Below are 72,089 nucleotides of genomic sequence, written 5' to 3'. Positions count from 1 at the left end.
TTTTAATACGGAGGTGGCTCGCATTTTGTGGCTGACAATGATCCTTGTCCACCAAGAATGCCCCTCGGCCGACGACTGGCGACTTGTCGTACACCCCCTCGGTCCTCTTCGCGTCCTCTGCTGGGAGAGCGCTATACTTAGCTTATGCTCGTGCGGTTCTCCATATCGTCCAGACTTCCAGCCCCCTCTGCCCTCGTCATGTGCCCGGCAATAGACCACTATCCTCGGGTTGGACTCGGGCAGCTACGTGCTTCTCCGACGTCGGCTGTTTTTTTCGGCGCTCATTCTCCAGCTGCATCCCCGGCAAACCAGCTCTCCTGCCCGCAGCAGGGGAATGACAAGCTGTAACTTGCTCGCCGCCGGCGGGGTTGCCGATCCATGAAGACAATCGACAACCCCACCGCCGTTTGATATGATCCGGAGTAGTTTTGTGTGTTTTTTCGCTTCAAAAGGCGAGAATAAGACTTGGAAACGCCGCTTGGTTCGGGTTAGCATGTCGGCTAGCTGTCACACCTTCTGGTTAGTTTACGCTCTCCGAAGCCGGGCAGGGAACACAAAAGCCGGACGAATTCCGGTGGCATAAAATATCGCTCGGGAGGTGCAAGAAGTCGCCAGTTTTGACCATTATGGAGTAATTTTGCCATGTTGCACTAAATAAATGCATTTTTAATATTTTATATTCCATTTAGCACAAGACTGTTATTTGTCATGACCATACCATTTATTTAGCAATTGGGGTAAAATACTTAGATAGAAAGAATATCCTGTAAAAATATTGGAGTAGAGAGATTGATACAATGACATTTTGCTGCTTTCTTTGTCACATTTTCCTCGTTCTGAATAATTCCCCATCAATGGGCTAGATTCTAACTAAAATGAAATCGTGACCCTGCCGACGTCATCCTAAAGCTGGGGACACTAGAGCGCTATGATGACAGGCAGGGGCTAAACGGCAGATTAAAAAACTAATTTCTCCTCATCTGCGCTTTGCCAAAACATTGTATATAGTCAAATCGTCTCAAAATATGATTCGAATTCACATAATAATGCTATTTAAGATAGTTTTAGATTCAAGAAGTTAGATGTCATAAAAATGTAACAAAGCTAACCCAAATAAACGTAAAATGCAGTTTTTATTTCACTGGCTGCCATTGACGCCAATAGACATCCAATCCATTTTGACTAGGTGGGCTGGCAGCAATTGTTTGATCGCTACGCCGGCGGTACTTCCTATATTTCGGGTTGTTCCATGCAATCCGGGACTGTTGGCAACCCTACATACAGACCAGTACAGTCTTGAACCCGCCATGTCTTTCGCCTGCTCTGCTTCTACTAGCTTCTGGGAATAATATAAATCAGTATAGTGATGTCACGGCAGCGTTGTTTTCGTCAACGATGACATTAACGAAAATAGTTCTTTGACTAAATCTTTTGTTCATGACAATGACTGACAATGACGAGCTTTCTTGGGAGACCAAAACATAACGAGACGGTTTTCATCTGATGAGACAAGAACGAGATGAAAATCCGCCATAGTTTCGTAGGTTCACAATGTGTGTTAGCACACATCGTAACAGTGTTTGGTCGTGTCATTCATGTGACCTGCTGACACCCTCCCACCCCGTTAGCGTTAGCAATTAGCGTGGTGAATGTCGTCTTAAATTCCCGGAAAATTTTTTACATACAGTTCGTGGCGTACAGGTGGGTTTAATTAATTGAAAATATATATTTTCCTGCTGAGTGTGTATTATCATCACGAAGATGGTGATATCCATGTAGAATATAATTATGTGCTCGTCTGTCAATGTTCATTTCAAATTCTTGGAAACATTAATTTATTTATTTATTTATGGACTAAAACTTTTAAAGTTTACAGACGAAAACATTTTGAGTAATTGTTGAATAAAACTAGACGAAATTTGAGTTTTGGTTGACTTAAACTAGACGAAGCCGAACACATTTTGAAATGACTAAAATATGACTAAGACTAATTAGTATTTTCGTCCATGGGACTAAGACGAAAATTAAAAGGGCTGCCAAAAACAACACTGCGTCACAGATATGCACGGTAAAGAGGGTTTGTTCCAAAATTTTCTAATAAGTGTTTTCATGTGCACCGATCAGATTATAAATCGACGTAAACCACCCCTCTCATTCGGTGTAAAGACGGAATCGGCTCGATTGGGTTAGAATATTCCGAATGGAGTGCGTACATGAAACATTTTTATTCCGATCAGGCTTTGAATCCAAATAAATGTGTCCATGTTAATGTCGCCACTGTCAATGGCAGCCAAAGAGCTAAAACGAGTCACAAATGATCTCAACTGTTGAATAGCATTGAGAAAAAAGACTATTGATTTAGAATGCGGTACATGGAAATGAAGAAATTTAGAATGTGGTACCTGGTAATGAAGAAGAGCCTCAATGTAGTACAGTCAATGTGTCCTCTTTATCCTTAGTCATCATCACTGTTGGAAAACATCTTAAAATGAAAAAAAGGAGGAGGAAATGGAATTAGAGGGGATTATTGACATGAGCTTCCGTCACACCTCTCTCACCGTGACACCTTTGTTGTGACTTGTGCAGTAAAAATGTGTTTCTGCGTGAACGCCACGCAGTAAAATGCATCCTCCAGTAATAGTGTGTGTGCACGCGCATGTGTTCATTAAGCATGTGTTATGTTGTTAATAGCGCACCTCGTTGGCTGGCAAAAATGAGGCCGTTAAAGTGTCGCACAACTGTGCTGGTGTGCTCGACAGAGACTTGCCTATCTGTGTATGTGTGACTGTGTATTTATGAATAGCAACACAAGTTGTGTTCACTTCTATGCAGCTATTTAAAAAGGAATATTGGTGAAACAGGTATTTGCAGGCTCCCATGGCAAGGCCAAGGCTCAACCCTGAACAGGATGAGCAGTGTGGCTGCATGGATAATATTGGATTACATAAAGTTGGGTGTTATTTATTTAATTTATAAATTATAAATTTGATATTATATTGAAATAAAAAATATTAACAATATATGAAAGATAAACAAAATAACATTTCAATATAAAATCAAACAAAAATTATGATTTTTTAAAATAATAATAACCGGAATTTTCGGAATATGAGCCCTCATTTTGAATCCTGCATTTTATAGTCCAGTGCGGCTTATTTGTTGATTTATTTGGGTTAATAGGTTACGATTTGACAGCGGCGTTGACATGACACTATCATGGACATTAATGAATGGTTATAACAGATGTCATTAAGTGTCATCCGGCAAATTATGTCACTAACATTTACGTCCAGCTCAGATCTTCTACATTATTTTAAAAGTGAAATAATTTGCCGGATGGCACAAAATGACACCTGTCATAAGCATTCATCAATGCTAAAGGCAGTGTCATGTCATAAGTATGATGGTCTAATGACAGTCTTATGGCGCTACTATTAAATAAAGTGTTAAAAATACCCTAAGTAGCAATTAATGAAACAAATGGAACAGTAACTGAAGAAATAATTTGCACAGAACATTAATTTTGATTGATATTTACATCTAGCGCTGCAATGCATGCTACTAGGCATGTTGAATGACAGCAGGAGGCAACAGAGGTTGACTGTCTCCCCCAAGTGAGCAGTGATGGTCAAATGAAGCGTCTCGAAGCAATGAATAATGGTTCATTTGCTTTTATGACAGTCTTATGGTGCCGCTGTCAAATAAAGTGTTACAGGTATAGTTTGGTGTAAATATCCTATAAGACATCGAGGAAAGCTGCGGCTTATCGCTGAAAAAATGCTGTTTTTGTGTCAAATTTGGTGGGTGGCGGCTTCTGCTCAGGTGCGCCTTATAGTCTGAAAATTACGGCTATTACTTTAAAAATCAAATAGAAAGTAAAAAGAAATACATAACACTCAAACACAAAAGAAAAAAGAGAAAAAAATTCCCAACAGTGACAAATAATATACTATTAACTACAAAATGCATATCTCACTTTTAAAAATACAACAACATAGTTTTGGTTTAGAAAATGTTGGCTGCAATTTCCCAGAAGTTGAATAAAAAATTTGACCCCAAAAAAATTACCATTTGAAAAATTTTGTGTTAAGTTTGGTTAAATATGAAAATTTATGTATATTACTTTGAGTACATTGTTTGTGTGCGTCAAGTTGTATCATCTCAACACCGTTCTGCGAAAGCAACATTCAGTGCAAAATTTCACGAAGTGTTAACAAATGCTTGTCTTTCATTTTAACTCAAATTTTACGCGGCTCGTAACGAGACGTCCTGCGTGACGCGTTTCGACGTTGGGCCTTTCTTGTGGTACCAGCTGGTGTACTAATGTGCTAATCTGCTGTTTAGTCCAACCAGATGGAGAAGGAAAAGAGGGGATAGAGGAAGTCACCTGCAGAGCTCTCCTCTCATTAAACCAAATTGTGAATGTCCACCCCTCTCACAAAAGAGTGTTTTTAAGGGTCTGAAACTGATTAAAAGCATTCAATTAATTCCAATGGGTAAAATTGATATGACACACAAGTAAATTGATAAGTCAAAGTGCTGAGTTGGTGTCGACGTGAAGAGTGAGCGTCCTTCCTCTTCCTCGCATTCCGCCGCCCTCCATCTGCAAGCTCGGATGCTTTTGATTTTTGCATGTGCAACTTTTATGGCAAGTCGTGTGATGTCCACGCCAACCAACCAACGTCACGCCTGCAGGAAGCCTGAGCGCCGACGAACTAAATCTTCAAAAGATTTCAAGGGACAAAAATACTGGGACACCTCCCAGCCAGTGAAAAGTCAAGAAAATGTGCATAAACATGGATTGATTGATAAATGAACGGTTGTGTTTGAATACTTTTGTCCAAACGACTAACATGATGCAGATTGAGAAAAGCCAAATAAAGTCAGAAATGTGAAATCCTTCCACCACAAAGCTTATTCCCTGTAAATTCCACATCTTTGATATCATTTACGAGAGATGTTTATTTGCCGCTCAGCATTTTTGGAAGTTTATGTGAAGATGAAAATACTTGTGAATGGATTAATGCTGAAGCTGTTAAAACACTCAAATGAATCAATGCAAAAGGCACAGTTTCAAATTGTGGTGTTTGGCAGACAGTGAAGGCAAGAAAAAAAGTATTTGACATGGAAAAAGATTTTAAAATGCCAAGTATTTTCTGATTAAATATGAATATTTATGAGAGGGAAACAATTTTTTACAAACAATAGTTGCAATATGTGACAATAGTACTGTAATTTTCGGACTATAAGCCGCTACTTTTTCCCCCTTATTTTGAATCCTGCGCCTTACAGTCCAGTGCGGCTTATTGTTGATTTATTTGGGTTCATAGGTAACACTTTATTTGACAGTGGTGTCATAAGACCGTCATAATAATGACATGGCACTATCATGGGCATTACTGAATGCTTATGACAGATGTCATTATGTGTCGTCTGGCAAATTATGTCACTAACTCTGTTATGTCGAGCTCGGATCTTTTCCTTCCATTCAAAGTGAAATCATTTGCCGGAAGACACTAGATGACATCTTTTATAATCATTCATTAATGCTCATGAGATTGTCATGTCATAAGTATGATTGTCTTATGACAGTCTTATGGCACCACTATCAAATAAAGTGTTACAAAATACCACAACTTACAATTAATGAAACAACTGGAAGAGTAACTGAAGAAATAATTAGCACAGAACATGAATTTTGATTGTTATTTAGATCTGTGGCGCCTCAGTGCATCCTAGGAGGCATGTTGTTTGACAACAGTGTTGACAGCAGGTGGCATCAGAGGTTGAGTGTCTCCCCCAAGGGAGCCGTTATAGCGAAATGAAGCTTCTTGAAGCACTGAAGCTTTGAAGCCAATTGGTTCAAAGTGTCATTGTGGTTCATTTGGTCTTAATATGCCGCTGTCAAATAAAATGTTACCGGCATAAGCGCATTTTACAGGGGGGCCACCCCCCCGGTGGCAGAAAAGTGTCATTGCATGTAATTAACTTTCCTATATATGAGTTTAAAATTAAGAATTTTTTAGTAAAAAATTGTCTATAAAAGTTGTAAAGCAATAAAACAAACAACAAAAATGAATGAAATGAACAAAACAACCCAGAAATGAACACAAAAAAAAAAAAAAACGTATAATGGGTAGTTAGCTGGGATAGGCTCCAGTACCTCCGCGACCCTCGTGAGGAAAAGCGGCATGGAAAATGAATGAAAGAATGAATGAACAAAACAACCCAGAAATGAACAAAAAAAAAAAAAAAACGTATAATGGGTAGTTAGCTGGGATAGGCTCCAGTACCTCCGCGACCCTCGTGAGGAAAAGCGGCATGGAAAATGAATGAATGAATGGGTCAAAATTATTTTTTGAACAGATCATGATATGAGCAAATTGTATCTGCATGTTCGATTAGTAATGTCTGCTCGTCACAGCACACTGTAATCAGAGATACACAGCGAGCTCGAGACAGCTGATAAAATGCCCGCCAGTGGACAGTTAATGTTGATGATGCCTCTCTTCTGTTCTGTAACTAAAGATCTGTCAGTCAACCCTTTCAGTAAGTTGTCTTATTCAAGAAACCCACAAAGTAACACAACTAGCACCTTAAACGGTCATTTGCTATGCTTAGCCAAAACCACCTGAGGAATGAAGAGGCAAGATGGAAATACGTAATTTTTTCAAACCTAAGCTGTCAAAAGCGACAACAACTACTGAGCAAGAACCAAGGATTGAAAATGTGGACCAGGAAACGCCAAATGAAACCATGAAACTGCCAAAATGGTGAGCGGAGCTTCAATTTGCCCCACTAAAGACGCTAATTGTACAACAATTTTTGCACCCTTATAATATTTTGCTTCCAAAGCTGTTGTGGCGGTGAATAAGCCCTCTTTTACATTCAATTGGATTCTCAATGTTATCCACAGGTGCTAAATAAAGAAGTAACATTGTAAACATACATGTCCTACATGAATATGGCATAAATTAATGCTTAACTACACGGCGAAGACGTAAACAAGGATAGAGCGGCGTGCAGTTGTTGTGTGCAGCTAACATGACAGAATGTGTCTGAGGGGAACTTTTCTACATGTCCGTCCATGATCAAACGTAAGTAAATATTCCTTTATTTAAAGAAAGTTTGTAGTGTTTACTTTATAACAGCTGTATTTGCGTCCATTTTTAACACAAAGTTGCAATTTCTAATGGGGTGCAAAATTTGACAAAACACCTGTTAACACTGGCGGGCATACAATATTCAATGGATAACGATCTTGGCGAAAAATATAGTTGTCCTAAGCGGCCTGATTTAGAATTCTCCTAAAAATTGATGGGAAACAAAAAAACGCTTATTTTCAACTTATCATTATAATTATTCTTGCAAGTTAATTTTATTGCTGAAACTGCGTTTCGGGTTCACCAACATGTTGTGCCCCCCCGCCCCAAAAGTCAAACTCCGCCTATGGTTACCGGTTAATATCTTTTGGTGTAAATATCCCATAGTACAATTAGGACAGCTGCAGTTTACAGTCCAGCGCGGCTTATCTATGAACAAATGTCGTTTTCGTGTCAAATTTGGTGGGTGGCGGCTTATTAGGGGTGTGACAAAATATCGAAATGGTGATATATCGTGATACTTTGTATCCCAAAAGGTTATCGAGATATCGTTTTAAAAAGGTGTCAATTTTTTTTTTAAAAAAAAAGAAAAGGTTGCTACCAAAATCTTCCACCATAATAGTCTCTCAGTTAACTCTAAGGCTGCCATTGACGGTGCTCGACGCCCAATCCATTTAGACTGGGAACGTTCGTTCACTCAAAACCAGAGCATTCGCAGTCATTCGGTCTGATTTTCGGGGCATTTACAGATCACTCACTGTTCATTTTAGGGCATTTACAGGTCATTTCCTGTTGCCTTTGAGTCACTGCCTGTTCATTTGGGTCATTCCCAGGTCACTTCCTGTTCTGTAACTCAAAATAAACAGGAAGTGACCCATAAAATACCCCAAAATCAACAGGAAGTAAGTGAAAATCAACAAGTAAATGATTTTAAATGGCCCAAAATTACCTGATTGCCTGGCATTGGCTGCCACTGACGGCCGTAGACGTTCAATCCGTTTGAAATGAGGGTGGCAGCGAATGAACATTCGTTCATTCGCTGCCACGCTCCCAGTTCAAATGGATTGGATGTCTACTAGTGATAAACTCATTCCAATTCACAGCAGAAGCTTGTTTTTCTGTTTATTAGTTGTTTGTAGAATATCCTAGAATGATTTCCATACCAATGTATCGATAATCGTTGTATCGCCATATAGTCAGATCATCGTTATCTTGTCATCGTATCGTGAGGTACAAAGAGGTTCCCACTCCTACTCCTTATAGTCTGAAGATTACGGTAGTTTTTATGTTGTATCAGATGGAATGTCAATTTTTCGTGAATGTATGAAGTGGAAATTGGTTTACAGTTTCTTTACTAATTCAGTGTCAAAGACATTCTTTTTAATATTTTAGTTTGAGGATAACAGGGAAAACAGTTGCCATTTTTTTAATCTGACAGTAATGTTGTAACTATTACAGGGGGGAAAAAAACGTTGAACTCCTTCTCTTCCCAAGTTGTGAATTCATGTTTCAGGCCAAGATCCACATTTATAGTCACACAGTGTTTAAGATAACACCACTATACACACAAAAAGCATAAAAACAGTGCGGCGGGTTATTCGCTTTAATGGCACTTGCGGCCGGAGGTGGGTAGAGTAGCCAAAGTATTTTACTCAACTAATGGTTGCGATACCTCAAAATAATATATCTCAAATAAAAGTAAATGTACTCAAATAAAAAAGTATTTGGTGAACGAATACTCAAGTAATGAGTAACATTGTGAGTAACTGCTTATATTTTTGTAGTTTTTTTTTTAAACAATGGTATTTTTTTCCTGAGCACAATGTTATCTATTTGAACTGTGATTATTACACTGTACTATAACCCATTACATAACCACATTAAGACAAAGAAGAAGAAAAAAAAAAAAAAATTCCGGCGAGAGAAAAAAAAAATGACCAGAAATTAAGCATCAATCGTTCAAAGAGCACGAGTGCCCTCTAGTGGAGAAAACATTTCGTATTATGACAATAAAAGGATCATATGTCCAGTTTTCCGTGGTCTATCGGTGCGAAATAAAAACCGGAAGAGAGATTAAACTCTGTGCTTTTGAGTCATGTTGACGGCAGCGCTTTATGTCAAATAATTTTTTACGGTGCTTTAAAGACGCCATGTGATTGAACAGGCCGGCAGGATCATAGAACGGCAAGCTGGTAGAGCTGTTGTTGCCATCTCAGGCAAAAAAAGTTAAGTCTGATATGTAGAATAAAGAGGAAAAATGTGACTAGTGTAGACCAAAGTAGGAGAGTAAGAGTAGCGTTTCTGCTTCACAAATCTACTCAAGTAGAACATAAAAAGTATCGCTTAATGAAACTACTCTTAGAAGTAAATTCTTCATGAAAGTTACTCAAATAAATGTAACAGAGTAAATGTAATGCTTTACTACCCACCTTTGCTTGCGGCATTTATCAACATAAAAAAATGACCCTAAACAACACTCACATACTAAAATAAAGAAATCTGAGAACACTTTGAAGATCTGATACTGTACTCATCTTAACAGCAAGCCATATTTGCATTTAAGTTAAAGTCTGCAGTTCATTAAGAGAAATGACGACTTCATGATTACAGGCAATACAATTGTAATGACACAATCACGTTGTTTAGAGACCAAATTCAAAGTTTGTACCAGGCTGTAAACAGATTTATTTTAATGGTGAAATGGAACAATTGCACTTTTACTTGAATGCAAATTCCTCTATTTTGAAGCTAGCCTTCAGCGGCAATTTCCAGTATTGCGGGGTTTTCGAAAACTTTCAAGGAACTTATTCTCCACCCTCAGAGGTTAAGTGTTGACATTAGAGATTGACCGATATGGGTTTTTCAGGGCCAATACCGATTATTAGTAGTTAGAGGGGCCAATAACCGATTTTTGGAGCTGATATTCATTTGCGCTTAAACTGTAAACATTTGCGTAAAAAAATAATAATGCAAATATTGTACTTCATTGAAATGCCTAAAACATGCTTATTGAATCACACAAATTGCTAATAATACTGGGTGGCATGGTTCGGTGGTAGTGTAGCCGTATCTCAACCCTGAGGTTGTGAGTTCGATTCTCTTCCCTGATGACCTCGTCTAAGTATCCTTGAGCAAGATACTAAACCCCACATTCCTCCTGGTGCTGCATAACCAATAGGTAGATGAGGATATATTGTGAAGTGCTTTGAGGACCTTAAAAAGGTGAAAAGGTGCAATAAAAGTGTAACTCCATTTGCCATTACCATTTAACCAATCAGAGGGCGGAATGATTACTCGTCCAGGAGAGAGAGGTGCGGCTGCATCTGAGCTGGAATAACCCAGTTTTAAATGGATTTTTTTTCGTATTTGCCGGTCTGATTTAAAAAAAAAAAAAAAAAAAAGTTAAGATAATAGCTCTATCCGTAGTTGACATACAGTATACTGTCCTGTATTCTTTTGTTAATTCATTCAGTACCTTTTGACAGTGATAGTTTTCCATGAGAGAGGGCAGGAAAGACAAGGGAATGACAGGGCAGAGTAAGTGTGACATTATGGTGGCGATAAATCAGAAAAAATATAGTCTAATTGTCCAGCAAGAAGAAGATCGTAATAAAGAGAGTAAAAAGGCGAGGAGAAAGTCATCACCCGGTGTTCCCTAAATATAAATATCCATCAAGAAAAATCACTAAAAAGAAAAGGAAACAATGATTAAATTTTACATCTGATCTTAGCTTCTTTTCAATTTCATTTGCGACTTTTACAAAAGACGAGCACACCACAGGCATCAAAAGATGGCAGATGGGAATATTTTCTCGTTGTCATCACTTGTTGCACTCCGCAAACCCTGAAGGCCCATTCACAGTGTGGCCCCCTCTATTGACTCCCCCCTTTTACCCGCCTTTCATCCCATAAAGGCTGAATCCAAACACTTCGACTTCCCCTGCACTCATCTTTTATTAATCACATCTCAGCGCCGCGTCGCCTGCTACGCACACACACGCATTCACTTTAAAAAAACGCCTCAAGTGTTTCATACTCGGAGCACCCCAGGGCTCATTTAGGGCCTGAAGAGGTGTTGAAGAAAGATTAGCGCGCACATACACTCACACACGAACACTGAACATGTGCACGCCGACAGGCCAGGCCAAAGCAGAGCGGATATTCCGGGCGTTGTTGTTCCAGGTGTGGAGTCATCGGGGGTCTCCGTGCTGTGACCCCGTTATCCCGGGAAGAGGGAGGAAGAGACCCTGGATGAAAAACACATTTTTCGCCCGAGGCCCTATCACCGCCGCCAAAACCACGAGAGGCTTCGATCGAAAGCAGTCACAAAAAAAAAATCTTTCCTTGTCATTGGTGACTTCTGCCTTAACTCTTTGGCTGCTATTGATGGCAAGAGGCGTCCAATCCATTCTGTTAATGTGTGTTTTTTAGAGAAACTAGAGAAACTAACATACTCTCTAGATACTACATATACAGTATCCTGTCTGGGCTGGCAATGAATGAGTTAGTCTTTTTTTTTTTTTTTTTTTATCATCCTTTCATACACTACATACACTGGTACTAAGTACCAGCATTCAACAGCGTTTTTAAATGTATTTTCTTCAAAGAAATCTTTTTTTTTTTTTTTTTGACGAAAAAAAACTTTTTTTCCAACAAGAAAAAAACTCATAATACAAGTAGTCCCCGGGTTATGAATAAGTTCTGTTCCTACGCTGGCGACGTAACCCGTGTAAGTCGGAATCAACCTTTTAAGTACCCCTAAACACCCTCTAAATCTCAAAATAACTGTCCAAAAATGTGTATTCTACATAATTCTATCCTCGTCAAGATGTTAGAGCTAAGTCCTAGCTAGACAGTGAGCTAAACTGTAATCTTTCCCCTCTCTCTCTCACTCGGCTTCATGACTTCTTTGTGAAAGCCAATGCGCTTTTCTTCGTTGTGCAAATACGTTCTTCTTTGTGTGTACGTGCGCTCTTACTCGCATGCGGTACTAGCTGTTCTACGCTTCCTGTGCTTATATAAAAGCATGCATCACTAAACAAAAGTCAACATTATAATCAAATATACATTATGCCAAAGGGCAGAACAGTCATATTAATAAAATAAAGTAAAAATAAGATTCTGTGAGGTACAATAAGGTAATGTTTGCACGATAAAAAAAAAAAAAAAAGGCAGACAAGACTCCGGCGTCGTTAAGTCGAAATCACGTAAATCGACATAAAACTCAGATACCGAAATACTTTTGTTTTATTATTTTAATAATACTTAATTTTTATCATTTGGTTATGTTTTTTTTTCCTAAAATTATACAGTGTATCACAAAAGTGAGTATACTCCTCGCATTTCTGCAGATATTTAAGCATATCTTTTCATGGGACAACACTGACAAAATGACACTGACACAATGAAAAGTAGTCTATGTGCAGCTTATATAATAGAGTTCATTAATTTTCCCCTCAAAATAACTCAAAATATAGCCATTAATATCTAAACCCCCTGGCAACAAAAGTGAGTGATTGAATATCTGCAGAAATGCAAGGGGTGTACTCACTTTTGTGATTCACTGTAATCGGACTTGACAAAAAAAAAAAAAAAAAAATTATTATAAAAGTAAACGTTTTTAGGGCTGCAGCTATTGATCATTTTAGTAGTCGATTAATCGAGTAATCTGATAAACATAAAAAAAAGAATATACCTGAGCTAAGCCTCAAACGGTATTAAAAAAAAAAAAAAAAAAAAAAAAAAAACGGATCTATGTACAACCAAAGAACAATTAACTTACATACAAAACTTACATAGCAAAAGTCCGCTAGCTTAAATGCTATAAAATAAGTTTTTTTTTGGTTTTTTTAAATGCTCTTAACAAAGGGTTCAAACACATATTCCCACAAAAATGGCTAAATATACCTTTAAACTAAATTACAAATGCAAACAAAAACCTAGCTTATGTTGGTCTTAACAGGGAGCAGCTGGATTTGGCCATGTAAAATGAAGCCGACTACAGGACAGTGTATCCACCCAAATCAATTAAACTAAATGCAAACACTTTCTAAACGAACCATTACAACACCACTTTAATTAAACCAATACTCAAAGCATCAACATTTAATTTGAATCTCTTTTTCTAGTCGAGTACTCGAGTTAATCAATTAATCGTTTCAGCACTAAACATTTTCCTACCTTCAAACTGCAACACTATTCTTGAAAATTATTCTCTCTCTTAAACGGTGTTTTTTTTTTTGGCAGCCCTTTTAATTTTGGTCTTAGTAATGGACAATCATACATATTAGTCTTAGTCATATTTTAGTCATCTCAAAATGTGTCTTCTAGTTTTTGTTGACAAAAACTCAAGACTAACTTAGTCTAGTTTTAGTCAACATATACTAAAAATGGTTTTGTCTGTAAAATGTATTTTTTTACTCGGAAAAATAAGTAATTAAAGTTTTCCAACTACTATTCACAACATTAAATGACTTCCACACATAACAAAGGTTACTATCTAGTTTTCGCAATACCGGCAATACCCCTGTGTTTAGTTAAGTTTAGGGTAAAGAATTGGGGTAGGGCCAATTGTCCCAAAAACCCTTTAAACTTCACATTGTGTGACCTTTTTTTTTTAAAAAAAATTCTGAGAAAAAAAACATGAACATTTAGTTTTGGGAGAAGTAATTTGTAACTGAAATTAATTACTTTTTTAAAGTAAGATTAACAACACTGTTCGTCAGACAAAACCTGGCATTCATCTTATGGTTTATTCTCCCAAAACATGTTTTTAGCTCGTTATGGTCTCGTTATCGTCATGAAAAAAGTGTTTGTTGACGAAATAACTGCACCCAAATAAACCCAAATCTTTCCTCATAATTCGTTTTCTGGTAAAATTACGACAAAACATATTTATTTTTGTTATTTTTCTTGTCCATTCAAAATTCCAACTTCTCCAAACCTTCTGAATTACCGGTACTGTGCCTTCTTAACTAACAGTTTCTACTCCCCATTTGTGAAAGCCTGGTTTTAATGAAAGTGTGAGTTGCAATGTATTGGAGTGGCTCCTTTTTTATTTCATTTTTTTTTTTTTCACAGTGGGAGACACCCAAACACATCGTCTTGCGAATGCTTCATGTTTGAAAAAGTCCAAAGGGCCCATTAAATTATATATTCAGAGTGCTGCTACGGTAATAAGTCATGAAAAGGACAAAAAAGAGGAGGAAGAAGGTCAAGATGTTGGGTGGGAAAACAAAGTGTTGAAATGAGCTACAGTGCAACTTGTGAGCAGCCATTTTAATTCAAAAGATATGGGATTTTAGAGTCCAGTGTAAAAGTTTTAAAAGTCAAGTCCCATTTAAATGATCTAATGAAAGATTATGGGAAAAGCGGGGATTTTCACATGCACAAACGCTAAACCAATGTTATAATACCCAAAGGCGTAGGTTTGGTCTCCACGTTGGTAGGTAGATATAACAAACATAACCTGCATGTACACTTTTTGCTGGGGACATTAACCCTTTAACACCAAACGTGTCGACGGCGACGTGTTTACGCAGATCATCTATAAAGCCTCGTCACGCTGTAATTACGTCACCCACGTGCCGCTGGTTGCTCTCATTTGAAAGAGCGGAAGTTGATGTCCAACCCAGTTTTTATTTGAAGTCAATCGACCAAGTAAAACTGGAGATAATGTCATTTGGGTTTTATAGTTTTATTGCACTCATAAATAAGCATTAAAACGCGGCATGGACCACGTGTTTATCTCCATATTTCCATAATTTCTTGTCCTTTTTCAAAACCGAAAGCAGCACGAAAGATTACATATCCCAAGAGCCGTTGTGAGGTCAAGAAGGACAAACCTAATGTGAACATTTTTAATAAATTGCCGAGCGAGGCGCCACCTAAGGAAAGGGAGACATGCGAAGTGATCACCGGCCGGTTGGGTTGAGCGAGCGACTTTGAAACGTTCGGAATGTATCGAAAACTAAATTTAGCACAGGCTAATGCATTATTTCATTAACTCAAGGAAGAGGATGAGACGTTTTTGTCGTTGTTTTCCTCGGATCAGTCGGCGTCTGGGCAAGTAGAAGTGACAGGGTGCAAACGTCGGAAAAGTGGGCTGTGCGACGTGTGTGACGTAGCTCCGTGTCCTGCTCAAGAGGAAACTTTATTGAGTCGCAAAAAAAAAAAAAAAAAAACTATTGAGTCGCTTGCCTGAAAAAATTGAACTGAAATACTTGTCATTATTTTTTGAAAAAGCCCGCCCGTCTCATCAGATCATAGGACATGGTTCCAGTAATCCATGTGTTTTGTTGACATGTAATCAGCAAACTGTTTGCGGGCTTTCTTGTGTACCGTCTTCAGAAGAGGCTTCCTCCTGGGGTGACAGCCATGCACACTAATTTGATATAGAGTGCGGCACTAACAGGCTGACCCCCCCACCTCTTCAATCTCTGCAGCAATCCTGACAGCACTCCTGTAACGAGTCACATGACAGTTTGGAGGGAAAATGACAAGCAGTACTCAATTTGGACATTTAGGGATGTATGTTTTTTTAATACGAGTGTACTCACTTTTGTTGCCAGGGGTTTAGATATTAATGGCTATATTTTGAGTTATTTTGAGAGGAAAATAAATTAAATCTATTATATACCTGTAAACTGCACACAGACTACTTTTCATTCTGTCAAAGTGTAATTTTGTCAGTGTTGTCCCATGAAAAGATATACTTAGATACAGTGCTGCTCGAAAGTTTGTGAACCCCACAGCGATGGTCAGATTTTTTGTAAAAAAAACTAAAATAACCTTATTAAATGTTAAGTTATACCCAAATCCACAATACTGACATTCCAAATAATGGACTGAAACAAAAGAAATAGTTATATTGTCATTCTTTATTTAACAAAAGTGGTTGATTTAAGAAAAACTCAGATATCATGTGTGCAAAAGTATGTGAACCCCTTCAGTTAATAGGATATTGCGCCTCCTTTTGCAGAGATTACCTCAACCAAACGGTTTCTGTAGTGACTAATCAGCCTCTCACATCTACTTTGGGGGATTTTTGCCCATTCTTCCTTGCAGAACGCAGTCAGTTGAGAGAGGTTTGATGGGCGTCTGGCATGAACTGCTCGCTTCAGGTCCCGCCACAGCATTTCAATGGGATTTAGGTCAGGACTTTGACTGGGCCAGTCCAGAACACGAATCTTCTTCTTTTTCAGCCATTCCTTGGTTGTATTGCTGGAATGCTTTGGATCATTATCATGTTGCATGATCCACCTTCTGCCAAGCTTTAACTTCAAAACAGATGGCGTCAGGTTATGTTCTAGGATTTGACAATATTCCTCAGAATTCATGATTCCCTGGACTATGTGGAGTTGTCCAGGTCCTGAGGATGAAAAGCAAGCCCAGATCTTGACATTCCCACCTCCATGCTTCACTGTTGGGAGAAGGTTCTTTTGGTGGTATGCAGTGTTGACTTTTCGCCAGACATGGCGGTTTTGGTTGTGACCAAACAGTTCAATTTTGCACCTACATCAGTTGATGAAAACTCTTTTTAATTTAGTCTCGACAACACAACTGTTAAAAAAAAAAAAAAAAAAACTACTGAATTGATTGATTAGGAAATCAGGTTGAAATAATAGAAAATTCCAAAATGTTGAGGGGGTTCACAAACTTTTGAGCAGCACTGTATCTGCAGAAATGCGAGGGGTGTACTCACTTTTGTGAAACACTATGTCCCTACCATCCCTATTCAAACCTACGCCCTTGATACTACCAAAGAATATGCCGTAACATGAAAATGGATATTGCATAGCATGTTCCTGTGTCAAAATGCTAAATTTTTACATCAAAAATGAACTTCTTTGAAAACTATTCTGGTCTTTTAATGTCAACATGAAAAAGTTTTATCAAGAAACTTATCAAAGGAACAGAGAATTGCATTTCATGGCATAAATTTATTTTTCATCTTGTCTTAACTTCATAAAACTAATGCAGAATTGACCAAATATGACTATCTATTTGTTGGGATGAAGAGGCCTAAACCGTACTTTGATGGCAGATCATAGCGTTTCCATTGCAAGCAATGAACCCATTCCTAAATATACAGTACTATTGTCATATAAAAACGAGGAATAAGGTATGAGCTTGTCAAGGGAACACATGTAATGTGTGTTTGCAGCTTTCATGTTGCTGTTCAAATGGAGTCATTACCACCAATTAGGAAAAGGTAAAAATAGGAACTGGCGGGAGAAACACTGGCACACTTTCTTTCCTCTTTTCGCAATAAAAAAACAGAACGTGTTTGTGCACATGTGGACGCCCTAAACACGCCAGTAAATGGGCATTCCTTCAATATGCGCTAAATGCTAGTTAGAGGGCGAGCAAAGGCGGGATTAGCCCGATTTGGAGTTTTTTTTTTTTTTATGACTTTGTTCTTTGATTAAAAAATCTTAAATGTTTCCAGTTGCGTGGGAGAAAGAAACGTGCAGAAAATAAGCGTTGTTGTGCGCTTTTTAAAGACGCACGTGTGCCCCCCACCCATGAAACCTCAATTACGAGCTGCAGATGTTTGCTTTTTAAGATTGTGATTTTCACGTCTTTGTCAGCAGTGTTTGGTTCCTTTTAAAGACCGAGTTCGAAATTAAATTTTTAGTTTTTCATGCCCTTCAAAAGAAGACATTGTTTCTGACTATAAGGACGCTTTCCTGAATGAATTCTAAAAATTATTCGAAATATTGTTCCCGCCAGTTTTTCAAATGTAATTTTTAAGTATCAAACCATTAAAGGTTACAATAAATATTTAAGTAAAATATTTATCTTAAAAAATATTTACTTTTAAAAAAATCCAAAATTTCAAGTTATGAGTAATTTTACAAAAAAAAAATGAATATAATAAAATAAAATAAAAACATCTTTGGGAAATGTGCAAAAGAAATTTTGACCAATTTATAAATCAAAACAGGCATAATTGTTAGGAAAACTCGTTTTTCTTGAAATGAATGTCATATTTTGAGGAGGAAAAATACTGTTTAATAGTATTTTTATTTATTTTCCTACAAAACTCTTTAAGTAGAAAAAACCTGTACAATAATCTATTTTTTTTTACATTACAAATATTTCTAAATAAAATAAAATCACATTTGTAAATGGTATAGTTTGAAAAGCGGTTAAAAATAAACATTTTAGAAGGAATTTTTGCTTGTTTGTTGGCTTCATAAACAAAACATCATAAAATATACGAAATACTCCCATTGTGTTAATAAGTACCTAATTTAACTAATTTTATACTTCTGTAAAAATAACAAACACAGTCAATGATGTGCAAAGAAAACAATGAAGCACCGCTAGGGGTCTAGGGCATGCTCGTGCCCTCAGACGCACGTTGTGACTCATTTCTATCTCTCAAGACGACATCATCGCCTTCTTGAACAAGCAAACAGGTGTTTAGTTACAGGTGAAAACGTTCAACTTTGCCTCTTACAAGACTTGCAGGGCTAACAATGACCTATTAAAGGTACATACATTCGATTCATCAAAGAACTATACGTATATTTATTTAATCCAAACACTGATCGTTGTTTTCTCCCTTTAACACACACATTAGTGATCTGCATGGCATCACACACACAAAAAAATGATTATGAATAGATAAGGTCACCCAAATATAATAATTATTATTAAATTTAAGGTATTATATAAAATTCTATATTCTTTTTAAAGTTTGATTTCAAATAATGAAAATTTAGCACATTGCTTGTTGCATTTCTTCCAGTAGGAATACTGAATTTATACTCATATTAAGTGTTTCATTTTCAGAGTATGAAAATGATGCAGATGAAAGCAGGAAGAGGCCTGAGTGGCAGACAGGCTGCATGGCACGCGTCGTCAGGCCCCATTCCAGGAGCGACACTTATACATGCACATTTCTGACATCACGCACGAGCATTAAAACTTTTTTTTTATCTTCACCTCCCAAACAACGAGTGCTCATTGGCTGAACTGGCACGCACAGGTGAGGGAAAAGCCGGCTGTTATCAGCTGCCACTCATGCTCAGATGTTTTTGTTGTTGTTGATATTGTTCTATTCATAAATTGACCTGTCCCATCAGAAAAATAACGCTTGCAAATAGAGAAAATAATTAAGCATTAATAATTGGATAAGTGGATAAAATAAACGCAGCATTAATTTCATATAGATGCCAGCTATGAAATTGTTACATCATGAGTAATATAATGAAAGAACACATAAACGTCACTGACAACATGAAATGTTTTTAAATACATATTTTTAGGGTTAGTAACATATTGACAGTAATGTTAGAAATTACGAAAATGTGCAATCCTTGATCATTAGACTAGTTGAAATACACTGTAACAAATATTAAAGTATGACAAAAAATCTAACTGCGGTGGCATACTTTACGCATGTTTCTTAGAAAACGAACTTGTCAATGCTCTAGATTCAGCACAGTTTAAAACAAAAATGCAAAGCTAATAAATACCTTCAGATTGTATAAAGCTTAAACAGAGGAGCAGCTGTGATCTTAGTTTAAAAGCATCATTTTAAAACGCTGCGTTTACTTTTTACGACATAACTAATTGTGCGTAAACTGTCACGCGTTTTTTCAATGCCTAAATAATTCCATTCTGACCTTGACTTGCTCGCTCTTCGTGGTGGTCAAATCAGGCCCTTTTCTCCATCACTTGAACAGAAACATGGTCAGTAATTAATGTTTTATTATGCATTTAAGTCAACAATTTGTTTTCTTTAATTTTTTTTTTTTTTTTTTTGTAAATGTGTTTTTATTTAGTTAACTTTTACGGGAACCAGCCCCATGCAGGAAATGCATTTAGATTTTATACTTTTATACTTTCACGTCATTTTTGAAATTTTAACTTATCCTGCACTGTAAAGAGAGATGCTCCAAAATTTCATTGTACAACTGTATAATGAAAATAAAGGGCTATTCTATTCTATTCTATTCTATTCTATTGTATTCTATTCTATTCTATTCTAAACACGTTCATTTACTAACAATCTAATTATATATATATGTTTTTTTTTTTTTATATGCGGTGCTATATCGTGCACCATAAACATTTTTCAATTTAATGACAAACACATAACGTCATTGAACGTGTGGCTTAACTCTTGTTATACTTTGCACGTGCAAAATAATTTAGATATACTGTACATGGCAACATTCAAAGTATAACAATAACTCATTGATTGTATACATATAACGTATTACAAGTTACTGAATGTATTTTTGTTTTTATGTTTTTGCTTCAATATGCAAGACAAGATTATTTTACATTGATTTTCATCAATTTATTTATTTATTTTTTAAATAGTTCATGTTTGCCTATACAATATTACGTATTTACTGTCAATATTAGGCTTTTTACTGTGGATTAATTGTACCATGCTTACCCGGATAGCAGACCGACGTTGAAAAGATGACATCAACATTCCGCTGTCGATCTTATATCGTTGACACAATAACGTCACTTTTGCACCCTCAGTTAATGTTGTTTCAACGTTGAAATCCTTACAAAAACTAAACGTCATCTCGATTATTAATAATATTGAAACGTTGAATGAATGTTATGCTAAAGCCGGCTCATCAATAATTCAATGACTTTTCAATCATATTTTCCAGTCAATCATAAATCAACTACACTAACAAAAATATTTGGTGGATTTACTAGATAAAATCAATGTAGCAATTTGCGCTTACTTTTATTAAGTACATTTTACTACAGTAAAATGTACTTAATTAAAGTAAGTGCAATTTACTACAAACAGTAAAATCTACTTCATAAAAGCAAATTGTTACAATGATTTTATCAAGTAAATCCACTCCCCCAAAATATTTAAGTGTATTTGTCAACATTAGTTCATCAACTAAAATAGTGTTAACCCAACCATCGCCTGACATACCATTGAACAACGTTGTTTCAGCGTCACTTACCCTAAAAAATTTCGATGTCAACCATACTTATGCTTTGATGGAAAATCAACGTTTATTCAATGTCGATCTGCTATGGGTACAATATACCTCAATGAATCTTTTCGCTGATAGAATCATATTTCATTGACTTCCTCCAACATTTTGAAGCTCATTATTTTTTATTTATCAATTTTTCCTCATAATGTATCACGTATGTGTTATAATACCCGTAATGTAATAAATAATCTAAGAGGCAGCCGGGTAGGTTTTGGTGCTGCTGACCAGTGGGCGTGGTCAGGGAGGTCAACCACTTCCTGAGTGGTAACGGGGGCGACTCCTGATTGGTCTAATTGAGCCTTGATTGACAGCTCCCCATGTCCCTCCTTGGTTCTCCCCTATAATGTTGACACCTCCTTCCAAAGAAAGTGGTGGATGACAGAGACGTCAGACGCGGAGAAACTTCTTAACCTTTTGAGGACTCTTCTACGTCGTGGTACCAGAGTCTCGCTTGAAAAGCAGTCTGCCACGACCACCGTCGCCTCCCGGGACTTTAGGATCGAAGTCATGGCCGAGAAACGGCGCTCGCCGTGCGCGCTCAGCGTCAAGGCGCACGCCTTCTCGGTGGAGGCGCTCATCGGGGTGGAGAAGAGGCGCAGGACGGCCGGGGAAGGCGCGACGTCGCCCGGCTACGATGTCCCGAGAACGCCGGCCAGTCCCGAACCTCCGGCGGCGACCAGGGCTCACAGCAGCGAGGCGGACTATGCCAGCGACGGATCCCGTAAGTAAAAGAATCGCAACTGCTGCACCTAAGCATAAAGAAAACGAACAAAAAGTTTCATACTTCTAGAAAAACATCCAGCAAAAACAATCAACTGCTATTACTTTACATTACTCATGCATCTACTGGAAATAGCATCAAAACAAACATGATTAATTGCCTTCATTATTTGCACATTGAAAGTCACTCGTGCAAACAAGAGATGCGAGTTTGCGGCCGGCGTGTAAGTGTGTGACAATTATGACACCGAGTCGATGCTTTAGTTTATGAGCTTTTGGCTGCAGTCGTAAACACGCCAATTAGCAGCAGGAGAAATGCACCGAAAAGCACTGGAAACTTGGAAAGAGAATATGTCACGTCTAATGGAATATGCCTCAGGGCCTATAATGCAAAGCATGCAAGTAAAACACTGCAATAAATATGCTTAGTTATCGGAATGTTCGATAAATTAAGATCATGCTTTTTAATGCCTTAAATATGTCCTGAAATATCCAAATATTGCCTATATAAATGATACATAAACACACATTTTTACGGCATTTAATCAAATTCTGCACTGATTAAAATTAAAAACAACAATTTAAAAATTTATATTCAGTTGATGCGGTGATTTACTTGTGCAACAGAGAGCGAAGATGCGCTCGTGTTGAGCCCGCAGCCCGCAGCCGTTTGCGGGAGCGAGGACCCACGCGTGGAGCTCCAGGGCTCGGACCTGTGGAAACGCTTCCACGAGATCGGCACGGAGATGATCATCACTAAGGCTGGAAGGTAGCACACACAATTGATTATTATTATTATTATTATTTTTTTTTTTTTGGTTAATGCACGTGGAAAAGATCGAGTAAAATAGTGGCCTCTTATCAGCAATTTGCACGCTTTGGTTACATGTCATTATCGCTGTTATGCTTGGTGCAAAACCACAAATGCTTGATAGGGTACACTGGTACACTTTGTTGTCATCCAGTGCAAAATATAGATTTTTTAATATATAAATATAATTAAAATTCTCACTTTGCACGAATAAAAATACATAGAACTTAACTCTAATCATTACCCCTGTATATTTCATTTAATTATTATCAATTTTCCAGGCGGATGTTCCCTGCTATGCGTGTGAAAATGTCCGGGTTGGACCCACACCAACAGTATTACATCGCCATGGATATCATCCCCGTGGACAACAAACGATACAGGTAACAAAAATAGCATATTTGACACTTTGCAGTCTTTCTCTAAGGCACAAACGGCACTGGGCACACGTTGTTTAGTTGTTCCTTTTGGATTTTTAACCTCGGCTTGCAAGGTCAAAGCAGCAAATGTGCTGTTATCTTCCTTGCAAAAAAAAAAAAAAGAAAAAAAAAAAGAAAAGCACAACAAAGCATCCCAAGTGCCTTTTGTGCGCGTTTACGCATTGGAGCGTGCATCTTGTTAATACTGCACATACATTTGCATAGTGCAACCGATTATTACTCATTTCCTATATTTCTGAAACATCATTTCTCAATGATTTCAAGCATTAAGATTCAAAGATCTACCGATTTAAAGCACCCCAACTCCAAAAGCTTCCAATTTCTTATTATTTCCACATTGGATTTCCCTTGCAATTTCGACACAAATTATCTTGGGTTCTTATAATTTGCTGTTGTGTGGTTCAAGGTACGTGTATCATAGCTCCAAGTGGATGGTGGCCGGCAACGCCGACTCACCGGTACCACCCCGGGTCTACATCCATCCGGACTCGCCCGCTTCCGGGGAGACGTGGATGCGACAGGTGGTCAGCTTTGACAAACTCAAGCTCACCAATAACGAGCTCGACGACCAGGGACATGTAAGTCAGTCAACTATTATCATACTTGGTTTAGTTTAACTAGACAAATTTTCCTTATTATTTTTCACTTAAAATGACATTTTCAATTTTTAATACTACCATGTCCATTTTTTAAAAAATCACATGAATGGGACCCTTCAGATCGTTTATATCTAAATTACTTTAAATAATATGAGTGTTATTATTACGATTATAATAAGTATTATCAACTTTTACTACAACAGTAATATTACTGTATTTGGACGTGTAACATATTAAAAAAAAAAAAAAAAAAAATCCAAAACAATGAATAGTATTTCATTAGTTTGATTTTCTTCAAATTTGCAGCAACACAAAAGTGCAAAAACCCAAATGAAACAACAACAACAACAAAATATTTTCCAAACTAGGATAGTTTAGCCTTGGAGGTGATCTTCATTTCAGGATTTTCCACCATTTAAATATTTAAAAAGACATTTCATAAATTACAAAATCATGTCAATCTTAATTTTACAAAAATCAGCCAAGTGAGTTTTCAGCACGTTTGTCCTTAATTAATAATTAAAAAAAAAAACATTGATTTGATGATAATTTGTTTTTCTACAATATGAATTCCTTTCAAATTCAGACTAATGTAAATTACAGATGTAAAGAAAGTCAAATGTTACATTTTGTTGGAAAACAAACCCTGGATTCACACCTTTCATTGTTATCGCTCATAAAGTGCACTCGTAACTAACCCCCCACCCCCAATTTAAATACGTATATGGAAAAGCACGTAATCAATTCCACCCATCATTAAAACACCAACAAACTTCTAAATTGTTTTCCCATTAGAAAAATTGCACTCAACACTATAGAAACACATAGTAATAACATTTGCTCGGAAAAGCGCTCATAACTCAAGGCAAAACTTCAAAACACTTACAATACATATATCAAAGATCATGCATTTCAAGACACAATCGTGACTTAAAAGCATGGAGGGACTAAAATTAAATGAGCAAGAATACATTGCACAGGTACAAATTAAAGCATTACTAACCAACTACTAGAATGAGTGTCAACACAATATAAGCTCACACATCATAAAACCATTGTAAACCCAATTTACTTACTTACCCAATGCAGATAATCCTGCACTCTATGCACAAGTACCAGCCGCGGGTGCATGTTATCCGAAAGGAGTGCGGCGAGGAGTTGTCCCCCGTGAAGGCCGTACCTGCCGGGGAGGGCAGTCGAACCTTCTCCTTCCCTGAGACCGTCTTCACCACTGTCACGGCGTACCAAAACCAACAGGTTTGGACCTACTCACTAACATCTCAGCGTTAGCTTTTCCAAACTAATGAAAAGAACTGAAGTAGAATTTTACGGCACAGTTGAGTGCAGGCCTTCTCCTATCCTCATCTCCCCTTGACTTGGGTCCCTGGGCATGGGTGGTGGATGGGCCTCAATTGGGTGGGCACCGTATAGTAATTTGAAAGTTTAAAAAGTAAATATAAGTAATTTCTATCCCCTGAAATGCATGTATTAGAGTAGGTCATTTCAGAATTGGAGAACATTTTACATTAGGGGTCTGACTAGTGGCGGAACAAAACAGAGCCTGGGTGCGATGAGCATAAGCAGGACCCCTGAGTGGATCATCTGACAGGGACAATTATTTGAAGACCCCTAAAGACAATCATCCACTGTGTGTTTGTGTATGGGATGCAAGTGGATTTTTTTGTGTGGGCCCCTCCAGACAACCGGCCAAGCTTGGGGAGGCTGGCAGAGATATTTTAACATATAAACATTACAGTGGTATTAAAATGTATCCAAACCTTTTGGAATTTCGCACATTTCTGCATAAAATCACCATCAAATATGATCTGATCTTTGTCAAAATCACACAGATGAAAATACAGTGTCTGCTTTAATTAAAATCACCCAAACATTCATAGGTTTTCATATTGTAATGAGGATAGCATGCAAACAATGACAGTAGGGGGGGGAAATAAGTAAGTGAACCCCCTGCCAAAGGAGACTTAAAGAGCAACAATTCATATTGTAGTAAACAATGTTTACAGAACATTTTAAGTCAGGTGTGTGCCAAATCACTGATGAGTCTGTTAAAACTACCCTGCCCACTATAAAAACACACACCTGGTAAAAAATGTCTTGATGAGAAGCATTGTCTGATTGTTTGTGCATCATGGCTCGGTCAAAAGAGCTGTCTGAAGACCTGCGATCATGGATTGTTGATTTGTATAAAGCTGGGAAAGGATACAAAACCATCTCTAAAAGTCCGGATGTTCATCGATCGACAGTCAGAGAGGTTGTCTACAAATGGAAAGAGTTTAGCACTGTTGCTTCTCTCCCAAGGAGTGGCCGTCCACCAAAGATTATGACAAGAGTTCAGCGCAGAATACTCAAAGAGCTAAAAAAAAAACCCTAGAGTGTCTGCTCAAGACGTACAGAAATCACTGGCACTGTCCAATATCTCTGTGCACACATCAACTATATGTAAAACTATGTCCAAGAATGGTGTTCATGGGAGGACTCCACGGAGGAAGCCGTTGCTGCCTAAAAAAAAACAAAAAAAACATTGTTGCTTGTTTAATGTTCGCAAAAAGGCACTTGGACACTCCACAGAAGATCCAATATCAACAGCTCATCCCCACCGCAAAGCAAGGTGGAGGGAGCATCATGATTTGGGGCAGTTTTGCTACCTCAGGGCCTGGACAAATTGCAATCATTAATGGAAGAATGAATTCAAAAGTTTATCAGGATGTTTTGCAGGAAACAGTGAGACAACTAAAGCTCAAAGGAGGATGGATGCTGCAACAAGACAAAGATCCAAATCACAGAAGTAAATCAACTTCAGAATGGTTTGAGAAGAACAAAATACACATTCTGAAGTGGCCAAGTCAAAGTCCAGACATGAACCCCATTGAGATGCTGTTGCATGATCTAAAGACAGCGATTCATACCAGACATCCCAGGAATCTGACTGAACTTAAGCAGTTTTGTAGAGAAGAATGGGCCAAGATTAGTCCTGATCGATGTGCCGGACTGATCTGCAGCTACAGGAAGTGTCTGGTTGAAGTTATTGCTGCCAAAGGGGGGCCCACAAAATATTAAATGTGATGGTTCACTTACTTATTTTTCCCCTTTCTGTCATTGTATACATACTATCCTCAAATAAAATGTGAAAACCTATAAATGTTTGGGTAGTTTTACTTAACGCAGACACTGTTTCTTTTATCTGTGTGATTTAGACAAAGAACGGATCACATTTGATGGTGATTTTATACAGAAATGTGAGAAATACCAAAAGTTTCAGATACTTTTTCATATCACTGTATATTACAGCTGCTTGCATCATTTTACCTCTCTGTTTTACGCTCCTCCTTGCGCATCCACGCCCACTTTATGCCCACAAACCGGGCCCCTTAGAGGCTCTGGGCCGGGTGCGGTTGCACCCCAAGCACCCCTCTAAGTTCTGCCCCCGGGTGTGACAATATATTGATATGGTAATACAGGTAGTTCATGGGTTTCGAACGAGTTCCATTGCTACACTGGCAAAGTAACCCGAATTTCCGCGTAAGTTGGAATGAACCCTTTAAGTACTCCTAAATCTCAAAATAACTACCCAAAAACATGCATTATACGTCATTTTACTGTCCTAGCTAGACATCGAGCTAAGCTTCAGTCTTTTCCCTCTCTCTTCTACTAAGCTGCGCGACTTCTTTGTGGGTGGAAATACGCTCTAACGTGTGTGCGTGTGCACTCTTCATCGTGTGCGCAAATACATTCAAATACATTGTGTGCAGTGGCGCTGGAAGTTACTCACAGCAGGGGGTGCTGAGGATCTTATTTTGTTTTTCCCCGTTCAAAGACAGCCCTTTTGGTACAAATTTTTGTTATGCTTGCGCTTTTTCGCGTGCATAATGGCAGTACACACGCATGCTGGATAGTTTACGTACTACTACTAGGCTACTACAAAGACAGCATTCTATTTCACCTACAGTGTGTGTTGGAGTTTTTGTGTTGGAAATAAAAGCGCCTGTGTATTATAAAGCAAATACCCGCAGCTAGACGGCGCAATGACACCCAAACACATTTGAAAATTAAAATAAGCCTCGGTTTAACACCCACTTTTCATAACACTCAAATAAATTGCACATTATTATCCAACAGAGCTCTGCACAGTGACATCTCAACAGCAACAACAAACTATAATACGACTACAATGCAAAGTACTTGAAGTTCTCCACAGTTTGAAATTTGCAGCTAACTTTCCCTCGCTGGGAACTATTATAAACTATCATAATCATCTTCATTTTCGACCTCAAATTGAATTTTAGAAAATTTCGCTCTTCTTGTAAAGAAAGAAATCGCGAATTCATTTTTGCGCCATGTTAACGCCTCCTCTGTCAACAGTTAAATTTCTCGCTACTATCGCGCCTTATCTAACGTGACATGGTAGCAAGCAAGGTGTCAAACAAAAAAAAACAACTTTTCAACATATATGTTTATTCCCCAAAGTTAAATACGCTATTCTTTCAATGTTTTATTTGATTTATTTTTAACAACAACAACAAAAGAATCTACCCAACATTTATGGGCGCTGCAGCACCCTTAGCACCCCACTTCCTGCGCCACTGTTCGTGTGTAGAAGTACTACCTGTTCTACGCTTCCTGCGGCAAAATAAAAGCATGCATCAGAAAACAAAAGTCAACATTATAATCAAATACACATTTTGCCAGGACATTACAATGACATATAATATAGGTTTTTGTATAGTTATTTTGAGATTTAGGGAATACAGTGGTACCTCGACATACAATCGCTTTGACACACGATCTTTTCGACATTCGACGTAAAATTAGACTCGTCATTTGTTTCTACAGCCGATGACATGCTCGTAATACGACGATTTATGACAGCGCCGCAGTTTCTTTGTTTTGCCGGAAGACGGATGCACGGAGGATTTTTTTGTGAGAGAAAACTTGGGTTCCAAGGTTAGTGCAGGTAGTGAAAAAGTTGACGCTAACCATCGAAAAGAAGATGGAAATGATAGAACCATAAGAGCGTGGTATGCGCATCCGTGAACTGGGTCGACAATACGGCCATGGAATGCATACGATCTCGACGCTCCTCCTCCGACCTCCGTTCGCCAGTCTTTATAAGTTAAGGTGACAATTATTACTGTGTTAACATTGCCAAAGAAATTGGCAGCATCGTCAGGTTTTTAATCATTTATTTAAGAACTTGTGCAACACAGCACGGCTACTGTCCGCCGCAGTTAACACCAGCTACAAAACATTAAAAGAGAAAGTACAATCTCCACCGCACTCTCTATCTTACTGTCACGTCAGCCACACGGTGCGTTCAGGTACAGCACGCAAAAAACGTCCGCCACATTAGAACCTGATTCATAACATTATTACACAATTATTATTATAATATTATTATTATGATTTTTATTTTTATTTATTTGTTTTACTATGTGTAATTGCCATTTTTAATAGTACCAGCAGTATTTATCAAGGATTTAGTGTAGGTTTTCGGGCTGTGGAACGAATGAATGGAATCATAGTGTATTCTTATAGCAAAATCCTACTCGACATGCGACCATTTCGACTGATAAACAAGGTCCTGGAATGAATTAACTTCCTATGTAGAGGTACCACTGTATCATTTTAAGAAAAAGAACCAACAGGTTGCAACCAAAATTTTCCAGTCGACCAAAATTTTCCACTAGAATAGTGTCTATGTTAACTTATTGGCTGCCATCGACCAGGGGCAAAAAAAATGTTCATTCGTCCCTCCCCGTCAAATGAAGTGGATGTCTAGCGCTGTCAAAAGCACTCAAAATAAGCATTCAAAGCCAGTCCTCACAGTTTAAATGAATTGGATGGCAATGAGTTAAGAAACCCACTCATTAGTTTAAAAGAATTCTGCAGTTGGCTGTATTTATTTACAGTACAGATATGTTGAAGTGAAATACAGTGATCCCTCGTTTCACGGTTGCTGGGGACCAGAATCTGCCGCGATAAGTGAAAAACCACGAAGGAGCGCCCCCCCTCAAAAAAAAAAAAAAAAAAAAAAAAATATATATATATATATGTATATATATATATATATATATATATATATATATATATATATATATATATATATATGTTTGTACATGTACATGTTTTTTCACTTTTTTCCCCAAAGTATAATTAAAAAAAAACTTTATGTTTTTATATATTTATTTTTTAAGCACTTAAAATGTAATAATTATGATAAGTTTTAAACATGTTACTGTCCCACCGAATTATTTTTAAACAAGAATAAATCAGAAAAATGCTCAGCTTTATTAAATGCTTCATTACGTGAAGAAAGCAGCGGTCAGCCTGATCAGCCCCAATACTCTCACCCCTCCAAGCTGCTCACTTACACAAAATGAGTTGCCACAGCAACTGTTTAACAAGTTAAACGATGATTGATGCATGCAGAGCTTTGATCTAGCCAGAGAACCAAACTTTTTCTGTCAATCATCATTTACCTTAGTAAGGAACTCCAGTGCACTCACTGCCTGACCAACAAAGAGCTGGGAGAGGGAGGGAGGAATTGAGTGAGACGACGCAATCATCTCGGGACAGCTCACCTGTATTTTTCATATTTTTTTAATTGTAAAAAAATCCACGATGGACTGAGGGCGCGATGTTTGAAGGGATTACTGTATTGTAATTGTCTGTGAGGAAGACAAAGGCTTTTGACATTGTCTGCGACTGCAAAAAAAAAAAAAAAAACTTTTTTTTTTTTTTTTTCTAGAAATAGCTCATTTCTCTCTTTATTAGTTGTATCTTAGAATATCGTAGATTTCTTTCCTGACCCATTTATCGTTAATTGTCACATCGGTCTATTGTGAGATGATCATTATCGTAAGCCTTGTATTACAATCGCATCATATCGGGACCAACTAACAGATGAGCTGTTTGGTAAACATAACGTAATGCTGGACAAAATCTAAATAGAGACACATCTGAAGCTGGATATGGGTCACACGGTTGAAACAATTCTTTTTTGACCGGGGAGCGTCACATGTGCGCTGCAGCAAACACACTGCTTCAGTTTTTCCAAATGCCAAGAGACAAAAAGCATCATGTTGCCGCACACGAGCGTGGTTTACACAAACAGAAGACTATTTCTGCTGGCATGCTGTGTGTGTTGTCATAAGATTTGGGGGAATTTTTCTGTGTTTTCCAGATAACGAGACTGAAAATCGACAGAAACCCTTTTGCTAAAGGCTTCAGAGACTCTGGTAGGAATCGGTGAGTGGAGACCTTCACGTTACCCACCGCAATTGGGTCATGTTTGATATTCTTTCTGGCCTGTGTTTTTTTTGTTTTTTTTTTGTTATGGCTTTTTCAGTCTATTACTGGAAAGAAAAAAGTGCAGCACGCTTGTATTTATTCTTCTGTCATGGAAGTGTACGACGGGCCTCTATGAACGTGAAAATCCATGCAGAGTGGAAATAATCAAGTCATACCTCAGTGTTCAAGAGATTTAATCTTGGCGTATTTGTCATTTTGCCAGAGTGACAAGTAAGATCGGATAACGGCTTCTGAAGTATAAAAAGTAAAATACGACGAAAACCATGGAGTTGTAAACGCAACTCCAACTTGCAAGGAGAAAGCAACTGAATTATATCAAATAAATATAAATATAGCAACAATTTTGAAATTAAGAAGAAAAAAACTCAAACCATTTTGAGTCCATTTTGTGTGTTTTCAATTTTTACAAAAACACGTGTGATTTAATGCTTGAATTTTGGCACAGTGATCACTCACGACTAGCCTTCGTGTGCAAATGGATTGGAAATCTATCCAATGGCAGAAAGACTAGCAAAATGTCACTCAAAAAGAATAGAAATAGGGGGAAAAACCATTCTTACAAGAAAAAAAAACCAAAAAAACACACAAATGTTTAGTTCACTAAATTTGGTCACCTACAATAGAAATAAAAAGCATACCAAAACTTCATTAATTTTAAGAAAATAAAAGATTAAAAAAAAAAATGCATTAATAATAAAAAGACAATAATGTATTTTTATAAGAATAATACAGTCAAATAAAACTACTGATTTGGGAAATTTGAGACATCTAAAACATGTAAATATGCTAGATTGTAGCAAAATTTTACATCCGCAGTCCCTCGGCAGGTAACACAAAGACACAAAAACACAAAAAAGAACAACTTTTAACTTATTAGTATTTGTCATATTTTACTCATCAAGACTAATTTTGTCTCCTTTTAGTCGACGTTTAATAAAAATGTTTTTGTCTGTAAAATTAAAAAAAAAAATTATCCCAAAAATGAATAAAGGGTTCTATTTCGAATGAACACTGATAGACGAGCACATATTGTAGCGTCTACATGAACAACGCTAACTTCATGATAATACACACCCGTACGTAAACTTGTACGTAAAACGTTGTCCGAGAGTTTAAGAGGATGCTTGTCATTAGCATTAGCCGAATGCTAACTCAAACGTGAATGCTATGCTAAGGCGACGAGTTACATTTAGTGTGTGATGATCACAGCACAGACATTTAAAGGCTAAAGCAACATTGAATATTCTCTCTGGCCAAGAAAACAAATCTTACCGTATATGCAAGCCTGGAGACTGGAAAGCTGCATGTCACATGAGTGGCACAACCAGACGGTGCTACGATGCAGGCTAACGACACTAAACGCTGCTACAATACAGGCCAACTAGATATAAAATGTCACATACATTATGAACATGTGACGGAAACTACTGTGCATTTTCGTCTTGTTGTCGTCCAGTCAGACGAAAACTGGCATTAGTCTCGTTATATTTTAGTCTCCCAAAACACGTTTTTAGCTCGTAATCGTCTCGTCATCGTCATGAAAAAATTGTTAGTTGACGAAATTTTTTCATTATAGTCATGGTTGACGAAAACAACACTAAGTTAAGCGATGAAGTCCAGAACATTTTCCTGGGTTAGCTACCTTCAATCAGCTGTAGAGTTGTTTTCAGGGTTTTCAGTTCTGTGAATGGTTTGAAAAGCCCTTTAAAGTGATGTATTACATAATGGGTTTTGATGAAAAAAGAAATTTGGTCCAAAATACCTACCTTGCTTGAGTTGTCCAAGTTTTAGCAGAAATTTATGGGCAACTTTGTGCAACTCTGCATACATGCATGGTTACTTATACAACAAAAGTATATTCATTGCGTTTTTGATCATGCAAAAATTGCGAGATGTGAACATGCTTTTCACGGGGCATCTTGTGTAAATTATCGCCGCGGCTTCAACCCTGCGGGTGTGCACATAGTTTTGGGGGGAGGTGACTTTCATCCTCACGCTAACAAGGTCTTACAGAAGAGTTGCATTAGGCCTCCACGCCAACCCACCTTGGAGGACGGGTGGGCGGGCGGGGGGTTTTATCCCACCTCATAAATCCTCACTGTGGCTTCCTGCCTCCTTGCTCCTGATCGGCCCATAAATGCCGCGTGAAAGCAATTACCTCGGAGCGCCCGGCTGGCAGCAGCCAATGGCGATGTGGCGTTTATGCCCCCTCGTTACCTGCGCAGACACAGAGAGAGCCCAAGATGGCGGCCAGGTGCGCGCTTTACGAGGTGGCGCGGCTAACGTGATTTGTGTTTGCAGGATGGGTCTGGAAGCCCTGGTGGAGTCGTACGCCTTCTGGCGGCCGTCGTTACGGACGCTCACCTTTGACGACATCCCCGGCATGGCCAAACAAGGTACGTGACGGTCTTTATTTTGGGAGAAAGTGTTGTAACATTAACCATTGACTTCATAATGTATTGAAGAGGCACGGGGCGCGGGGCCGATAAATAGGGGGCCTGCATGGTTGGCAAGGCCGTCAGAGCTGACCAAGTGGATTCACAGAAAAAGAGCTTTTTTCGTTGAAAATTCTTGTGAATAAATGCTTAAATCCCTGAATTCTTCATAGATATGGACGTAAAGCAGTCTTGATTCTTGGTTAAAAGCAAAAAAAAAAAAAAAAAAAAAAAAAAAAAAAGGAAATATGTCGAAGTACAATGCTCGTGTTAGTAATTGGAGCTAGCGGCTGCCTTATGTAAACAGAGCTTTTCCGGTGATAAATATTGTGAATAAATGCTTAAATCCCCGAATTCTTTGTATGTATATGGACGTAAGACGGTTTCGATTCTTGGTTAAAAGCAAAAAAAAAAAAAAACCAAAAAAAAAAACAAAAAAAAAAACGTGCAGTTATCATTTATTTTTACGTAAATATGTTGAAGTACAATGCTAGTCTGTTAGTAAATGTAGCTAGCAGCCACCTTATGTAAACAAAGCTTTTGTGGTGAAAATGATTGTGAATAAATGCTTAAATCCCTGAATTCTTTATAGATATAGACATTAAACAGTCTCAATTCTTGGTTAACCCCCCCCCCCCCCCCCCCAAAAAGAACATGCAGTTACCATTTACTTTATGTAAATATGTCGAAGTACAATGCTAGTCCGTTACTAAATGTAGCTTGCGGCTGCCTTATGCAAACAGAGCTTTTCCGGTGAAAATTCTTGTGAATAAATGCTAAATCCCCGAATTCTATATAGATATGGACGTAAAACAGTCTCGAGTCTTGGTTAAAAGCAAAAAAAAAAAAAAAACGTGCAGTTAGCATTTATTTTACGTAAATACTGCAAACCATGATGCCAATGCAGTAGCTGCTAGTTTCTCCCATTGATTTTTTTTCACAACGTTTCAAAATGCTTGCATGAAATGAAAAATACAATAATTACCTTGAATCCTCGAACAAATCACTCCTGAGACAATCCTTCCTGTTTGTATGTGGTACAGCTTTCGTATTTTTTCAACAGAAATCCGGTGAAAGATCGCTGTGTGCGTGTTTGTGAATAGCTCCTCTTGATGTGGGCGGCCCCCTACTTGAATGCGAGGAGCAGTGCATGACTGGTCTGACCCGTCGCTACCATTATGAAGTCTATGCATTAACATACAGGTGCCACAAAACCAATTTCAGTGTCATTGTGAGCCCAAATTTTTTTAAAACTTGAGAAAATGAAAAGTACGAGTGAAGTGGACTACATTTTTTGGTATTTCCTTGTTAAAAACTAGGGCTGTAAATCACCCATTATGTGATGATATGACTATACAACAATCTCTTATAATTTGATTAATAGCTTAATGGTAATATACAATGATATACACCATTATATAAAAACTACCAGTTAAAAAAAAGACAACATGGAAACCAAGTTTAAAGCAAATTGTGCAAACATTTGTAATTTGGATAAGATGAACAGAAAAAAAAAAAAATCATAATTTTTGGGGGGTGGCTGGATCGCCCAAGTCCTAGATCGGAGTATCGTTACGCCCCTATTAACCCGTTAAAAATTAAGACTTCAAAGTCAAAATCAGCTTTATTCCAATTAAATGTGTATTTGCTCAGGAGTCCCGGGAACCCACGGAGGTGTCGGCGCATCAGCACACCTGCTCTCGCCTTCGCCGTGCTCGTCACCCTTCCAGGTGTGCCCCCTGAGCCCGAGCGACTTCACCTGTAGCCGTCCGACCCTCCCACTCCACCGCTACGCCACCCCTACGGAGCCGTTCCAGCCACCACGTGGCCCGGCGTCCTTCGAGAGTGACACCTTCTGCCCTCTCCCACTTCCCACGTCGCAACTGGGCTACCTGTCCGGCCCCACCCCGCAGAGCTACTCTGGCCTCCGCCTTCACACGCCTCCCTACGGTCTCTATGGCTACACCTTCCCGCCCTCGCCCCGCCTAGCCGCCAGCCCGGACAAAATGGGCGCCATGGCCAACCAGCAAAACGCCCTGCTGGGTTCGTCCCCTAGCGGGACGCTCACGGACAGCCTTGGGGTGCTTGCCGCAGGACAGCAGGGCTTCTTGTTCGACTCTCGGACTTTGGGGCTGGCAGGTAGCCCATCGGGCAGCGGAGGCTCGCAGGTCGCGGCCCACCTGGGCTGAAATTGGTCATCAGACATTCAAAAAGGACACTCAGGAACAATTCAAACTTTGAGCTGTCCGTCCATACATTTCCTGTAGCGCTTATCCTAATGAGGGTGAGCTGGAACCTATCCCAGTTGACTTTTGGTTGAAAAGGAAGGGTACACCTGAGACTGGTCGCCGGCCAATCACAGTGATTACAACTGGGGTATGAAACTGGAAGCAATTATGGAAAGAGGATGTCCAGTAATTTAAATGTGAGCACTTTTGTTCTTTTTGTTGGGAAGGAGACGCCAAACTTTCTTTTCAAGGAACAACAATCAGTATTCCACATTAAAATCATAATAATGAAGTTACATATTCATTTAATAAATATGAGCCACCCTTTAGGCTGGATTAACACTGTGGGTCTCAATTAAGGCTGGAATCACTCTTCAGGTCCAAGGGCCCTAATCCAAGTAAATACAGCTAGTCCCCGGGTTACGACTGAGTTCTGTTCCTACGCAGGCGACGTAAACCGAATTTCCGCATAAATCGGAATGAACCTTTTAAGTACCCCTAAATACAGTGGTACCTCTACATACGAAGTTAATTCGTTCCTGGACCTTGTTCGTAAGTCGAAATGGTCGTATGTCGAGCAGGATTTTCCCATGAGAATACATTAATAATTCCATTAATTTGTTCCACAGCCCAAAAACCTACACTAAATCCTTAATAAATGCAGCTGGTGCTATTGCAAATAGCCATAACACAGAGCAAAACAAATAAATTATGAATAAAAATCATAATAATAATATAATAACACCTGTAATTATGTAACAAATCGGGTTCTAATGGGGCGGATGTGTTTTCTGTGGTGTACCTGAACGCACCGCGTGGCTGACTTGACAGAGTGAGAGAGGACATTTTAGTTTTTTGTTCAGCTGCGGCGGACAGTTGGCATGTTGTGTTGCACAACTTCTGAAATAAATGATTAAAAACCTGATGAAGCTGGCGATTTTTTGGTACTGTTACCACAATATTAATTGCCCCCTTACCTTATAAAGACTGGCGAACAAAGGTCAGAGGAGGACCGTCAAAATTATAGACATTCTACTGCCGAATTGTCGAGCCAGTCACGGAACGGCGCACCACGCTCATATTTTTCTATCATTTCCATCTTCCCACCCTGCACTAATATTCTTAGAACCCATGTTGATTTCTCTCCCAAGAAAATCCGCCGAGCGTCCGCCTTGCGGGAAAACAAAGAAACTGATGCTGTCATAAACCGTCGTATTTCGAGCATGTAGAGCACGATGTAGATACAAATGGCGAGTCAAATTTTACGTCAGATGTCGAAAAGATCGTGTATCGAAGCGATTGTATGTCAAGGTACCACTGTATTCCCTAAATCTCAAAATAACGATCCAAAAACCAGTATTATACATCATTGTACTGTCCTCACCAAGACGTTGGAGCTAATTCCTAGCTAGACAGCGAGCTAAACTGTAATCTTTCCCCTCTATCCCTCACACTGCTGTGCGACTTTTTCGTGGCGCAAATGCGCTCTTCCTTGTGTGCGCAAATACGATCTTCTTCGTGTGTGCATATGCTCTTTACTCACGTGTAGAAGTACTACCTGGTCTACGCTTCCTGCGCCAAAATAAAAGCATGCATCACAAAACAAAAAGTCAACATTATAATCAAATACACATAAAATGAAGTAAAAAAATAAGATACTGTGAAGTATAATAAGGTACTGTTTAGGCTACTTGAAAAAAAAAACAAAAAAAAAAACATTTGAGACAAAATGGCGGACATGACTCGGGCGTCGTAAAGCCGAAATCACTTAAGCCAGGTACGTCGTAACCCGGGGACTACCTGTAACTATATTTATTTTTGTTGCCTGTGTATTTCGAAGTTTTTAGTGTTACATCCCACATGGGTGTATATATTCACACGACGTAAGAAACAACTTGTATGTGCAGACACAAAATTTTGCTTAGGTCAACAATTACACAAATAAAATGAGTGTATAGTTGCCCTGAAATATGTATATATCATGTAATTAAAAGAACAACATTTTTAAGAATTTATTTCGACTCAGACTTTACACTTTCAACCAGCCGATTTTATAATAGGAGGGACTGGGGACAACCGTGAACTGAGAAAATCCGCGAACATATGCGGCTTTTAAAATCAACACACAAGACCTTTTTTTTTTCTCCCAAAAACTTAGCTCCCAAAAAGTGGGAAAGTTCGTTAAAAAAGACAGTTCATTGGGGAGGGCTTGTGAAAATTTAAAAAAAATATTAAACGAGCAAACCCCAAACAGGTTGGGCTCGCCTTTATATGCCTCTAATGTGTATCCATCATGTTTCATATTTTGATTATGTTAAATTCCCAATGAAAAGCTATACATACAGTATCACCTATTTGCACTCGTATTGGTCCATATTCCATAGGTAATGCAGTATTTGGAAGAATCGCGATTCTCACCTGAAGAGATCTTAGGCTAGTTTCATACCGCAGGTCTTAATGTGCAATTCCGATTTTTTGGGTCATGTCTGTTTTCTTTGTCCATTGAGCCCGTTCAGGTATCACACATGCACACTAATTCGCAGTCCGAGATGCGCTGAGCAAACTGACCTGCATGTGCAGGAGCATCAAAACAAATGACCACACATGCTGGCTCAACGCCATTCATGGGTGATCATATTTTGATTTCTGAAAAGAGGACACAAATAACAATACATTAATAATCCCTGTTTAGTCTTATTTTCAAAGTTTAAATGAATTGATAGCATGCACGCACTGTCCGTGGACGACACACACACATATGGACAGTTGTCCCTGACTCTCGGCCGTGTAGGCAATCTTGAAATATTGCGCATTTGGAGCAGAGAGAAAACTGAGCATTCTCAGGCTTATCATCAACCCATTTTATTGTTTTTTATGACTGTTGTCAAGCCCACCCCTTCCCCAAAAGGCGCATTCAAGCTAGGCGCTAATGCTAATGCAAAGCTGCACCGCTACCATAGTGCCCTGTCTCTCTCACTATTTGCTCACGTAATTGCTGCATGAATTCCGATTTGGGGGACTTAACAATTCAGACCGCAGCCACACTTTGGAAAAATGTGGACCAGATCGGATTTTAACCACATTCAAAAGAAACCTAGATCGGATTTGAAAAGGTCCACTTTTATGCGACTTTTCCCGTTCAGACCATAAACTTAATGCCTCACTCGAGTCAGAAAAACACGAAAAAATCGGATTTGTGTCTGAAGACCTGCAGTATGAACCTAGCCTTATTTAATGCAGTATTTTGAGATACTACAGTATACCAAAACAGCAAAAAACTAGGGATGTCCCAATCGCATATTTTTGCACCCGAGTCCGAATCACCTAAATTTGAGAATTTGCCGATACCGAGTCCCGATTGAATAAAAGTTCCAAACATGTTACAATACTGTACTTTTTACACTACTTCCTCTCCCGCTACTACGCAAGTGTATAGTATATATATATATACTATATGTTTTTGTATGTTTTGATAATCCAATTATATTTCTGGATTATTTTGTTACTTTTTAGCCCTTAAAAATGTAAAAAACAAGCATACATACATATATATATATATATATATATATATATATATATATATATATATATATATATATATATATATATATATATATATATATATATATATATATATATATATATATATATCACGGAAAACACAGACAAGGCTGAAAAAGCAGTTTCTGCTCTTGCACCCTTCTTTAAAATAAACTTCTGTATTTTAAGCCAAAAGAACTGTTGTGTTTGATAGAACATATGTCTATATGCTGCCATAGTAGATTTATGGCACATTAAGTCCCCAAACTATTTTTAATTTGTACGTTTTACCCTGGAAACACCACTTTACAGATGTCGCGCAACCAATTTTGTTTCAACCCAGCCATAAAACGAAGGTAATTAATAATATTTATTATTCAAAATGTCTGTCGTTTTTAGCTTCGAATCATTCACTGATGTCTCATATTTCATTTAGAAAAAAATAGACTTTAAAAAATTATTCCCTTACATATTTTAAACTTTTAAACAAATTATGTCACAATAAAAAAATGGCGTCTGTAAAAAAATCACGGATATCTACCTCATAACTAACTCATAATTGTATTTTTTTTTTGTTACTGTCACATTTTCTCCGATATGTTAGATCATAAATAATTGATCCAAAGAAAAAAAAGTTGAAAGAAACGTTCAAAAGGGTAAATATATGAAAAAGAAAATCTCGACCACTCCTTGATTTCTGCATCGCGACCCATGTTATAATACCATGTTTCACCCATAAAACCCCCCAAAAATCCAGCTGTGGCCATTCACAGCTGTGTCTTGACACTCAGTGATACGTTACATGGAGTTTTTGGATCGAAACAAAGTAGGTACGAGATAATATCTCGTTAAAGTCATGGCGTCTGTAATTCTGTTCTCACGTGCTCTCACCTCCAGATAGGGTTTTGCTGTTTAAAAAATATATTTTTTAAAAAATGCCCTCCTGCTCAAAATTTTTCTTCCCCCAGAAAATTGAGATTTTAAGCTTTCCAATGATGTATCACACATGCATATCGGACAATTTAGAAAGTTGACTAGATTGAGGGTCTCAGAGCGGAACTTCAAGTCACCCGAGTGTTTTCTGCCATATATATTTTTAAATTAAAAACCCGATCCTTTGCACCCGATTCTGATCCTCTGACAAATGGCACGATCGGCCCAATTTCCGATCACGTGATCAGATCCCAACTAGAAAGCATGACATATATACATATAGTGGCAAATAGGTACGGAATGACGGGGCCCGTTTCACTTATGTACGTTCTCTTCAACCGTGAACTTGCGTGCACACACTATTGTTGAACTGTTATATCACTTTTTCTTTAATGAATCACAATCAATTACATACTACTGTATGTTTACAATATGAACATTTACTTGTGTTCTGTCTTGATGTTGGTTAAATAGTTCCCTGTTCTCACCAGTATATGGTAGTTTCAAACAGAAATACATTAGTACTTCATGGGTTACGATTTTCATATTACAAATTTGATTGATTTCTATTGACGTGCTTTGTCCCCATAGGCCAGAATATCTAACTGTAAATGTCGACTCAAATCTCTATAGTGTAATGACAACAGCAAAAGCACTCAAATGATTTATGCGCTGGCAACATGTGGAATACCTCGCACGTACATGCGCAAACACACACTTCACAGGGATGCGTCACATCAGGGGGGGATACATTCCAAATGCCCTCGATGTGAACCTTGACATCTCCAGTCGACTAGCCCGAACCCTGATCTAATTCCAACCAGGCCATAAACAGCGTGGATAAAAGTGTTGCGTAATGGCGTAAACGAACACCCCTCGCCGGCAAAGCGCTCCCTCACATGAGAGCTATGGCGTACGCCAAAGCGGGTGTGAAGGTGCGAATGTGTGTGGCAACAGGTGGTTGAGACGTCTCAAAAGGTCATGCTGATCCCAGAAAATCCCAAAGAACCCCCACTGGCCCCCTTCTCTCCTCCTCCAGAGGCATACTCATTGGATGACCGCATAAGTCAGGTTAGTCCAATGCTAAAACATCTCGACGACATGCTATTAAGAGCAAGCAATTAACAGCACAAAATACACAGTAATTTCCAGACTATAAGGCGCACCTGACTATAAGACGCCACGCACCAAATTTGACACGAAAATAGCATTTGTTCATATATAAGCCGCACTGGACTATAAGCTGCAGTTGTGCTATTGTATTATGGGATATTTACACCAAAACATATTAAACGGTAAAACTTTATTTGACAGTGGCAAAATAAGAATGCAGTAGACCAAATGAACCACCATGAAGATTTGAACCAATTGGCTGCAAAGCTTCATTGCTTCAAGAATCTTCATTTGGCCATCACCGCTCCCTTGGAGGAGGCAGTCAACCTCTGCTGCCACTTGCTGTCAACACTGTTGTCGTCCAACATGCCTCCTAGCATGCAATGCAGCGCTACAGATGTAAATAACAATCAAAATTCATGTTCTGTGCTAATTATTTCTTCAGTTACTGTTCCAGTTGTTTCAATAATTGCTAGCTATGGTATTTGGTAAAACTTTACTTGACAGTGGTGCCATAAAACGCATAAGACCATCATAATTATGACATGACACAGCCATGAGCATTATTGAATGCTTATGACAGATGTCATTTTGTGCCATCTGGCAAATGATCTCACTTTTGAACTGATGTAAAAGATCCAAGCTTGACATAAATGGCAGACGAGACTCAGTGTTGGGCACATTACTTTAAAAAAGTAATTACTTATAGTTACTCAATACTTCTTCCAAAAAGTAACTGAGTTAATAACTGAATTACTCTATAGTAAAAGTAACTAGTTACCAGGGAAAGTAATTACTTCCTTTACTTTAAAAAGAAGTTGTATGTCAAAGAATTTGAAATTTTCTGAGCAGTATTCGAGTCAGTTGAATAGAGAAGAACAGACAGGTAGTTGTGTTATAGAACCTTGTAATATTTATTGCACCTCACCAGCAACAGATTTATCCTACACTTGAAGTGCAACAAAAATAAACAGTAAACAACATAAAAAATAACAATCAGCAGTATACAATATAAAGTGAGTTTAATCAATTAAATCTAACTCTCACAACCTGAGACAACTGGTCAAGTAGACATAGCCTACTGTACTTCAAGTATTTTGACTTGAAATAGTGTTTATATCTCCACCTCGTAAAGCACAAATTTTCCTCTGAATGCTCTGCCATCATATCCCTCTGCATCTGTTTTGTGTGTGTGTTTGCCGCACGTGCTGTTCCGGTTTGTGTGTGAAAACACCGGCTCTGATTGGCTTACCATGACACATGACTCTAACCATCAGACAATCACGTCCATTGTTATCTATCCAGGTAGTGCATTCAGGTAGCCTCATCCCCCTACTCCTCCCGTCACCCTCAAAGCGTCTGCCGTACTCAAGAGGGAAGCAGCATTCTTGCTGCCTGACAATGGGGGATAGGAACGAGGGTAGCATTCAGGTGTAGCAAACACAGAAACGTAAGCTCTGGAAAGCATTGTTTAATTGAATGAGCAGGGACAAACAGCCTTGAGTCATAAGAAGTACGTGCTGTAATATTCTGATACAGAATTATCCGAGGCACCCTGCACACGGCGCCAATATTGTTTTGCTCACATGATGCGGGAGTGAGTTAGAGACAAGGCCTGCCGAGAGCCGTACGTTTGTGTTAATGTTGAAGTTATATGTGCTATTAAAGAAACAGTGCCAGCACGTCCTTTGTGGTATATCTTTGCTAAGAAAAAGCACAAAACAAAACACGTGCACTATTCGCGAACCTGAACGTACCTGAAGTCTTGGATGACAAAAAACAGAGCAGAGTAGACTCGCTACGGCTGGTAGTTTCTTCAATTTATCCAGAGTAAGTAACGCACCGCTTTTGACCGTCAGTAAAGATAACGGCGTTGTAACGGCGGAAAAAATAATTTGTAAGATTACCCCGTTACTGAAAAAAATAACGCCGTTATGTAACAGCGTTATTTATAACGGCGTTATTCCCAACACTGATGATACTTAATGACATCTGTCATAAGCATTCATTAAAGAGCATACGACTTGATAAAAAAAAAGTCTTAAATGGCATTATTATGTGAATTAGAATCATATTTTGAGACGATTCGACGATATACAACAATTTAGCAAATCTTTTAATCTGCCGGTTAGCCACGCCTACCATTATAGGGCTTTAGCGTCCCCAACAGGTGGACGACGTCAGTGGTAGACTGGGCTTATCGGTTTTACTATTCAGCCCAATGAGGGGGAATTATTCAGAACGAGGAAAATGCGACGAAGAGTGCCGCAAAATGTCATTGTTTCAGTCTTTCTACTCCAATATTTTTACAGGATATTCTTTTTATCCAAGTATTTTTCCCCAATAGCTATATATATGGCTTGAGAAGGACCAGTCAGCCCGTCAAGGGGGAACTATTCACAACGAGGAAAACGCGACGAAGAGAGCTGCAAAATGTCATTGTTTCTGTCTCTTTACTTCAATATTTTTACAGGATATACTTTTTATCCAAGTATTTTCCCCAATTGCTAAATAAATGGCATGGTCATGACAAACAACAGTCTTGTGCTAAATGGAACATGAAATCTTATAAATGCATTTATTCAGGACGACATGGCAAAATTACTCCATAATGGTCAAAACTGTCGACTTCACCTTTACTGTTGCACCTCCCGAACGATATTTCATGACACCTAAATCGGACATATGTCATTTCCCTTACCCGGCTTCGGAGAATGTAAACAAACCAAAAGGCGTGACAGCTAGCCTACATGCTAACCCGAACCGAGTGATGTTTCAAAGTCTTCCAAGCGGAAAATCACACATAACTAGTCTGGATTATTTGACATGACGACTGGGTTGTCGATTGTCTTTGCGGATCGGCAAACCGCCTGGCGGAGAGCAATTTACAGTTCGTTCCCCAGAGGAGGGTGGCTGCATTTGTTGTGCAGCTAACATACTAATGCGCGTGAAGAGAGCTTTTTACATGCCTATCAATGATCAAACGTAAGTAGTCCTTTATTTAAAGAAAGTTTGTAGTGTTTACTTTGTAATAGCTGTATTAATATTTGACATAATACTAAACAAGATGTTTACTCACTTCCTCGTAAGTCCAATGGTCCCACAGTAGTCGTCGTGCTTGTTTTGGCCAATATGAATGGGAACCTTTTGAAACTCCAAAAAGGCGCATACGCCTCTCCCTCATACAGAATGATTTTTCTGCAGCCGTTTGGCTGGCGTGATGCGAAAAATAAACGTATTAATCCGCAAAATCAGCTGATTTCTTCGTCCTCATACACAACAGTACGCTGTATAGGGAAGAGGACGCCTTCTACCGTACACGTCACAGCGCCCTCCTCCTCAATGCAAAACCGAAGCCAGAAGTCACTCATTTTCATGGCGCGGGATTAAAAAAACTAAATAAATATAGCGATCGCTTCCACACACATCCAAGCAGTCCATATCATTCAGGAGCATAAAATACCGCGTGTATTATGAAATAAACATGCTTTTTCGTGTCACATGCACTTTATTAATGCCCATGGTAGTGTCATGTCATAATTATGACGGTCTTATGGCAGTCTTATGACACCGCCGTAAAACAAAGTGTTACCTATCAACCAAAATAAATCAACAAATAAGCTGCACTGGACTATAAACTGCAGGATTCAAAGTGAGGGAAAAAAGTAGCGGCTTATAGTCCAAAAATTACAGTCATGTCATTTCTGCATCAAACTCAGAAGTATTTTGAATATGAAATTGTGTTCATGGGGTTCAATTATTCATCATATGTTTTCACGCTAACAGTATGAAAATACACATTTTTGGCACAGTAATTTTGACCACAAAAGCAGACTCATAGCCTAATTTTCTATCTCAGTGACGCACTTGAAACAAAGAGGAGTCATCATTAAGTGTGGAAAATATGCCACGACGGTGACATTACTGAGAATTCCAAACCCCTGCGAAATTGATAAAAAGACGAGAAAAAAAAAATCAAGCACTTAATATTTGGCCAGTTCATTCTCCTTGGCATGGGCGTGGCCTCATGTTGCCCACTGTCAACATGAGGTTGAGGGGACGCTGACAAGACGAGCACATGTGAGGAGGAGGAGGGGATCTTATTTTAGATGGCATGGAATGGTCGCCTTGTTGTTCATGAGTGACGGGGGAGACGGGACCCCACGTACACACACATACACAACATGCATACTGTATTCAGAATATAAAATTGATGTAATGTAAATGTAAGAATGTTGGTTTCAACTATTAATGTATTGTTCAAGATTATTTTATTGATATACACACAGAGCCGGATACACACTCTAGGAGTGTGTCGGTGGTCCAGTATCTTCAGCCAGGGTGGGGACACAGACACTTGTCCACGACCAGGTGCCGAAGTGACAAATCTGTCACCCGAGCTGCCAGGAGCAAGTTAGGGGCGCAGTGTTGGGCTGTGGGGGGGTTCTCAGCAAGGGGCTGTATGTGTGCACGTGTGTGAGAGGGACTACTGAATGTGTCATGTCTACTGAAAAACATAGAAGTACTTTAAGATGGACATAGTAATACTACTAAATGAGATTTCATTGGCTCGAGAGTAAATTTACCATAATTTTCAGACTATAAGGTGCACCTGACTATAAGCTGCCGCCCACCAAATTTGACATTAAAATGGCATTTGTTCATAGATAAGACGCCCCGGACTATCAGACACAGCTATCCTCACCGTATTATGGGATATTTACACAAAAAGATATTAACTGGTAACACTTTATTTGACAGCGGCGTCGTAAGACTGTCATAAGACCGTCATAATTATGACATGACACTGTCATGAGCATTAATGAATGCTTATGACATATATCATTTGATGTCACCCAGCAAATTATCTGACTTTGGAATGGATGTAAAAGGTCCGCGCTGGACATAAATAGAGTTGGTGACAAATTTGCCGTATGACACTTAATGACATCCCCCCTGGCTGAAATAACTTCACGCTTTTTGTAGCCATCTACCAGTCTTTGACATCGGTCTGAAGAAAGTTTGCCCCACTCTCCAACACAGAATACTTTCAGCAATGAGATGTTTTAGGAGTTTCTTGCATGTACAGCCCGTTTCAAGTTACCCCACAGCATCTCAATGGGATTAAGGTCTGGGCTTTGACTAGGCCATTCCAGGACTCTCCATTTCTTCCTTTTCAGCCAGTCCTTGGTGGATTTACTGGTATGTTGTGGGTCATTGTCATGTTGCAGGGTCCAGTTTCGCTTTCAGCTTTAATTTGATCACAGATGATCTCACATGTTCCTAAAGCACCCTCTGATACATGATGGAATTCATGGCGGATTCTATGATGGTGAGCTGGCCAGGTTCTGCTGCAGCAAAGCATCCCCAAACCATGACACTTCCACCTCCATGCCTCACAATTGGTATGGGGTTCTTTTCCTGGAATGCTGTATTGAGTTTATGCCAAACATATCCTGTGTTCTGGTGTCCAAATTAGGGCTGCAGCTATTGATTATTTAGTAGTCGATTAATCGATGAACTAGTTAGTTCGAATAATCGCGTAATCGGATAAGGAACATGAAAAATTAAAATACCTGAGCTGAGTCTCAAACGGTATAAAAATGTAAATGACGATCTATGAACAACAAAAAAACAGTTGACGAACTTACATAACAAAAGACTGTTAGTTTAAATGCTATAAAATGTTGATTTTTTTTTTTTTTTTTTTTTTACAATGCTCTTAACAAATCGTTCAGACACACATTCCCACAAAAAACACTAAATTCCGAATGCATTAAAAAAAAAAAACATTAGCTCAAACAACAACTTAGTTTATGTTGGTCTTAACAGGGAGCAGCTGGAGTCAGCCATGTGAAATGAGGCAGACCAGAGGGCAGTTTATCCAGCCAAATCAATAAAACTAAATGCAAACACTTTCAAAATGAACCATTACAACCCCGCTTTAATTAAACGAATAATTGAAGCAGCAAATTTTAATTCGATTCTTTTTTTCCTATTCGAATACTTGAGTTAATCGGTTAATCGTTGCAGCACTTGTCCAAATAATTAAATTTTAGATTAATCTGTCCAAAGAACATTATTCCAGAAGTCCTGTTCTTTGTCTACATTCACTCTGGCAAACTTGTAGTCTGGCCTTCATGTTCTTCTTGGGGAGCAAAGGTTTCCTCCTTGCACATCTCCCATGAAGGTTAAACTTGTGAAGTCTCTTCTGATTGTAGAGGCATGCACCTTCACATTAACAGTAGCAAGAGCCTGCTGTAGGTCCCGTGATGACATTTTAGGGTTTTTGGAGACTTTGGAGCTCTTTTGAAATCCCTTACCAGACTCATAAGCGTCTACAATCTTCTTTCTGAAGGCCTCAGACAGCTCCGTTGATCTCAGCATGGTGTTTTCTCTCACAACAAAAGTCAGGGGCACACCAAACTAAATGTGAGGTTTAAATCAGGCAAGCCTCCTTCAAAACACTGGGTGATGATGTTCTAATCATGTACACTTGGTGTGATACACTATGTGTGATTTTAGCCTTTTTAGGTGGGATTTATTGTGGAAGTGTCCTAATTTATTCCTCAACAGAAATTGCATTTATTTAAAATGACATTCTACCGAAAGTTAAAAAAAGACAACTATTTTTCAGTTTTAATTGTTTAGTTCTATTACTTGAATCTCTCAAGATTGTGAAAATTGATAGTAAGTATCCATATGACCAAATATGCTAGAAGACATACAGGGTTCCAAAGGGTGTCCTAATTTTTTTCACATTACTGTTGTACATTCCCCCCATTTTGTGGGAGAACACTAAAATCATGTATCAACACAGTAGTTCGTATTTGCACAAAGTCCAGTTGTGTGGTTTTAGCAATGCTTGGCATGGAACCGCCCATTAGCATTACGGGCCTCAGAGGCGGCAGGTTTGGTTTTGTGGCCATAGGGTCCGTGACTGAGCATTAAAAGCCGCAGGTGAGATCATAGTGGGCAGCGGCAGGAGGTTCCAGAAGGCTACAGAATCAAACAACATACGCAAATCAGAGAAAGGATGAATGGCAAACGTGGTTGAACCCCGAACTGTATTTTCTTTTTCAAATGGCGTCAAAACTAAACGGAATAAGTTTTGAAAAACATTCCTATTTCAAATACCCATATGACTAGCAATTCAGCACTTTAAAGGTGAAAAACTGCAAAATTGCATAGCAAGAACTTGATCTCGATTAAGGGTTGATGTGCACCTGTGTTTTTTTGTGGGCGGGTTAGGCTGCAGTGGGTGAAGCATGGGGTGACACAGTGGGTGTGCCGAGGATCGGTTCACCCCCTGAGCCGTTAACGACTCGACAGCTATTTGATGACAGTCGCAAGAACTCAAGCTTCGAGGCTGTCCTTTACCTTACAGCTGTTAAATCTTTGTCAAGTCAAGTGCTGATTTATGGCGCGCCACCCATCATCGTCGTGCTGGACTCGGAACCATGAGGGAATACAAACAAACTTGTAGGATCAAATTTAATGCCCCGAAATAAGATGTGAGAATGCCAACATCTCACTAACAGTAAAAAAACTAGAAATCTGGAATTCTCCACTAACTTGACTCGAGCAGGAACAGAGCCGAAACATTCCTAGCCCAGTCCAGCTCGCATGCTTTCACTATTTTTAGACGGTAGATATAACGGATAAGGCGGAAACCACATTTTGGATAGAAGAAGTCAGACAGGAGGTGACTGGGAAATCAAATAAGTCTTCCATCATGAATAAAATCTCCTCTAGCTTTTGCTGAAATTTACTTTGAGGTTGCTAATCCGCTCTTGCATGCAAGTTGAGTTTGCCGCAACATCAGTTTCTACTCTTGTGGATTGTGTAAGATTTTGAAATGATTGAATGGGAAATTTCATCCATTTTGAGAGCTCAGATGACCAGAGCGTGGACCTACAGTGTATCACAAAAGTTAGTACGCCCCTCGCATTTCTGCAGATATTTAAGTATATCTTTTCATGGGACAACACTGACAAAATGACACTTTGACACAATGAGAAGTAGTCTGTGTGCAGTTTATATAATATAGTTAATTTATTTTCCCCTCAAAATAAAGCAAATTATAGCCATTAATATCTAAACCCCTGGCAACAAAAGTGAGTCCACCGCATGGGAACTACGTACATCCCTAAATGTCCAAATTGAGTACTAATTGTCATTTCCCCCCCAAAATGTAATGTGACTCGTTACAGGAGTGCTGTCAGCAGTGCTGCAGAGTTGAAGAGGTGAGGTGGGGTCTTCCCACCACCATTCTTGACTGTAGGCATGACACACTTATCTTTGTACTCCTCACCTGGTCGCCGCCACACATGCTTGACCATCGGAACCAAACAAATTAATCTTCGTCTCATCAAACCATAGTACATGGTTCCAGTAATCCATGTGCTTTGTGTACATGTCTTCAGCAAATTTTGCGGGATTTCTAGTGTACCGGCTTCAGAAGAGGCCTCCGCCTTGGGTGACAGCCATGCACACCAATTTGATGTAGATTACGGCGTATGGTCTGTGCACTAACAGGCTGACCCCCCCACCTCTTCAATCTCTGCAGCAATGCTGACAGCACTCCTGTAATGAGTCACATGACATTTTGGAGGGAAAATGACAAGCAGTACTCAATTTGGACATTTAGGGATGTACGTAGTTCCCATCTGGTGTACTCACTTTTGTTGCCAGGGGTTTAGATAGTAATGGCTATATTTTGAGTTATTTTGAGGGGAAAATAAATGAACTCTATTATATAAGCTGCACACAGACTACTTTTCATTGTGACAAAGTGTCATTTTGTCAGTGTTGTCCCATGAAAAGATATACTTAAATATCTGCAGCAATGCGAGGGGTTTACTCACACTGTAGCTAAGTTCATGAATTCCTTCACTAATTAGGACTTCAACTCATTTGCTGCCATTGACCGGACAACACAGCCAAATCACAGTCAATGAAAGCAAATGAGCTAACTCTTCGTCTGCTATTGAAAGCGCTAAACATCCAATCCATTTTCACTGGAATAGAGCTGTCCTGACTAGTTGACGTAGTCGGCGTCATCGATGACGTAAATGCGTCGACGAGCACAAAATCCCATCGACGGTTAATGAAGGGTTAAAAAAATATATACGTGGAAAGTTGAGAATGTCGGACGCTCTGTATGCATGGGGGGAAAGCGGCACAAAGTCAAAAAAGTGTACCAGAGTGGCCAAAACATTGACTTATTTCAATGAAACAAAGGAGGGCACACTGTTGTGTCCTGTCGTTTCAATGCCAAGCTCGGCTGCACGTCGGCCGTGAATGAACACCTAATAAGCGCCGTCACTAGAGTTGCCACCTTTCAGAAATAGAAATAAGGGACGCCCCCTTTGCTCCCAAAGCCTTACTGGCAAAAAAAAAAAAAGGGCATCCCCAAAACTCCTAAAATGCATAGAAATATATGTATTTTTTAGATGAGAAAACTGTATTGTGCACTATGTGGGCATGGCAGTTTCCTTGCAGCAGACTGTTTTGCTTTTTTCTGCAGGTTAGTGAAAACGAGGTTGAGAATATTGTAACTAACATTTGTGTTGTTGGCACTGAATCCGGTCACGTGACCCATTGACAAGCCAAATTTCTTAAGGGAATGTTCCAGGAAAGCTAACTTCCAGCAGCTGACTCGTCTGCATTCTCTATGAAGTCCAGGATTTTGTTGGTGACCCCAGACTCTGGACTGAAGTACTGGACAGCAAGGGTAAACATCTTCCTGCTCAATTTATTCGAGGCATCGGTTTGTATGGAGAATGGGATGGGTGATGTTAAGATCTTGAGCACATCACCCACTGCCTTTGGACATAGGACTTGTTTCAACAGTGCCTCTTGCTTTGTTCTCCCCAGTCATTTTCTTCACCATTTTAGAATCAAATAAAATTTTCTGATTGAGCATGTGTCCACAGTCAGCACTATTGCAGCTCTGGCCACGTTTTACTGTGTGCTATACCTGTGTCACCTCAGCTGCAGTAATTTAGAGGGTAGAAGTGGGATGATGTCAAATTATTGCTTTAATTTTGGTATCACTATTAATCAATCAATAGATAATATATATTAACAGTAGGACTATTTATTCAGTGTTTATTTGCTGTTAATCTATTAGGAATAATTCCAAATGAGGAGCATTAGTTAGCATAACAAAATAAGATGTTCTTTATGATTACATAAATTCATTCCATATTGATTGATAAGAAATGCATGTTTCAAAAAAAAAAAATTAACATTCCTGAAAATAATCAACCATAGTAGCAATTAAAATAGCCTAGCTATGCTCCCATCAATGCAAGATGTATGAAGGTAAATATAAATATAGCCTATATGTTAGCCATATACAAGAACATAATAACATACCAAATCAAGCTCAGGGGATGTTTCAGGTACAAAGAATTGTGACGAAGGCTCTTCTGGGATCTTATATTCCGTTTGTGGTGGTCCCCTGCAGCATGCTGTTTTACACCTCCGTGAGACACTGCAAAAACTTTCCTGCCTGCCTTGCAGTTCGCTTTATAATCATCATCAGTGACTCTATCGAGCCACGGGTTACCCTAATCCCACTACAGTCTATTTTTTGGAGACGTTTCCACTTTTGAGGATGAGGTGAGGTGTCCTTAGCGTCTGGTGTTGAAGACATCTTTGTTTTGAAAATGCGCGGGGCGGTGCACTGAGCAGAGCGGGCATTGTAACTAGGCAACGAACCCGGAAGTGGAGCGCAGTGCAGGGCAGACAGCAGCGGGCAGGCAGATAACTATCTTGCTGTCTTTAATATCTCCTGCCGTTTGTGTTCATTATTGTTGGCTCAGTGTTCACTCATGAGCGCAGGTGTGTGTTTGTCTGTGCCAGACGTGCATGGGCTGGGTGCACCGACGCCGCCCTTCTCCGCTGCCGGAGCCGCAGGTCGCCCCATGGGACAATTGTGAAATACGGAATAAACTGCGTTCCGTATTGAACTAATACGGAACGCAACTTTTAATTCCCAATTACGGAACGATTCCGTATTTCAAGGGACGTGTCGCAAGCCTAGCCGTCACCCAGTTGTAATTTTGGAAGACGACAGGAGACAACAAGCTGGCAGATGGTAAGCCATTCTAACTAACTAACTAACTAACTAACTAACTAACTAACTAACTAACTAACTAACTAACTAACTACATTTTTTATTTAAGTTTCTAAGCCTGTCGCGATATGCAATGAGTCCATTTATCGTACGGTAAATAAAAATGAGGGCGGTAATTTTCACGGCTGCGTTTTATCGCCGCGTGCGTGCGTGCATTCATTTGAGCGTGCGTGTTGATAGCATATGAGACTCCAGTTCCTTTCACAGATGTTTATTAGTCATCAACACGCCGTAGAATTAAAGTTCAGACATACAAAATAAGGAAATACTGTACATCTATATCAAACACTGCAAACGTTCGCATTGCTACATTGAGGCTAATGGGGAAAAAAGACCTACTTTACTTTACTTTACTACCTACTTTAGCCTGCTATAAAACAATAGAGTCTTCTCCAAAATGCAAACCTCCGGTTAAAGGTGACACTTCAAACATGAAAAATCGCTGGTTAATAGCATTTGCAAATGAAAAAAAGGAAAAAACATCTATTACTGACACAAGATGCAATGACGAAAAGTGCTTTTTTGTGGAGTGTATTGCTTACGGTTAGTGGTTTAGCGAACGTACTTCCGGTGAACATTTCAAAATAAAAGCACGTCATGTTCGTCATATAAATAATGATTTCTGGAGTTAATCCCACATACTTCAGAATTCAGATTCTACACTACGAATAGCTTTAAAATGACACCCTTTATGAAAAATCTGATTGGCAATGAATAATTATTATAATTATTTTAATACATGTAATATAATATATATAATTATATCATAATATAATATAATATTACATATAATATATATAATTATTATTATTATATAATATATAGTATATTAGTATACTTATAATATTAATGCTAGATATTTTTTTTAAGAATTCTTTGAATCATGTTGGAAAGGCAGAGTCAGTAATCTGAATCTGTTTGCATTCCATTCTTTTGCACTAGTTAATTTGATCTAATTGTTTATAATTGTTGTTTACGTGTTTATTTGTACTTTAATAAAAAATTTAAGTTTTACAATTTTTTGTGTGTGAATTAATAAGCATCACAAAAATTTCATTGCTAAATTAGTAGAAAAATAAATTAATAAAAAAAATTACTAGATAAAAATAAAAACAGTCGGCTGACTAATCGGGAGAAAATTAGTCGTTTGGGACAGCCCTAGACTGGAGGGGTGTCAGCGATCATTCGCTGCAAGACTCTCCAAGTCAGAATTAATTGGATGTCTATTTCCGTTGATGGCTGTATTTTATATACGTAACTACAACTGCATATAATCTGTCAATACTATCCATATACATGGGACTATTCTAAATGATAAATTCAATGATTAAGCAGTCCTCCACTCCTGTAGGTGGCAGTAGTCAGACCTAAACCCAACATTATTTGGTGGGTATGTTTGGACGTAACCAAAACAAAGCCTTATCGTGACCCCAACACCCACATACGAGTGTGTGTATAGTGTTTCTAAGTCATTTATAGCCCAGCAGCTCATCAATCTCAATAGTGTGGAGCAGTGCAAGAGCTGATGAAACGACTGACATGATCACTATTCAGTAGACGAGTGTAAATGGGAGGAGGGAGGAAAGATGAGGAGGACAAAGAGGTGAAGGAGCACAGTGGGAGTGAGAGAAGGATGGGGAACGGGGGAAAAAGAGAGAAAGGTTACAATTTGTTTACCACAGGAGGTGACTACAATGACTGAGTCCGTCCGAGTTTCGCTGTTGCTTTAATGCATCTCAGGAGTAACACTTGAGTGGCATGTAACCAATGTAATCAACAGTTACATAACTGTTTTCTGCAATATTTAACTATCAGGTACTCTTTGACACTTGGCACTGTGAACTGTACTCCCAAGTTAATTGGTCCTTTATTTTTCAAATTCACTGGTCGGGGTTTAGTCAGAAAAAACTCACTGGCAATATTCTCTGCTCACCTTGCATACCACCACCTGCACTCATTAATCCAACAGTTTTAATAATCTCCACTCTGTTTTTGTTAGATCTATTTTCCGATTTCCTGGCTCAAACAACTTAAAACTGTACAACAAAGAAGGAAACCTGTAATGCCTCTGATCAGAGGCGTAGCAAGGGTCCCAGGGGGCCACAGGCAACAAGCAACATGGGGTCCTTTGAGCGTGTGCAAGTAAGGGGGACAGTTGGACTTGGAGCAATAGCATATTTAATAAAAGTATAATAACACCTCAGTCTCATAGAGTGCTTTTTAGGACACTCAGAGTGGCCGGCTTCTACTACATTAGGACATAAAACTACAGTAACATAGTACATTCACCGCTATCTTGCTTCCTTTTCTCCTCTTCTGCTTTTTTTCTTTCTTTTTTCATTTCCAGATGGATAACTTCTCTTTATTTTGCCAATTAAAAAAAGGCCCATTCGCCACCCACTCTCGATCTGAGTCACGTGACACACATACATATTTGCACAGTAAAATGAACACGAAGGTGTGTGGGGGGGGGGTCTCGAGTGCGCGCTGGGAGCGGTCATCTTGGGCATAAAAGTGGCGAAAACAGCACTTTACACTCCCGGATGTACAACATCATTTTAAGATGCTAAACTAACACCTACCCTCTTAAAGCAAATGTGCAATGCGAATATAATGTAAAGAATGCTCTCCTCGACGCAGCGAGAACGAGTGGGATCAACCAGCCGACGTAACAGGAAAAACACGAAACGGTCGCGCTGATAACGGCTCTAACTTATCATAAGAACTTTATGGCATGAAGAGGAAATACTGTACATTCGTTTATGGACTCACAGATTAATCCTCAGGTGGGGTGGCCGTCCTCTGCTCGAAATGCGCACCTTACGCTTACGCCTATTCTCGTTCTCAGAATATGCAGGGCTTGTGACGTAGGACAATAACAGGACTGGTTGCTATGGGAACGTACGCAGCGGCATACCGCATACCCAAGGAACCTTGCTAAAAGGAGTATTAAAATTGCTAATAAAATCGTTTAGGATTATTTTAGATGCATATATGTTATATTTTTCTTATAGAGTATTCAACGAGGATTACAATAGACCCATTAATAGACTTTCTTGGAAAAAATCACCATTTCTTTAAGTGGTCACATGAATAATGAGATGGCCTGTAAAACCCTTCGTAAACTATTACAGCAAGGACATAAATTTCTTGGTAAATCACTTTTGGCTCATATCTTTGGGATAGCTTTGTTTAGTGATGGAATAGCTGTCCCCAACCCTAGTGGTTCTGGGATCGATTATCCATCCTGATGAACTCCCCTAAACATCCTTGAGCAAGAAGCTTGACACTGCCTTACTCCTGGTGCAGTGTCATCAGTAGGCACATGGCAATATAGTCTTAAAAGCGATATATAGCACCATTTACTTCATATATTGTTAAAACTGATTGGACTTGCATAAAACATGTATTCTAATTGGGACTGATAACATAATTGATAGTTAATCTGCCAAATGATTCCATGGTGTTGAATCACTCCCAATATTTGAAGCTGCGATAGTGTGGTGAAGCTGAGTGTGCTAAATCTTTGTGTGCCAAATCTGTTGGCCCTCTGGGGGCCCCTGCTGGCTGGAGGCCCTAGGCAATTGCCTGCGTATGCCTAATGCTCCCCCAGGAGCCCATCCCGAATTAATCAGACCAAAACTTTCTCTTCATCAATGCGTTGCCTTTTTATTTTCTTTCTATGAGAACGTAGGTCTCTTTGGGTGGCCAAAATATGCCTGATCAGAAAAATAACAAATTGCAACTCGCCAGCAGGGAGATTTAAAACACGTAACATGCAAACAACCTGGCATTTTTAACAGATTTAGTGTAGGTTTTGGGCTGTGGAACGAATTAATGGAATTATAATGTATTCTTATGGGAAAATCCTGCTCGACATATGGACATTTCAACTTACAAACAAGGTCTTGGAACGAATTAACTTCGTATGTAGAGGTACCACTGTATTTGAAAAGGAGGATTGAAAAACAAAAAATGCAAATAGGGTATTTTCGTAGTAAACATGAAATCGACGCATGATTTGTTTTTGCGGACTGAAAAAAAGTGATATGGCGGGCTTGATCTAGCCCCTGAGCTTTGCATTTGTCACCCATGTATTAGAGAATCAAAAAAAAAAAAAAAAGCAGCAAAACACCTGCTCACAGGAAGCTAAAAACTCTTCTGCTTACTGCTATCCACTTACACACAGCCGTCGTTCCCCCTGTTAGTCCTCAGAAACAACCTTGGAATTTATCATTGCACACTGTCACATGCTAAGGCAATGTATCACATTCTGCTTAGTGTGTGTGTGCGTGTTGAGACTGTGTGATGGGGCAGGGGGTCGGTCAGGAGGTAGGCATGGTGAGGGAATATTTGTCAATGAGCTGTGAAGCTGTGCTGACATAGGACAATATGTCTTGGTACAACAACAAAACATCACACACTCCCGAGCACACAACAAATATTTACATGGTCAGGTTATGTTGAAAATACGTTTTGTAGTTTCAAAGATAACACATTTGTTGTAAAAGCTTGAAAGGTCTGTAAGTAATGAGAAATTACATTAAACAAAATACAGGTAGACAAGGTTTTATACAGCCCGTGGTGCTAATAGTCAGGTAATGTGTGACATCTTTTTTCAGCATTTTCCAAGGCGGGATAAAGCATGCCGACATCAAAGCAAGTCAAAATGTTTAAATGTGCAGCCGCATGGTGTATATTTTGCTGTATATTTTGCCTGCCGTTCGCAAAGGCGGGTGGTAGCGACAGCAGCTGCGAGGAGACGTCACATGTGCCATTCCTCACACTTCAACAGCCAACGCCAGAGCGATTTATGGACGCGGGGAGAAGGACACATAAACAGAAGCGGCGGCGCTGAAATTAACAAAGACGGGAGGAGCTGACGGGCGATAACGCCGAAAAAGAAATAGAAGGCACGAAGAAAGACAAATACGGCACATAAAGAAGAGGGACGAGGAAGTGACGCATTAAGCATTCAAAAATGACAACGTTAAATCACTTATTTATATAAAACGAATACAAAAAAAACTTCAAAGTCAAAATGATCTGCATCAGGTTGTACAATCTGAAATTTTCACCATAATGTTGAGGAAAACTCATCACAAAATTTGACGTTTTAGCCTTCGTGTGACATCACAAGATGGATCTCTTGACTTTTGCTTTTGCTTGCTTTAAGAACAGTTGTTCACATTGGAACACAACAACAATTCATAGTTTAGCAATTGCGGATTTTTTGGTGAAGAACTTTTTCTTGTTTGTTAAAATCTTAACTACAGTGCCTTGCAAAAGTATTTGGACCCCTTGAATCTTGCAACATTTTGCCACATTTCAGGCTTCAAACATAAAGATATGAAATTTAATTTTTTTGTCAAGAATCAACAACAAGTGGGACACAATCGTGAAGTGGAACAACATTTATTGGATAATTTAAACTTTTTTAACAAATAAAAAACTGAAAAGTGGGGCGTGCAATATTATTCGGCCCCTTTACTTTCAGTGCAGCAAACTCACTCCAGAAGTTCAGTGAGGATCTCTGAATGATCCAATGTTGTCCTAAATGACCGATGATGATAAATAGAATCCACCTGTGTGTAATCAAGTCTCCGTATAAATGCACCTGCTCTGTGATAGTCTCAGGGTTCTGTTTAAAGTGCAGAGAGCATTATGAAAACCAAGGAACACACCAGGCAGGTCCGAGATACTGTTGTGGAGAAGTTTAAAGCCGAATTTGGATACAAAAAGATTTCCCAAGCTTTAAACATCTCAAGGAGCACTGTGCAAGCCATCATATTGAAATGGAAGGAGCATCAGACCACTGCAAATCTACCAAGACCCGGCCGTCCTTCCAAACTTTCTTCTCAAACAAGGAGAAAACTGATCAGAGATGCAGCCAAGAGGCCCATGATCACTCTGGATGAACTGCAGAGATCTACAGCTGAGGTGGGAGAGTCTGTCCATAGGACAACAATCAGTCGTACACTGCACAAATCTGGCCTTTATGGAAGAGTGGCAAGAAGAAAGCCATTTCTCAAAGATATCCATAAAAAGTCTCGTTTAAAGTTTGCCACAAGCCACCTGGGAGACACACCAAACATGTGGAAGAAGGTGCTCTGGTCAGATGAAACCAAAATTGAACTTTTTGGCCTCAATGCAAAACGATATGTTTGGCGTAAAAGCAACACAGCTCATCACCCTGAACACACCATCCCCACTGTCAAACATGGTGGTGGCAGCATCATGGTTTGGGCCTGCTTTTCTTCAGCAGGGACAGGGAAGATGGATGCAGCCAAATACAGGAACATTCTGGAAGAAAACCTGTTGGTATCTGCACAAGACCTGAGACTGGGACGGAGATTTATCTTCCAACAGGACAATGACCCAAAACATAAAGCCAAATCTACAATGGAATGGTTCAAAAATAAACGTATCCCGGTGTTAGAATGGCCAAGTCAAAGTCCAGACCTGAATCCAATCGAGAATCTGTGGAAAGAGCTGAAGACTGCTGTTCACAAACACTCTCCATCCAACCTCACTGAGCTCGAGCTGTTTTGCAAGGAAGAATGGGCAAGAATGTCAGTCTCTCGATGTGCAAAACTGATAGAAACATACCCCAAGCGACTTGCACCTGTAATTGGAGCAAAAGGTGGCGCTACAAAGTATTAACGCAAGGGGGCGTAATAATAATATTGCACGCCCCACTTTTCAGTTTTTTATTTGTTAAAAAAGTTTAAATTATCCAATAAATTTTGTTCCACTTCACGATTGTGTCCCACTTGTTGTTGATTCTTGACAAAAAATAAAATTTTTATATCTTTATGTTTGAAGCCTGAAATGTGGCGAAAGGTTGCAAGGTTCAAGGGGGCCGAATACTTTTGCAAGGCACTGTACATTGGTACCTCTACATACGAAGTTAATTCAATCCAGGTCCATGTTTGTAAGTCGAAATACACGTATGTCGAGCAGGATTTTTCTATAAGAATACATTATAATTCAATTAATTTGTTCAACAGCCCAAAACCTACACTAAATCCTGAATAAATACTGCTGGTACTATTACAAATGGCAATAACACATAGCAAAACAAATAAATTATAAATAAAAAATCTGAATAATACTATAATAATAATTCCTGAAGTAATGTAACGAATCGGGCTCTGATATGGCGGGCGTTTTTGTGTGCTGCACGTGAACGCACCGCGTGGCTGACGTGACAGTGAGATAGAGAGTGCGATAGAGATTTTACTTTCTCTTTTAATGTTTTGTTGCTGGCGCCAACTGCGGCGGATAATAGGAGTGTTGTGTGGCACAAGTTGATGGAACAAAGGATTAGAAATCTGACGAAGATGTCGATTTCTTTGGTGATGTTACCAAAATAATAATTTTCGCCTTAACTTATAAAGACTGGCGAATGGAGGTCGGGAGAGGACCATCGAGATCGTAGACATTCTACGGCCGTATTGTCGAGCCAATTTGAGAATGCGCACACTACGCTCATATTTTTCTACTATTTCCATCTTCATTTCAATGGTAAGCATCACAATTTTCCTTTTTCACCACCTGCACTAACCTTGGAACCCATGTTTTCTCTCGCAGGAAAATCCGCCGTGCATCCGTCATCCGGCAAAACAAAAAAACTGTGGCGCTGTCATAAATCATCGTATTTTGAGCATGTCGTCGGATGTAGAAACAAATGGTGTTGTGAATGGCAAGCCGTTGCTGCGGATCCAAATCACAGACCAAGAAACAGAAATAGTGAATGTTTGTATTTAATAAGTACAACAAAGGGAGCACGCCAAAATTGCGAGTATACCAATTTACAACTAAGGGAGCACGCCAAAAAACGCGAGTATGAAAAGGTACAACTAAAAGAGCGCGCTATAAGACGCAAATATAATAGAGTACAAAATTCTAACTACAAGATTCAAAAGAACATAAAAGTAAAAATGATCAAACCAGGACACGACCGTAGAAACGTCGGGAAGCTCGAAGGATGATGCACACACAGCGGTATGCAAGGCAAGTAACACGCAAACAAGCAATAGTCCGACACTCGCAGATGGTGGCCGGAGTCCTTAAATAATGAGTGCTCCAAATACGCCACAGGTGTGTTGCAACGGCCCCGCCTATCCAGCTGAATCAGATGCTGGAATGAAAAAAGAACTGAGAAGGCATACAGATATGATAAATGGCGAGTCAAATTTTACATCGGATGTCGAAGCGATCGTATGTCGAGGTATCACTATATTTACTTTGGTGGTCTTGCTTTGGTGCAGTGTTGTTTTCGTCTACGATGACGATAACAAAAATATTTTGTCAACGAACACTTTTTCATGACGTTGACAAGACGAGAACACGCTAAAAACGTGGTTTAAGAGACTAAAATTTAATGAGCTGAACGCTAGTTTTCGTCTGACAAGATGAGAAAGAGACCAAAATGCGCAATAGTTTTTGTCACATGTTCACAATGTGTGACATTTTATGTGTAGTTATCTTAGTTGTGTCACTTGTGACATGCTGCCCCCCGACTCATCAGTGTCATCTCCAGTCACTCCAGCTTTCGCACACGGTAAGATTTGTTTTCTTATATTGGCCGGAGAGAATATACAATGTTGCTTTAGCCTTTAAAGGTTTGTGCTGAGTGATCATACACCAAATGTAACTTGCAGTGTTAGCATAGCATTCGCATTAATTGCGAGCGTCCTCTTAAACTCTCAGACAATTAATTTTTAAAATTTTTAATTTTTTTACATACAGCTCGTGGCATTCAGGTGGGTATAGACAAGTTCCGCATGTATGCTCTCAACTTCCGTTTTAGAATTTCTCCATCCAAAACAGCAGTGGAGCTGGAGTAACATTACTCATCAAAGTCCCTTAAAAAAGACAATTTGGAAATACCACATTCATCTGCCACCATCACGAAAGGGAAGGACAACATGTTCATTAAGGCAGATGTGGAACCAAGCTCGTGCCACCACAAAGATCGGGTGTTTTTGTAGCCATGTTGCTGCTGTGATATGGAAAGTATGTCCTTCCTATCCCTGCATTTTCACGTGTCTGGTGCTAAAAAAATACTAAAACTAAAATCTTGCGCATGAAACGACTTGTTGCCTTTGATATCTGTTATTATGATGATGATTGTAATTATGACGATTTTTAATATTATTTACTACAACTACTGTATCTGCTGCTCGCCTGTTGCTAATCAGTATGTGTTGGATGGCACATTTATGTTAACGCATAAATGCAAGTGTTACAAGTTTTTTGTTTGTTTGTTTATAGGTGGAAAAGCTGTTAGGCAAGGGAAGACAAGTTGATGTGCCTCACAACAACACTTACTGTACGTTGATGGACATGTATCGATACTACGTGCATTTTACCCGTGGGCGGCTGGGAGACAGTGGCTCGCCTCGTGGCGGACCGTCAGCTCGATCCTGAGATCCAACTACGAGCTTTTTAACTGCAGCAACTTTAAGATACGCTATTGGAGCTGGAATTACCGAAGACAGCCCATCTGGAGGCCGTAATTTCAGGTGAAAGTTTGTCGAGGCTCCGGAGCTTTGCTGTCTGATATCAGATTCTCGTATGCAATTTTTCCAATCATTTTATAAATGGTGATTTATTGACATGTTTTGCACATGCACCAATCGTTTTAAACAAAACAAGAAATGGAATTATGTTGTCCAAATGTTTTATTGCGATCAACATCTGCAATAAAAAATAATGACAAACTATTTTTGTTTACATTTACATACCTTGTAATTAGAGATGTCTAATCGTGATGCCGATCGATCGGGTCTGATCATGTCATTTTCAAAGTATCGGAATCGGCAAAAAAATATCGGACATGCCTTTTTTTAATATATATATATTTTGTAATTAAATCGTTTTCTAATTGTATTTAACGTTACAGACATAATGTGTTATACTCTTCCAGAGTCTTTAGTTTAAGCTTAAGGTAGGGATATCAAATTTATCGCGTTGACGGCAAGAATTAATATTTTTTACATTTATCTCGTTACAATATTTAACGCTATTAACGCATGCGCCGCACGACCCACTCACGCATTGTCGCGTTCTACCTATAATGGCACCGTTTTACCCATACAGTATATAGAGTTAAAGGGTAGCGTAAAATGAGTGGAGTGAATTTTGGCAGCCTTTGGAGCCTTTTTTTTAAATGGCAAAACCTTACAATCCCTCTCCCAACGATTAGTATAATCGTGGGAAGCAATGTGGGGAAGAAAGGTAGTAGTTGATCTCTTTCTTAAGACCCTAGGTTATTTCCCAACGCAGAGAAAATATATCAATTGGTACCACGACGCACAGTCATGGTTGCACTTCCCGTCATGCTTTTGGGCAGAAGTTAAATGGCTACAGTATCATTTACTGAAAGCTCAACAAATACGCTAGATGGCAATATTTAGTCACAATATACAAAGTCACATCGGATCGGGAGCAAAAAAAACATGATCGGAACAACCCTACTTGCAATATTTCCTTGTAACAACAAAATCCATGTCAGCCCTTCTGTATTCGGCAAATGTAATATTATTTGTAATTTCACCTCATTTCAGTCACTCAAGTGGCCGGCGTATCAATCTACACCTCACATTAACACAGGCTGACAGGTTGTTATAATTTTGTCCACGAATAATCAACGAAGTGATAAAAGTTCACACACAGCACAGAACTTCTCGGAGTCTACATGAATCTGAATCCATTTTTGGAGATTCCGTGGGTTCCTCTGGTTTGATTTTGCAGTTTTAACTTTGTCAACACACTTCTTACTTCGACCGCAATTCATGTTGTTCTTTCTAAAACGGAAATTTGGAGCAGACATTTTCCAAGATGGCGCCGCCCATATTTCGTTGAGGAAACTTGTCTATAATTAATTGAAAACAATGTACTGTTCTCTGCTAAAAGTGTGTATTGTCACCAAGTTGGTGTAGTCCTTGTAGACGCGACAGTATGTGCTCGTCTGTCAATGTTCATTCGAAATAGTTGGAAACCTTTATTTATTTATTTATTAATAGAGTAATTTAAAAATTTTTTACAAACGAACACATATTTTAGTAAATTTTGACGAAAACTAGATGAAATTAGTCTTCAGTTTTCGTCAATAAAAACTAGACAAACACATTTTGAGATGGCTAACATATGGCTAAAATTAATAAGTGTTACATCAGTATATACGTATGTGCTCGTCTGTCAATGTTCATTCGAAATAGTTGGAAACCTTTATTCATTTAGTTATTTATTCATTGAGTTTTTTTTTTTTTTTTTTTTTTTAATTTACAGACGAAAACATTTTTATTAAATGTTGACTAAAACTAGATTAAATTAGTCTTGAGTTTTCGTCAACAAAAACTAGACAAACACATTTTGAGATGACTAAAATATGACTCAGACTAATAAGTATTATTATCCAAAAGACTAAGACGAAAACTAAATGGGCTTCCAAAAACAACATTGCTTTGGTGCCATCTTGGTGCCAGTCAACTATGTTGAACTGAGGGGAGTTCTTTCATTGAGTCAGGCTGGGAATTGTGTAGGAGAAAAGCAGCACTTTGTAGGATTTCAATTACGCAAAGATTTTGTTTGTACCGCACAAATAATTGCATAAGGAACACTTATGAATTTTCACTTATAAAACAGTAATATTAACCTAAACTTTACTTCTCTAAAAGCAAAGCAAAAATTTTCAGTTTGTTGAGTGTCTGGAAACGACAATAAATTGGATTTCAATCATGGATGTCTTTATGTGTTGTGTCTACTTTGGTTAGCTTGTGGAACTCTCCAGCTCTTGCGGATCTACGAAACACAACTACACACGACATGGAGGTCCAGTGGTGAGGAAAACTACACCCGTTTGTTTCTTTTTAATAGAGCAGCTGACCAAGCGTGCGTGTGTGTTGCTTCCAGGGATCACTCTCCCGTGACGTTCACGTCAACGACCCAAAGATGTCAACAGAGGACCCTGCTATGCCCAGTCGACGCACACGCACGACTAACACTATGTGCACGTGTGATGTGATGGATCCCCTGGGGCGCTCGCTGATCGACTCGCCTGCAGAGTTTGTTGCCGTAGGAACGGAGCAGGCACTGCTTGCAACCACCCAGGAAGAGCTGTCAATCACGGCCCACCAAGTAGACAACTTAGACTTGAGAATCTTTTAAATGATGTCTGCAGTCAGAAGCGCTTCAACTCTTTTAAAATGTGAGAAGGGAATTAAAGCTGAGTGTAGAGCTGCAGCTTGAAGACAAACTTGAAGGACATCACTACAATTCAAAGCAGACGTTGTTTCATTACGTTGGCACGGGAGGAGGGGAAAATTAGCCTTATGGAATTTCTATATGATGAGCGCCATCCTAAATCATCTTTACCTCTTTAATGACACACTTATGTATGACATCAGCACACACAAACACGCAATAAAAGGGTGCAAACAATTAGAGTGCTTTGAAAGTTGACTGCTGGATTTTGACGCCTGCTGGGATACTTGTTTAAGTGTCAGCATGCATAAATGTCAACAACATGCAGGGAAAAAACTAAGAAAAATGTTTTGTTTTATTATGATAAGTAGCAATCTTTTTAAAGTCGGTTTAAAAAGACAACAAAATTACTTCACTTGCCATATTAACCCTTTCATGCAGAAATAGTGATTTTTTTTTTTAAATTCATTTTTTTACATTACATTCATCATAGACTTCATAATGATATTGACGGGACACGGGCTGCGTGGCCCATTAATAGGGGGCCTGCATTGTTGGCGTGGCGGTCAAAGTTGACCGAGTGGAATCACAGACAAAGAGCTTTTTTCGTTGAAAATTCTTGTGAATAAATGCTTAAATCCCTGAATTGTTTATAGATATGGACGCAAAACAGTCTCGATTCTTGGTTAAAAGCTAAAAACAAAAACAAAAAAAAACAGTGCAGTTAGCATTTATTTTCCGTAAATATGTCGAAGTACGATGCTAGTCTGTTAGTCAATGTAAACAGAGCATTTCCGGCGAAAATTCTTGTGAAAAAAATGCTTACATTCCTGAATTCTTTATAGATGTGTACGCAAAACAGTCTTGTTTCTTGGTTAAAAGCAAAAAAACCCCCAAAAAACGTGTAGTTAGCATTTATTTTACGTAAATATGTCGAAGTACGATGCTAGTCTGATCGTCAATGTGGCGGCTGCCATATGCAAACAGAGCTTTTCCGGTGAAAGTTCTTGTGAATAAATGCTTAAATATCTGAATTCTTTATAGTATGGACGTAAAAATGTCTCCATTCTTTGTTAAAAGCAAAAAGCAAAAAAAAAAAAAACAAAACCATTTATAAATAGACATAAATATGTCAAAGTACGATCTGTTAGTCTAATCTGTTAGTCAATGTGGCGGCAGCCTTACAACACATGTTACTGGCACAACCGTACCGTAATTTTCGGACTATAAGTCACACTTGACTATAAGCCGCCACCCATCTAATTTTACACGAAAATGACATTTGTTCATAGATAAGCCATAGACTTCATAATGGTATTGACGGGACATGCGGCGTGGGGCCGATTTATAGGGGGCCTATCTCAGTCAAAGCTGACCAAGTGGAAACACAGACAAAGAGCTTTTTACGTTGAAAATTCTTGTGAACAAATGCTTAAATCCCCGAATTCTTTATAAATATGAACATAAAACAGTCTTTATTCTTTATTAAAAGAACAAAAAAACGGGCAGTTAGCATTTATTTTACGTACATATGTGGAAGAATGATGCTAGTCTGTTAGACAATGTGGCGGCAGCCTTACAACAAAGAGCTTTTTATGGTGAAAATTCTTGTGAAAAAATTAAAAATATAATAATTACCTTAACAAATCACTCCTGAGACAATCCTTCCTGTTCGTATGCGGTACAGCTTTCATACTTTTTCAACCTAAATCCGGCGTTGGATCGCTGCATGTGTCGCTGCGAACGACTGTGAATAACTGAAGCGGATTGTGGGGTGGCCCCCTACTTGAAGGCGTGGCGCAGTGAAGGTGGAATCTGACCCGTCAATATCATCATGAAGTCTATGCATTGATATAGGACAATAGTCCTAAACTGGCGACCCAGGGGCTAGTTAAGAGCAATATTTTGTGGCCCAAATGTGACATCCAGTTGTCTTAGTGTTGCCCACATGTATTTTTGTGATCGGCAAGAGGGTTAGGGTTAGCAAACCCATAAAAAAATGAAAATAATTTGAAATGAAATTAATTTAATGATCCGTTTTATGCTAAAACAATTATTAAAATAGTAATAAAAACGAAAAAAAAAAAAAAAAAAAAGAAAGAAAAATAATGACACTTATAAATAATTCTAAATACAATGGTACCTCTACTTATGAAATTAAATGGTTCTGGAAACAACTTTCTTAACTTGAAAATTCTGTAAGTAGAGAAGCGTTCTCCATGTAAATGCCCTAATCCGTTCCGAGCCCCCTAAAATTCAGACATGAATCTTTTATAATGCATAAAAATGCATCAAGACATGTAGCAAATATATGTTACAAGATTATTGCACAATAAACATAAAATCTGAGTTGTGCATAATGTACAAAACCGAGAATAGAGTAAAGAATCAAATGAAAATGACGCTGGGATACACATACAGTAGAAGTCCCTCTTAGACAATTGGATGCCAGGAATGCTAGGCAATAGCCAATTGCAGAGCAGCTATACAGTCATGTGAAAAAATTTGGACACCCTATAGAAGCCTGTGTGTTTTCTAACACATTTGGTCATCTATTTTACTAATCTTGAGAGATTCAAGTAATAAAACTAAACAATTAAAAATGAAAAAAAGAAATTTTATAACTTACTGCAAAATGCAAATGCAATTTCTGTTGAGGACTAAATTAGGACAACCTCAAATACAACCCCACTTAAAATGGCTAAAATCACACACAAGTATATCACATCAGGTGCACATGATTAGAACATCATTATCCAGTGTTGTGAAGGAGGCTTGCCTTATTTAAACCTCACATTTACTTTAGTGTGCCACTGACTGTCTAAGTGAGAGAAAACACCACGGTGAGATCAAAGTAGCTGTCTGAGGCCTTCAGAAAAAAGGTTGTAGACGCTTATGAGTCTGCTAAGGGATTTCAAAAGATCTCAAAAGAATATAAAAATCACCCATTCTACTGTCCGGAAAATAGTCTACAAGTGGAGGACATTCAAAACAACTGCCAACATGCCCAGGTCTGGCCGTCCAAGCAAGTTCACCCCGAGAGCAGACCGCAAGATGCTAAAAGAAGTCTCCAAAAATCCTAAAATGTCATCATGGGACCTACAGCAGGCTATTGCTATTGTTGATGTGAAGCGCATGCCTCTACAATCAGAAAGAGACTTCACAAGTTTAACCTTCTTGGGAGGTGTGCAAGGAGGAAACCTTTGCTCTCCAAGTAGAAGGCCATGAAGGCCAGACTTATGTTTGCCAGAGTGAATGTATACAAAGACCAGGACTTCTGGAATAATGTTCGTTGAATTATTTGGACACCAGAACAGAGGACATGTTTGGTGTAAATCCCATTCAGCACTTCCGGAAAAGAACCTCATACCAACTACGACGCATGGAGGTGGAAGTGTCATGGTTTGGGGATGCTTTGCTGCAGCAGGACCTGGCCATTTTACCGTCGTAGAATCCAACATGAATTTTATCGTGTATGAGAGGGTGATTGAGGAACATGTGAGACCATCTGTGAAAAAATTAAAGGTAAAGCCAAACTGGACCCTGCAACATGACAATGACCCACAATATACCAGTAAATCCACCAATGACTGCCTAAAATGGAGAGTCCTGGAATGGCGAAGTCAAAACCCAGATCTTAATCCCATTGAGATGCTGTGGGGTGAATTGACAGGTATGTACAGGCTGTACATGCAAGAAATCCCTTAAAACATCTCACATCTGAAAGTATTCTGCGTTGAGGAGTGGGAGGGGGGTAAACTTTCTTCAGCCCGATGTCAAAGACTGGTAGATGGCTACAAAAAGCGTCTTACTGAAGTTATTTCAGCCAACTGGGGTAATACTAGTTATTAGGTGTTAGGGTGTCCTAACTTTTTCCTCAGTTAGAATACGCATTTTTGTTGATATATTTGGTTTGGTTGAGTAAAACAATGTTAAATTTTGTGGGTTACCTGCAATGAAATCACTTTCTTTTCCAGAGATAAAAAAAAAACAAACAAACAAGATCAGACATTGATATGTGAACATTTCATAATAAAGAACTGAATATTTCATGGGGTGTCCCAATTTTTTCTTGACTGTAAGTATGTTACGTTCAGTCAACCCTGCGAGTACCAGCCATAATGTAATTTGCCTTTTCTATCCTGAAATTTCTTTCTTAACAGGAGGCAATATTTTCCCTTGGAGGCGTGTCTTAACCTGAAAATTCTATGTAGAGACGTTCTTGAGTAGAGGTACTACTGTATAATCAATTTAAAAATGAAACGTTAATAAGGACAAATTGTAATAAACTGAAAAAAAGACATACTGTGAATTCAAATAAATGTGCCCCCTGTGTATTTTGCTCTGAGAATTAATTTATTTTGTTTTATAAATCTCTTGTGACCTCACATATCTTAACTCTTTGGCTTCCACTGACAGCAATAGGCGTCGCTAAAACGTCTGTTTTCAATCAATTAAAGGATATTACTTTTATTTTGTTTAGTCTGCCCAGATGCAAGTCTCCACAAATTTCTTTAATTAGGCACATGAAGTGAATAACTTACTTTGGTACTATTTAGAGAAATTTGGGCATCCCTTATGAGTCAGAAGTGGCTGGATAGGGATTGGGGGGGCTGGCTAATTAGGCAAATCATGTCCTAATCCCTCTCCAGGGTCATCTGTTAGGGTCAGGCCTAAAGAGAGAAAGGTCACGGAAACATCCGGCTCAATGCATTAATGATGCCTTCATACTGTAGACTGCGTATGTTTGTACGTGCGCGCATGTCTAAGAAGAAGAGGATTGGGCCCTTTTTTTATAGCTACAATGAATCTGTACAAAGCTTTTACATCAGCATCTGTAAATGTAAACATGTAGCAGATGGAAGTGCGTGTGTGTAATTGATCACTTTCTATTGATCAGTGATTACAGTGCATGGACAGGAATTACTGTATGAGGCTGAGCACATGCTCAAACACACTACAGCAGCTACTGTAGCCCACAAGGGGCAAATGTGCACGTGTGACCAGTCGACAAGGGCAGGGATTAACACACTCGTCAGCAAGCGGCGATAAACAAACAAGTAGAATTTTGGGCTAAAAAGTCAGCATTATAGTGATTTGTCGTTTAAAGTTAGAAGGATTTAGCATGAAAAGTTAAACTATAAAAAGTCTACACACTTCTAATCTAATGTCAGGATTTTGTCATGTAAAAAAAATGGCACCAAAGTACATGTTTTGTTACTATACCTAGGGGTGAAAGTGGCTAGAATCCCTTGCCGGAACTCCCCGACGTGAAGGTCGCCACGGCACCAGAAATTTTATTTATTTATTCTTTCATTTTTTGGGGGTTGGGGAGGTCAAACCTGTTTAAGTACTGAAATGCAAAGAAAACTGTTTTAGCACAGTTATTTCTATAACACATATAGAAAAATTTTTTTCAATGATTTGCAAAATAAAAGTTAACAAAAACAGCAATAACCCCAACCTCCATCTCCTAATTTTTATTTTCCCTTATTTCCTCACATACTAAATGCCAAATCTCAATTTTAACTACTTAAGAACATAGGATGCCTATTAAAATTGAAGGTAATGTAAACATTTTTTAGTAATAATATATAAGTAACATACATTCAGATTCAGAAAAATAAGTACAAATGACTTTTAACTCATTAGGAAATGAATAAGTAGCCTATCATAAATGAACAAATATCCAAAGTCTAAAGTAAACAGTGACAGCTAAGCTGTTTCGAAGCTCCCCATCAGAGTAAAAAAACTAAATATGATAAATAAGCCTCCTCAACTCTTCCTTGCTCTTAAAGATTTGATCACTTTTATGTTGCTTTGCCTTTTTTTTGTCGCATCAACCTTTTTGAATTTTTTTTTTGCTGTTCCAGAAAACATAAAATCACAAATCAAACACAATCACAAACACAATCAGAGCTATCAACTATCCCTGCTGATCACATGTCAGTATGCCAGCCAATTGAACGGATAAATGAGTCCAGGCGTTTTGCTTTGCTGCGTGCATTCGCACATTGACGTGACTCGTCATCGTCAGACTCCGATAACTACAGCAGCTGGGGAAACCTCCATGCCGTCTGTGGAATAAAATAAATAATAAATATTGGTGGAAACAGATGACGCCACACGAGCATTTTATTATGCTTCTTGTTAACACTTGTGTATGTAGATCTGAATTTGGTAGATTGTTTTCTTGGAGATGAAATGCATGTGTGGCAGCTTAGCATAAAAATTTTTTTTTTTTTTTAACATAGTGTTTTGACAGTTGCCGTCATATTTTCAGAATCAAAGCACCGTGTACCGGAACAGCCCTGAATCTTATACCGGAACTGCGTTCCTGACCATTCTGGCCCACTTTCACCCCTGGCTATACCATACAACTCCATTTAAGAATTAAAATTACCGGTAGGTAATATGGTTGATATTAGTGCTGCAACGATTAATCGATTAACTCGATTAGGAAAAAGATTCAAATTAAATTTTGCTGCTTCGAATATTCGTTTGATTACAGTTGCATTGTAATGGTTTGTTTTCAAAATGTTTGCATTTAGTTTTATTGATTTAGGTACATACACTGCCCTCTAGTGGCAACAGTGAATATGACATAACTCATTTCACATGTCTGAATCCAGCTGCTCCTTGTTAAGACCAACATGAGATAAGTTTTTGTTTGAGCTAATGGTTATTAATGCATTCGTAATTTAGTTTGTAAGTATTTTTAGCTGTTTTTTGTGGGAATATGTGTTTAAACCATTTGTTATGATCACTCTAAAAAAAAGTTAGCATTATATTATAGCATTTAAGCTAGCTTTTGCTATGTGAGTAAGCCACTTGTTCTTTTGTTGTACTTGGATCCTCATTTATTAATTTTTTTATACCGTTTGAGGCGCAGCTCAGGTGTTTTATTTTTTTTAATGCACCTTATGTGATTACTCGATTATTCGAACTAACTAGTTCATTGGTGTCCAAACCCCAAAGCCTGCAGTGGGTCCTGGTGTTTGTTCCTACCAATCGAGCACAGACAGTTTAACCAATGAAATTTGTGCTAAAACAAGCAGCACCTGACTGCAATCAACTGATTACCCTTGTGAGACACCACATTGGTGAAAGGTTCTCCTCATGATGGGTTTGAACAAAAACCTGCACCCACTGCGGCCCTATGTGGAATAGTTTGGACACCACTGAACTAGTTCATTGATTAATCGACTGCTAAAATAATCGATAGCTGCAGCTGTAGTTGCTGTATTAAATACGAGTCACATCAGCCAAGATTTAAAGTGCAAATAAAGTTCAGATGTTCTAGTAGGCCTGTCCTACTGCTTTTTGAATTCATGTCATTTCAAACCACAGTGTACAAAGAGCTTAGACATCTCATTGGTCAAAAATATCAGTCAGTAGAAGGGCGTAGAAGAATTTACAAGGCAGTAATCAGACTCATCAAGAGGGGAAAATGCACTAAAATCTGACATTTTGGGGAGTTTC

The 72,089-nt window shown here is 38.8% G+C and overlaps 1 protein-coding gene and 1 long non-coding RNA gene across 2 annotated transcripts; both read left to right on the top strand.

The window, feature by feature from the left end:
• The first annotated feature begins 21,445 nt into the window (after positions 1-21,445).
• On the top strand, positions 21,446-39,128 carry tbx18 (T-box transcription factor 18). The gene is made up of 8 exons (XM_057822116.1): positions 21,446-21,821; positions 22,448-22,589; positions 22,913-23,014; positions 23,478-23,649; positions 24,760-24,927; positions 30,872-30,936; positions 33,301-33,395; positions 35,088-39,128. The coding sequence occupies exons 1-8, from the start codon at positions 21,476-21,478 to the stop codon at positions 35,621-35,623; spliced, it is 1,626 nt and encodes a 541-aa protein (XP_057678099.1). The 5' UTR covers positions 21,446-21,475; the 3' UTR covers positions 35,624-39,128.
• Positions 39,129-61,683: 22,555 nt separating this feature from the next.
• On the top strand, positions 61,684-64,957 carry LOC130907271 (uncharacterized). The gene is made up of 3 exons (XR_009061437.1): positions 61,684-61,924; positions 64,178-64,243; positions 64,317-64,957. It is a non-coding gene; the product is annotated as an uncharacterized LOC130907271 (long non-coding RNA).
• The last annotated feature ends 7,132 nt before the right edge of the window (positions 64,958-72,089 follow it).

This window comes from Corythoichthys intestinalis, chromosome 19, assembly GCF_030265065.1.
Source record: "Corythoichthys intestinalis isolate RoL2023-P3 chromosome 19, ASM3026506v1, whole genome shotgun sequence".
In the NCBI taxonomy this organism is placed as follows: domain Eukaryota; kingdom Metazoa; phylum Chordata; class Actinopteri; order Syngnathiformes; family Syngnathidae; genus Corythoichthys; species Corythoichthys intestinalis.
Note: the sequence above shows the minus strand (reverse complement) of the source record. Positions and strands in the feature narration are given on the sequence as shown.

Coding starts and splice junctions, on each gene's coding strand:
- tbx18 (XM_057822116.1), top strand. CDS start 21,476: ATGACAGAGACGTCAGACGCGGAGAAACTTCTTAACCTTTTGAGGACT. Junction 21,822..22,447: donor CTATGCCAGCGACGGATCCC/GTAAGTAAAAGA, acceptor CTTGTGCAACAG/AGAGCGAAGATGCGCTCGTG. Junction 22,590..22,912: donor ATCATCACTAAGGCTGGAAG/GTAGCACACACA, acceptor TCAATTTTCCAG/GCGGATGTTCCCTGCTATGC.